The 56,575-nt window shown below is 43.1% G+C and overlaps 3 protein-coding genes across 7 annotated transcripts; 1 reads left to right on the forward strand and 2 right to left on the reverse strand.

Moving 5' to 3' along the window:
* Positions 1-764: 764 nt before the first annotated feature.
* SLC26A1 (solute carrier family 26 member 1) lies at positions 765-42,062 on the reverse strand. Of its 4 annotated transcripts, XM_054177979.1 has the most exons (4): positions 41,946-42,062; positions 18,379-18,474; positions 4,180-4,826; positions 765-2,874 (listed from the first exon to the last, which is right to left on the reverse strand). In XM_054177979.1, the coding sequence occupies exons 3-4, from the start codon at positions 4,795-4,797 to the stop codon at positions 1,357-1,359; spliced, it is 2,136 nt and encodes a 711-aa protein (XP_054033954.1). In that variant the 5' UTR covers positions 4,798-4,826; positions 18,379-18,474; positions 41,946-42,062; the 3' UTR covers positions 765-1,356. The 4 variants fall into 4 exon arrangements, with proteins under 4 accessions (XP_054033954.1, XP_054033955.1, XP_009907070.2 ...); XM_054177980.1 differs by lacking the exon at positions 18,379-18,474 and having other exon boundaries at positions 41,946-42,026; XM_009908768.2 differs by lacking the exons at positions 18,379-18,474; positions 41,946-42,062 and adding an exon at positions 9,768-10,053.
* Positions 28,958-42,070, forward strand: IDUA (alpha-L-iduronidase). Of its 2 annotated transcripts, none has more exons than XM_054177982.1 (12): positions 28,958-29,040; positions 29,667-29,778; positions 30,460-30,551; positions 31,505-31,707; positions 32,133-32,312; positions 35,544-35,760; positions 36,351-36,566; positions 37,139-37,260; positions 38,538-38,663; positions 39,283-39,359; positions 40,125-40,225; positions 41,960-42,070. In XM_054177982.1, the coding sequence occupies exons 1-12, from the start codon at positions 28,962-28,964 to the stop codon at positions 42,052-42,054; spliced, it is 1,620 nt and encodes a 539-aa protein (XP_054033957.1). In that variant the 5' UTR covers positions 28,958-28,961; the 3' UTR covers positions 42,055-42,070. The 2 variants fall into 2 exon arrangements, with proteins under 2 accessions (XP_054033957.1, XP_009907081.2); XM_009908779.2 differs by having other exon boundaries at positions 29,667-29,774; positions 30,456-30,551.
* A 6,859-nt stretch (positions 42,071-48,929) lies between these two features.
* Positions 48,930-55,681, reverse strand: LOC104307684 (purpurin). The gene is made up of 6 exons (XM_009908769.2): positions 55,553-55,681; positions 54,541-54,658; positions 52,955-53,091; positions 51,811-51,923; positions 50,518-50,730; positions 48,930-49,051 (listed from the first exon to the last, which is right to left on the reverse strand). The coding sequence occupies exons 2-6, from the start codon at positions 54,655-54,657 to the stop codon at positions 49,041-49,043; spliced, it is 591 nt and encodes a 196-aa protein (XP_009907071.2). The 5' UTR covers position 54,658; positions 55,553-55,681; the 3' UTR covers positions 48,930-49,040.
* Positions 55,682-56,575: the final 894 nt, after the last annotated feature.

Below are 56,575 nucleotides of genomic sequence, written 5' to 3' on the forward strand. Positions count from 1 at the left end.
TATGCTTATTTGTAAAAAGAGAATATGCATATATTGCAATACACAGTGACTCTGGAAGTGTCATTTGACATAAAGCAGAATGAGCCTCAGTTAATGTAACCCAGCCCTGTAAAACATAGTTTAGAGGACCTCAAATCAACGAATAATATGATAGGAGAGAAAAAAAACCCAAATGCAAACCATTTGTAGTATGTACAATCATGGAATTTTTCTGACGTACAGGGATACACAACTTACAAAGTTTTGCTCACTTTACTTGGCCCAGGTACTTTAAAGTTTCATTAGCATTGCATCAGTGGCAGCTAGACAGACAGTTCTGATTGACCTATCTGTCCCTTTCTAGGCAGACCACTCCTTCCCACCCTACCCTCTCTAATCCTCTTCACACCCAGGCAGGCATTTGTAGGAGTAACATGCTGTGCTGCATCACAGTTCTGAGGTTTTATGTTTGATAGTTCCTTTGTGTCTGTGAGTTGGACTTGCATCTGCCCATCAGGAGCAACTTATGTTTCTGGGATGATACAGATAGCTGGGTAACTACATCAGTGCCAGTTAAAGCCTTTCATTTTTCTTGATCCCATGTATCTCATTACTAGTTACAGAATTGTGCATCAGAGTTACATTTGTGCCAGCATGATGAAGGGTATTACAACCTTCAGTAGCTAATTATCACAGATCACAGCCAATAACACAGGTGACTTCAGCAGTAATTTTTGGAAATGATGGTTTTGAGAGAAAACTGTGTTGGATCATTGTTCCTTGTGAGAATTTGTGTCATTATGCCTATGTAATCAAGGTGGAGAGCCCTGCTACATTCCGCAATATTTGATACATTTATTTGTGTGCGCATAGTGGGAGTTGTTTAGGAGCAAACCTAGAATGATGGAAGGGACTGGGCATTGAAAGCTAGAATTTAAACTGCTATGTGACCAAGATGCTAAATTGGTTGCATTTTCACAGGGATGTTTTAGCCTTATTAACAGAAACCAGCTGTTAAGACACTGGGAGAGTCAGTGGACGCTGGGCAGACTTTCCAGCACAACAGTTTCATGCTATATATGTTGGGTCACACATGATCATGCTACAAGGGGAAAGTCAATCTCAAACTTCCCTATTGCACATCACCTGCATTTTACAGTGAGGGTGCAGGTAATCTAACCTGTTCCTGGTCCTGGTCTGTATCCCCAGTGGCTGTTTTATGTGGCATCTGACAACCAGCAGAACTCTTCAGGGAAGAATGGCTTGTAGGCCAGTTGCTGTACACAGCCAACAGTGTGTCTGATAATTTAATTACTACAAAATGTTCCTTCTCCTATGTCATTTTTGTAGTAATGATTTGTCGAGGAAGGTACAGGATTAAACGGAGCAATCTTCTGAAAGCTTTTGGTCTTTTGCAAATTGCACAGCATTATGTATACTGTAGAAGAGCATTTCTTTCATACTTGCAAAATCTTTCCCAAAGTAACCTCCGCTTTGCAGAGAGTCTATCACTGAGGGATTGCAGCAAGCCAGGAGAACAGAAATGTTTAAGTCCTTGTAGTCTTTCAGGATTTCCTTTAGAGTATTAACTCCAGTGGTGTCCAAAAATGAGATGGAAGAGCAATCTAAAACAAGGGCTTGGAAATCAATTTGCTTAGGAACTAGCTGCAGAGTGGTTTCTCTGATGCCAAGTCCGTTAGCAGTTGTATGATCTCCCTTTTTCAGATGCTGCTTTTCCTTGTTGTATTTCTTCCTTCTAGCAGCTTCTACATTAGGATCTAAGTTAGTCAATCTGTGCAGAGACTTGAGGAAGTAGTTTCTATTTGCATAGTAAAGTGGGGCCTCAAAACGGAATATTTTGACCTTTGGAACAGAAGAGAGATTTTCATATTCAAAGTCATCCTCATAAAAGCTGGTGTCTTGGATCTGACCAAGCAGGGCTGTCCGTGGCCGCTGTGTCCGAACAATGATGCACAACATGGAGAAAACAATGCCAACCAACAGCCCTATTTCTGTGCTGATCAAGGCAGAGGCAGACATAGTAACAACCCAAACAAGTGTGTCCACCTTATTCACCTGGTACCGTGCTGGCACATCTCGGAACTTCCTCAGGGCTCCTCGGAGGCTGACAATGATGATACAAGCCAGGACACACTTCTGCAAGGAGTAGAAGAGAGGTGCCAAGAAAAGCAGCACCAGCAAAACCACCATTGCACTAATTACTCCAGAGACTTGAGTCTGGCAGCCAGTAGATGTTTTGACAAGTGTTTTTGCCAGAGCTGCACTGGTAGCAAAAGAGTGGAAGAAAGAAGGAATGATGTTGCAGAATCCCACAGCAAACATTTCCTGATTGGCTCGGATGGTGTAAGCATATTTCTTTGCACACATTTCAGAAAGGGATACAGTGAAGACAAAGCTGACTATGGCAAGAGGCAAAGCATCTACAGCAACTCGAAGCATTAAGTTGAAATGTGGTACCTTGGGGGGAATAAATCCTGTTGGAATAGCTCCAGAAACACTGGATGCATAGACTTCATTTAACTTCCCATAGTGTGATACCAGTGTTGCCACAACAATAACTACCAGCTCTGTGGGAAGAGGAAATTTCAGCTTATGCTTATACCGATCTCCCAGTTCCTTAGCAGTGACCAACACAACAATACAAATGGCACTTGTGATGACATCACAAAGGTTGGCCTGAGAAATATTCCGGAAAATATTAATCCAGGTAATAACAAGCATCCCATGCCCTTGGCTCCGTGGGATTTTTATTCCAATCAGATACTTCACTTGAGCTGTTAAAATGGTTAAGGAAGCACCAGTTGCAAAGCCATCTAGAACAGACTCAGATAGGTACATAGATACAAAACCCAGACGAAAGATTCCCATTAGAACCTGAGGAGACATAGAAGAAAAGAGAAAAAAAAAAAAAAAGAAAAAAGAGATGAGCAGCACATAATGAAGTGCAAATGGGGGAGAACTAACTGGAGGCAGAGAGTATTTGGCTATTTCAATCTTAAAATGAATTACACTTTGACATTTTAAATCTGTTTTAAAAATACCTGATTCCTTTTACCATTGTGGGTTACTGCAAACCCAAGAGATGTATGGGGAGGCTGAAACAGTCAGTCAAAGCCAGGCCTGAAGTGACTCCACTGAAGTGGCTTGTCTGAATTTTATTACCCATCCAAAAATTCTTCTGTTATACAAAAGCCAATTTTATTGGTTCCTGACTTGAAGTGAATAGAGTTGAAATTTACTGCTGTTGCTTTGTAAACAGAGCTTCAGTGACAGCAGCTAAGTTCCCTGCATTACTGGCACTGTTATATTAGAGTTTTTTATTTTAGTGCTGTGATTGTAAGTGAAAGTGTAGCACAGACAGGCTTTGTAGCATGCCTAAGGTCAGAAATGGCAGAAGAGCTCACAAACTTTCCCAGTTACCAGAATGCTGTCCTTAACTAGTTGCTTCTCCATCCAGTGATGGCTTTGGAAAATACAGCTTTACAAGGTCATCTTGTTTATAAATGTAACTTGAAATTTCATAGTAAAAAGGGAAAATGTTAGTTCTTTTGTAGTGCATATATATCTATATAGATACATAGACATCTTAGTAGACCTGTATGCTCATTGTGGTTCTTTCTGTGTGCTCTTGATATCCTTGTGATAGGCAACATGTTGGTGAATCTCAAAAGTACAACACAGCCATTGTTTGAGAACAGTTTACTTAGACCGTTTCCTCTTTTCTGCTTCTGATTTATCTTTTGACAGCAGTTTGATAGAACATAGTACCCAATAGCAAAAAATTGAGCAGCACATTCTGAACCTGTGTAAAACTTATCTAGGGAAACAGAATTATTTCTATATTGTTGAAGTACACAGCCACCTTGGAATTTCCCTCATGGTAAGATCTGTATTATATTTCCTGGTGATATGAGAGCAGCAAGGCCAAGAGGCAGTTGAGTATCAAAACAATGTAATGGTCTCGTAGAAGAGTCTAGTTTTACCTGTGCTTGCCTGGAGCTAAGAAAATCGCCTACCTCATGCTTTCTCTGGGCTGCTTACAGTTAGGCTTCCTGGAGAAAACATTCAAGTGAACTTCTGATACATTTTTCATTCAAAGAGAGTCAAACCAAAGCTTAGGTCATGCAAAGAAGCTTTAGGAACTTCATACCTTGCCTCTGTATGTCAGCAACCACTTACCTGATACACTCCAGCTACAAATGTCAAGGCTGTAGCAACGCCAATGGCGTAGCATTCTTTCCCACACTCAGTGTTCATCCCCGTGGTTGTAAAGTTGAAGGCAGTCGTGTTGAACTGACTGTCATTTTGCAGAGAGCCGTCGGCTGAGGCTGGGGATACATCATCATTCAAGTCAAACCCAGCCAAGAGAAGTTCTCGGTCCACAACTTGTCCTACCATTAAGCTTATCAAGCTGAAAATGCCAACCGAGACATGTCGGGATGTGCCCATTAAGAAATAGATGATGTTGGCAAAGAATGATGTGTAAAGACTATAAATAGGCTTTAGACCTGCTAGGAGTGAGTATGCAATTGCTTGGGGCACCAAAATGATCCCAATCACTAAACCAGACATAACATCCCCCCAAATATACTGTTTGCACTGGTACTTGGGAAGCCATTGTAAAACAGGGAAGAAGTCCATGACAAAGTTCTTAAGCTTCTTTGGGGTGAAAGTGCAGCTCTTCCTCATCTTAGCTAGCACGACTTCTTTCCTACTAATCTTGACATGAGTCTTTCTTTCCAAGAGAAAATAGGAAGATGTGGTGTTTTCCATCCTGGTGGCCTCAAGTCTTTCCATTATCTCAGTGTCTACTTCATGTATGTGTCCTGCAATATGAAGAAAACTGCTGTTAGATTGCAGTTCATGAAGGTTTGGGTTTTTTTTTTTAGCACAGATGTTTTAACGCTACCAGTTTGTCACTTGACTGTGCCTTTAAGAAAGCATCAGCCCACCAAGAACACCACCACAAGGCTCCAGTGACACACAGCACTAAGAAATCAATCTACAAATTTAACCCTTTGTGGCAGACAGTGTGAATCCAGTGTGTTTTACTAAGGAAAAACAGTCAAATTAGTAATGAGCTTGTCTTCATCTACAAATGAAAGCTGTTTCTTTCCTCTTTCAGTATCTAGAGACAAAAGCCATACCCATCAGTTTCCTAAAACTTGAAGTACACTCAGTGGCACAGTATTCTGTTTGTATATTTTAGTGATTTATAATATCTAAATTTACTTTAGACTGTAAGATGCAGTGTGGTTATGCTAGGCAAGATCAGCTTGAACAGGAAACAAGTTAGAATGCAAGGTGAGAAAAAAGATTAAAAAAAATGTTACAGCACCAAGAGAAATACTTAAGAGCATGTGATTAAAATTTACCAAATGCAGAATGCTAGCCACTATAATAAAGACACTCATTTTAAGATGCAAACCCCCAACATTTTCTGGCTTACCTAAATTAGTTTGGAGAATGAGAGGCTTGTGTGTAAGGACAGCAAGTCCTGTTTGAATAGCACCTACTTCTTACAGCCAAGTGAATTCAGACAGCCAAGAAATAAATACTGTGCCCTTGTTCTACAGAATTAGAAGCTAGTGGGCAGTGCAATATCCAGTGAGCGCTTTCGATGGCTGCATAAAAAAAGATAGCATTGGCTTCTGTACACTAGGCTCATACATTTATATGTACAGTTGCTGTCTGCTTCTCTCTAAAATCACACAATTCATTTGCAAGTAAATTGGTATTTGCAAAAAACAAACAAAACCCAACAACAACAACAACAAAACCAACCCAACCGCACCACCCCCAGCATTCAAATTCACGCATAGGCATTGTTTGTGTAGCTTCCTGAGGGATGATAATAGTGTTTAATATATAAGATTATTGGAATACAATTTATCTGTAATACCATTAAAAGCTCTTGTTTATGACTGGTAATTCAGTAACATTTCAGCTCCACTGTCTTACTGAATAATCAGAACAATAGGTTTTATAGAAGTGAAACAAACAAAACCTGGTCTGATAAAGTGTGTGTCTTCTCTGCAGTTTCGATGCATTTTAGACAAAGGTCAAAAAACCCCACAACTCCCTGGTGGAATAAATACATTCAGGCTAAAAGAGTCAAATGCTGACAAGGTATTTTTCCTTCAGTTCTTTTTCTCTCCTGAAAATAAGGGGTTCCCTCCTGCAAATGACCATTTATTCTGATACATACATTTTTCAGAGTCAAATGAATGTGCTCGCTGTAAAATACTCGCCTCTAAACTGAGGTGTTACTGGTTTCCAGAAACTGTTAATGTTTAGAGTGCAATTGTTGCTTTTGGAAAGCCACACCGAAAACCAAAGGGAATGTTGTTACCAGCAAAATATTTTTGAACTGTGTTACCCAAGAATTCTCAACCTGGGATGCTTGCAGATCAATTATAATTCAGTTGCTTCACGTGATTAAAAATGGGATCTCACCATGGCTGTGTGCTCTCCTGTACATTTGTGCAGCATGCAGACTGCAAAGTCCTGTGCATATGAGTAGACTCCAGCCACGTTATTCTGGCACTGGGGTTAACACCACCATTCTTCCACAGTTGCAATACTCAAGCAATATTGAGGAGCTGTAGGGGTGTCAGTAAATAGATACCCCATTTTCATCTCAGCCCATACTAAGTGGTATGTTAGAAAAGAGACAATCCCTTACCCTGGGTGACCTTCATCCCTCAGACCTTCACATAACATGTGAAGGTTTTGAGTGAAGGTTTCCCATCACTTAACTTGAAGAGCTGTTTTTGACAGAGCTGGTTTTGGCAGCGTATAGCACAGAACGTGTCTATCCATTGCATTTGACTGACATTCTAACAATTGTAACTGTTTAACAAAAGTGAAGGTTACTTGTATGCACATTCATATGTATCATCCAAGTCACTAGAATGAAAAGTAGTCTTGGTGATTTTTTGTTATGTTTTGATGTTTGTAATCTTCACAGTTAATTTTTTTCAAGTTGCCCTTGCCCATATGAACAAAAGCAGAAATTTCTGGCCCCCTCTTCCCCCCACTTCAGCACAGCCACTGTCTGAACCACTCATTCTTTTGGGTTAAATTCAGTGGCTCAGTTTATTTTGTGAAAACGAGGAACAAAGCAAAGAACCGTTCAAGCCAAACAAACTGCCAACTTTCCAACTGGTTTTAGTCCCACTTTCTTCCTGTCTTTTCACCATGCCACTGACCTGAAAAAAATCTCTGCACAGGGAAGCATTCCCTGGGATTTTTTCTTTGCAGATTCCTTGGCAATGTGGTTTCTGCTGGTATACATACAACCATCCTGGCTAGATGAGTTGTACTTTGTGAAACAGGACAACCTGAAAAAAACTTTATGCTGATAAATGCTTTTGTCTCTACATCCTGACTGTCCAGCAGAAAATCCAAACCTGTATCTCTAGAAAGCCCAATAGGGAGTAAACAAGGTGAGCCTGTCTCCCTGTGCTAAGGAGTTCTCCTAAATGCTGTATTTGGGATGGAAGTCAGACACAGTATCACAGCATTTTGCTAGAATCACTCAGCCTTGCTGAAACTGAGATTACAAGTATAAGATAGAGCTTTTCTTACAGTTTGACCCAAGTGATGCAGTTTTCTCTGTGTTCAAACTATTAAAAATCATATAAAAACCGGTGTGGGTAGAACCAGCTTTATGTTTATCACCTGAAGTTTGATTGTGTTTTTGTTGCATAGGTCACAGAAAAACACAAGAGACATCAGTTTACCTAAGCATTTGATTTTAAAACTTGTAGGTGTTAAGCTGTTCATTTTGCTCATCTTTCACATAGCTGTGTTCTCTGCCTGAGAGAAACCTCTCTTGGTCTCTAATGGCTATGACTATAGGACTGCTCTGGTTTTGCGTATTAACACAGTTTTGAAAAAAATCCCTGCTCATTTACAGTACATAGATTCCACATACAGAGCTGTGTTACACCTGCAAACCGGATGTTTCTCAGAGGAAAGTACCCAGGAGCACTCTGACCCTTTATGGTGCTATAAAAACCTGAGCCAACATTGTTTTTTTGGACAGATATGAACAGGTGTGGTGAGGACATTTAGTCTGCATGACCTTACTAAAATAAATCTAAAATAGACCCCCTTGAAATACATATAGTATAGCATAATACCATGCTGCTTTGATTTATTGATCTGCTTTTGTTGTGCAGAATTACTTAGAAATATCAACATAACCTGTAAGTTTTAGAAAGGATCAAGTGACAAAACAGAACGTACTGTATTTTCTTGTGTAAGGTATTGTATTTTCAGCTTCAGACTACCAGGACCTAGATGTACTTGGCAGCAGATGTAAGCAAGCTGCCAACACCCAAAAGCGTTTATTTATGCCCCAGCAAGCCTTCAGGCTATAGGCAAAGAACATTACAGTACTTTTTAGGAATATCATGGAACTCAATGGGCTTGGTTAGTTTTTGCTATATCTGGGCAAAATACTGTGGCTTCAATGTGTTTCCCTGTTGAATTTCAACATTGTGCTAATCCAAAAGCAAAAGAGGAAAAAAATACTAGTTTATTGGACTCTGTGAGTAAGAGAAGCCAGGACATTAATCTAAGATGTCTACAAATTAAAACTGTTACACTAAGGAGTTATCCTAAGAGTCAAACAATCTTTTAGATTTGTGTATTTCTAATTAAAATCTCCACAACTTCTACTTCCAGCTATTAGCTGATCTCAGATTTTACAGGCACGTTAGGCTCTTTTTCAAATGCCTGAATTCACTGGCAGCTGTGATCCAGATCATAGGAAGGATTCTCAGTCCAGTACCTCAGTGAATAAAATAATAGCCTCTGATGTACAACAATCCCAAAGGTGAAGAGGAGGCTACAATAAAACTCCCATAGTCATGGAGCAGCTGTTGTTAAGGCGAGTCCACCAAATCACCCATGGGAGTGATCAGACCTTGGAAATAAATTGCTGTTTCTCCAGGGATTGGTTTTGTTTAGGGATTCCAGAACACACTGGTCAAAGTATTGGCATACACTTGAAGGCAGGACAGTATTTTTCTTGTGGAGAATCCTGGGGCATGACCATTAAAAAGACATTTTATATGGGATCAAAGATCACTCCTAAAAGTCTGCCTTCTTGCATTTGGAAGGGTAGTCCAAAGTAAAAGTTTGTTTTTTGAAAAAAATCTGTCAAGACAGGTTTCCAAGACCTTACTCATCAGTCACAAATCTAAACACTAAGCTCTGTTTTCTTCTCTGTGGTTTTGCTGGACTTTGTTTATCCACATTAAGCTGTTGTAGGGAAAAACAGATATCCTATTACCATGTTTTTCGTGTTGCATTCCCTGTTATCTTGGGTTTACTACATGCATTAAAGACAGTATTTTGAATCCCATCGATATTTAATGACCAACCATTCATATTTAATAACTAAGAAAATGCTAATTCTTAATAATTCAATACTTTGAGAACCAGGTAAGCTTCATATAGGCAGTTTTTCTTAAGTACAAATGAAAACTAGATGAATTACCAATCTTGAAGTCTTACACCAGGTTTGCAAGAAAGATTACTTCCGTGTGAATTGCAGCTGACTGCATGTTTTGTGAACCTTTGCCCAGGATCTACCTTATAAGCAGTATTTACGAAGAGCAGAGTAATGACAAAACTTAAAAAGCAATGCCAGTGTGCAAAATAACTAAAAAGAGACATTTTTCCACCTTTCAGAGAAGGCAAACAACAAATGAAACCTCAGTTCAGAGATGTGGGAGGAGAGGCAGATCTCTTACCTGGATAGCTTTTTGACAGGAATGTTCAGCTCTGGTTCTGCACATTGGAATGAATGAAAGTCTTCAGTCAGGCATTACTATATTTGCATAAAGGATAATTATTAGCTAAACATTCCCCAAGGGAAGAATGAGTACTTGTGTAATCTTGAGCTTGCTGCTTGGTAGTGTGTTGTCATTTGCACTGCTCTGAAAACTTGAATATATATGCAGCACTCACTGAAGAGTTGAGTTCAAGTGAAGCACAAGATTATTAATTAACCAACGCTGATCCAAAAATTATGCTGAGTTCAGGCTAGCACATCTGTGACCTCTGAAGCTGCTTCTTATCTGAGATTTGATCTGGTTTATGCATCCTTATATAGTATTAGCTTTTGATTTTACATATTCAAGTTGTAAGAACAGAACTGCAGTCTTGTCTGAGATTTGTGCATTTCGCAGGCTTGAGTAAGTTCTGTTTTGCTCAACTCATAGGATGGGACTGCTGGAGGTCAGAGTTCCATTCCTACACGTCAGCACATTGAAATCACAAGATCTCTATTGCTTCTATGTAAACCAAGGACTGTAAAATGTAGGCAGATCAGTGGGATGAAGGCTGCTGCTCATACTGTGTGAGGTATATAAATGACCAAGTCCCTTCTCTGTTAACCTGGTTCTTTGGATCCATACAGACTTACCCAAATGACAAAAAATCATGCATCTCCTTCTCTTGACCAGGGAAATAGGTAATGTGGAATGGTTACTAACCAGTGTAGATTAACAGATTGGGCACAAGGGCCAGGACTCACAGGAGCTGGTCTGCAAGCTAAGGGATGAGAATGTGTATTTGCCAACCAGGGATGAACACATATGCATGCAATAAGAATCTAACCAATGTAAGGCCTGAAAAAAGCTGTCTTCTTGGATAGATGAAAATGATTCCTGTGTGTAGGGGGGTGAAGTGCACAAGTCAAGTTCAAACATCAGCTTTTATCTCTGCACAAAAGGTTGCTTACTGGTCTTCAAAATAAAAGGAGAATGTGAAAATTAATGGAAATGAAAAGTCAAAACACCAACATGAAGGTGGAGCAGAAAGGGAAGTATATATCACCTCTGCAATTAACATTGGCTAAACTGGTCATGGACTCTTAAGACTAGTGACTGTCACTAAGAACTCAGACTTGGTGACAGTAGTTGTGACATTCTAATCCCAACAGCTAAAGGTCATGTAAGTCTTAGTAAAACCCTCCTTCTTGCCCCTTTCCTGTAGAAAGTCCTGTCAAGCATTCCTGTCCCTTTGCCATTCCCAAGGTGCTCTTAAAATAAAAAGAAAGCAGTACTGCACATAATCTGAGTAATGTTGTTTGCACACCGGTGACAGTGAGATAGTGTGGTGTTTCTTGTAGCTAAAAGCAACATAAATTCTCAAATTCATCTTTTCATCCAATTTAATTCTTAGTTCTAAGAACCAAGAGTCATCTGATGTAATGATCTCTTAAAATGTGCATACCATCTGTTTCATGACCAAAGTGAGCTTGTCTGCTCTTTTCTCTTTTACAACCTGTTTCCAGTATTTTGTAACTGGGCAGCTTCTAGTATTTGCAGTCCAAGAATTTGCAGAATAATTGTAAGTTTTTTCCCAACCTAGCATTTTTTTGAAAGAGACCTCTTCATTTCTCTTCATCAGCATTTTCCCAATATCAGGCTTCATAGAGTACCATGGGATGTTTAAGTTATCACATATAACTCACAATAGGAGTCCCTGAGAATAGACAGGGAGGAACCTGGACTTCCCATTACAAAAGGTGGCAAGACCATTAGGGCAACTGAAGTGCATCTACACCAATGCACACACCAAGGGAAACAAGGAAGAAGCAATGGAAGCTGTGTTCTATCAGGAAAATGATTATCTAGTGCCCATCACAGAAGCATGGTGGGATGTCTCACACAATTAGAGTGACACAACCAAGGTCTGCAAACCCTCATAAGGAATAGGTAAGGAAGGAGAGGTGATGGTATGGCCTTATATGTCAGGGAGTGTTTTGACTGTCTTGAGGTTAATGACAGTAGGGTTGAGTGTTTATGGATAAGAATCAGAGGGAAGGCCAACAAGGCAGAAAGCTTGGTGTGAGTCTGTTACAGACCAGCCAAGCGGCATGAAGAGACATAAAATATGCCCCAGGGATCTGGAAGTCTCACAGTCACTGGCCCTTGTTCTTGTGGGGACTTCAACTTCCCTCATGTCTTTTCTAAAAATGTTCAACAGAGAGGGAGCAGTCACAGAGCTTCCTGGAGTGTGTGGAGGAAAACTCCCTGATAGAGCTACTTGCAGAGGCTTCTAGGGAAGGCATCTTGCTGGACCTGCTGTTTGCGCATAGAGAAGGACTTGTGGGTGATGTAACGACTGGGGCTGTCTTGGGGTCAGCAGTCAGTTGTTGAAGTAAAGAGAGGAGTCAGCAAACTGGCACCAAGGACTCCCAGCTGGCAGATTTTGATCTGTTTTGGAGCCTGGTGGACAGAGTCCCTTTCGAGGCAGTCCTGAAGGGCTAGGAGTCCAGGAGGCTGGACACTGTTCAATGGGGGACTCTTAAAGGCACAGGAACAGGCTGTTCCCATGTGCCAAAAGACAAGTCAGCAGAGAAGGTAGCCAGCCTGGGTGAACAGAGAGATTTTGTTGCTACTTAGAGAGAAGAGGAAAGTTTACAGTTGCTGGAAGAAGAGGCAGGCCACTTGTGAGCTGTGCAAGGTTGTCATGAGGCTATGCAGGGACAAAATTGAAAATTACTTTGGCTTCAGCTCTTAAGAAGAAAAGGAAATCCATCTGCAAATGTATCAGCAACAAAAGGGGGACTAAGGATAATCTCTGTCCATTACTAGATGCAGGGGGAACACTGTTCAAGAATGAGGAAAAGGCTGAGGTACTCAGTACATCTTTGCCTCAGTCTTTAGTAATGAGACAAGTTGTTTGTTGGATACCCAGCTCCCTGAGTTGGAAGACAGGGAGAGGGAACAGAATGAAGCCCCCATAATCCAAAGGGAGGTGCTTAATGGCCTGCTACACCACTTAGACATAGATGAGTGTGTGGAGCTGGATGATACACAGCAGAAGGTATTGAGTTCACCAACCGCTTTCCATCATTTACTAGTAGTCCTGGCTATGTGGGGAGATCCCACCTGATTGATGATTTGCAAATGTGACACCCATGCACAAGAAGGACCAGAAGCAGGACCCAGGGAGCTGCAGACCTGTCAGTCTGGCCTTGGTACCATGAGAAGGTCATCACACCAATCATCTTGAGTGTAATCTTGCAGCATGTGCAGGGCAACCAGGTGATCAGGCCCAGTCAGCATGAGTTCATGAAGGGTAGGTCCTGCTTAGTGAACCTGATATCTTTCTACAACTAGCTGACCAGCTAAGTGGATGGGGAAAAAGCTGTGGATTTGTTTACCTGGACTTTAGTGAAGCCTTTGTGACTGTTTCCCCAGCATCCTCCTGGAGAAACGGACTGCTCATAGTTCCAGTGGGCAGACACTTCAGTGGGATAAAAACTTGGCTGGCTGGATGTGCCAAAAGAGTGGTGTTGAACAGAGTTGAATCCAGCTGGGGGCTGATCACTGGTGGTGTTCCCCAGTGCTCAGTATCGGGGCCAGTTCTCTTTAATATCTTTATCAATGATCTGGATGAGGAATTGAGTGCACCCTCAGTAAGAAAGCACTAAATTGAGTGGGGGTGTTGATCTGTTTGACAGTAGGAAGGCTCTGCAAAGAGATCTGGACAGGCTGGATTGACGGGACAAGGTCAGTTGTATGAGGTTTAACAAAGACAAGTATCAGGTCCTGCACTTGTGTTACAACAACCCCATGCAATGCTACAGACTTGGGTCAGAGTGGCTGGAAAGATGCCTGGCAAGAAAGGACCTGGGGATGTTGGTTGCCAGCAGTCTGATTTTACCACTATATTCAGAATCATAGTATGGCTTGCGTTGGAAGGGACCTTAAAGCTCATCTAGTTCCATCCACACTGCCATGGGCAGGGAGACCTCCCACTTGGCCAGGTTGCTCAAAGTCTCGTTCAACCTGGTCTTAAACACTTCAGGTATGAGGCATCCACAAGTGCTCTGGACAACCTGTTCTGGTGTCTCCCTACCCTCCATAGTAAAGAACTTCCTAATGCCCTATCTAAATCTACCCTACTCTACTTTAAAATCATTAGCCCTTATCCTATCACCATGGGCTCTTATAGAAAGTCCCTCTCCAGCTTTCCTGGCCTCCTTTAGGTACTGAATGGCCACTATATGGTCTCCTTGGAGCCTTCTTTTCTCCAGGCAGAACAAACACAACTCCCTCAGCCTGTCCTTGCAGGAGAGGTGCTCCAGCCCTCTGATCATCTTTCTGTTCTTCCTTTGGACCCTGTACATCCTTCTTGTGCTGGGGACTCTAGAGCTGGACACAAGTGGGGTCTTAACCAGGGACAGACCAGAGACAGCATCACCTCCTTTCACCTGCTGACTATGCATCTTTTGATTCAGCCCAGGATACAGTTGGCTTTTGGGACTGCCAGTGTACATGGCTGGCTTATATCAAACACCTCATCAGTCGGCACCCCTAAATCCATCGCTGCGGGCCTGCTCTCAATCCACTCATCACCCAGTCTGTCTTTATGCTTGGGACTGCCCTGACCAAGTGAAAGGACCTTGCACTTGGCCTTGTTGAATTTCATGAGGTTGGCCTGGGCCCACCTCTCCCCCCTGTCAAGGTTGCTCTAGATGGCATCCCTTCCTTCCAGTACATCATCCACACCACACAGCTTGGTGTCATCAACAAACTTGCTGAGGGTGCACTTTATCCCACTGTCCATGTCACCAACAAAGACATCTGGTCTCAGTACTGAACCCTGAGGGTCTCCACTCATCAAAAGTCTCCATTTGGACACTGAGCCATTGACTGCAATTCTTTGAGAGCAGACATCTAGCCAATTCCTTATCTATATCCTTCCAATTTAGAATAGAATAGAATAGAATAGAATAGAATAGAATAGAATAGAATAGAATTAACCAGGTTGGAAAAGACCTCTGAGAGTCCAACCTATCATCCAACACTATCTAATCAACTAAACCATGGCACCAAGAACCCCATGCAAGCTCTTCTTAAACACCTCCAGTGATGGTGGCTCCACCACCTCCCTGGGCAGCACATTCCAATGGCCAATCACTCTTTCTATGAAGAATTTCTTCCTAACATCCAGCCTAAACCTCCCCTGGTGCAGCTTGAGACTGTGTCCTCTTGTTCTGTGGTGGTTGCCTGGGGGAAGAGACCAATCCCCACCTGGCTACAACCTCCCTTCAGGTAGTTGTAGAGAGCAATAAGATCTCCTCTGAGCCTCCTCTTCTCCAGGCTAAGCAACCCCAGCTCCCTCAGCCTCTCCTCACAGGGCTTGTGCTCCAGACCTCTCACCAGCTTTGTTGCCCTTCTCTGGACAGGTTCCAGCAACTCAACATCTTTCCTAAGCTGAGGGGCCCAGAAGTGGCCTAACCAGTGCTGAGTACAGGGGCGGACCAGGATGTCTGGGTGGTGTTGAATGCTTTGCACAACTCCAGGAAGATGACATCAGTTGCTCATCCCTTAGCCATTGACACTGTGAGCCCATCATAAAAAAGCGACCAAATTTGTCAGGCAGGATTTTACCCTTGGTGAAGCTATGTTGGTTGCCACCAACAACCACCTTGTTTTCCATGTGCCTCAGCAGAGTCTTCAGGAAGAACTGCTCCATTGTATTGCTGGTCACTGAGGTGAGACTGACTGGCTTTTAGTTTCCCAAGCCTTCCTTAACTTCCTTTTTGAAAACAGGGGCTATGTTTCCCCTTTCCCAGTCACTGGGAACTTCTCCAGACATATTTTCAAATATGATCTGCTCGTACCCTCAGGATGTGTATGGATCTCATCAGTTCCCTTGGACTTGAGCACTTTCAGGTTCATTTAATGGACCGAAACCCAGTCTTCTTTTACAGTGGCTGTTCTGTCCTTCAGCACCTTGGATGGTGTTGTTAGAGTCCTTACCATTGAAGATGGAGGCACAAGAGTCATCGAAGTACCTCAGCCTTTTCCATATCCTGTGTGACCAGATCTCCCATTTCCTTCCGGAAAGGGCTCACATTTTCCCTCTTCTTGCTTTTGTCGCTGATACAAAAACTTTTCTTGTTACCCTTTGATGCCCCTAGCTAGATTTAATTCTGTCTGGGCCTTAGCTTTCCTAACCTGATCCTTGATTGCTTTGACAACTTCTTTGTATTACTCTCAGATTACCTGTCCATGTTTTCCCCCTCTGTAGGCTTCCTTTTGCAACTGGTAGTGGCTGAGAGTTCCCTGTTCATCCATGCAGGCCATCTGCCATTATTGCCTATCATGCTGTATGTCAAGACATACTGCTCCTGAGCTTTGAGGAGGTGGTCCTTGAATACTGTCCAGCTTTCCTGGGCTCTTCTCCCCTCCAGGGCTTTATCCCATGCTACCCTACTGAGCAGTACCTTGAAGAGTTCAAAGTCTGCTCTCTTGAAGTCTAGGATAGTGAGCTTGCTGGGCATCCCTCTTGTTGTCCTAAGGGTCATTAATTCTACAATTTCATGTCATGGAACATGTCCAGAGAAGGGCAATTTAGGAGAGGTGGCTGAAGGAACTGGGATTGTTAAGTCTGAAGAAGGCAAGGATGAGGAGACCTCATTGCTCTCCACAGCTACCTGAAAGAAGGTTGTAGTGAGGTTGGGTTTAGTCTCTTCTCCTTAGTATCAAGGAATTGAATGAGAGGAAGTGGCCTCAAGTTGTACCAGGTGAGGTTTAGATTGGATATTAAGAAAAAGTTCTTACTGAACATGTGGCCAGGCATTAGAATAGGCTGCTGAGGGAGATGGTGGAATCACCCTCCTTGGAAGTGTTAAAAATATATGTAGAGAGGGCAGTTCTGACAGGATTGAGCAGCCATGGTAGTTTTAGGTCAACAGGTTGAACTCTCTGGTCATAGAAGCCTTTTCCAACCCAAACAATTCTGCAATTCTTTGATTCTGTGATTCTGTAATATAGAGTCAGTTGCATCTTTGGTTTGCTTTAAGTTAGCCTAAAAATTAACACTTTCTGAAATTTTAAAAGAGAAACATTTCAAATTATAGTTCTGAAATATGTGAAAACTCTTTAGGCATAGTACCATTCAAAAGCTGGGGTTGTTTAGCCTGGAGAAGAGGAGGCTCAGGGGAGACCTCATTGCTGTCTACAACTACTTGAAAGGAGGCTGTAGCCACGTGAGTGTCAGTCTGTTCTCCCAGGCAACCAGCAACAGAATGAGGGGATGCAGTCTCAAGTTATGCCAGGGGATGTTCAGGCTGGGCATTATGAAGAAGTTCTTCACAGAGAGAGTGATTGGCCATTGGAATGGGCTGCCCATGGAGGTGGTGGAGTTGCCGTCCTTGGAGATCCTCAAGAAAAGACTGGATGAGGCCCTTAGAGGCACTTAGTGCCATGTTCTAGTTGATTGGATAGGGCTGGGTGATAGGTTGGACTGGATGATATTGGAGGTCTCTTCCAGCTTGGCTGATTCTATGATTCTGTGATCATCCTGAATGCTTTCAGGATGTGCAGAGGCAGAGCAAACTAAGTAAAGCATTATTGAATTTATTATGATATTACACCACAGTAAATAAGATATGCCCTGTGCCATCATTGGATTAATATACTGCTATACTTTATTTCCACATACACCTAACAGGCAAAAGAATAAAGGAGCATAAACAGAAAATAAAGATGTTGAAATGAAGGAGTGATAGTAATGGTACTGCAAAATGAAACCAGTAAGTCAAATATGCATCATAGAGACTCTATCTAAAGGTGCAGTATGAGGCAAGATGCTTGAATTAGAATGCTGAATGCATACAGAGAACAGTTTTGTTTCTATTTGGAAAAAAAGTTCAATGACAGCTTTCCCAGGCAGTGCCAAAAGGAATTACATTTTTGAATCAAGCTAGTTTTAGCACTTGTTTATCATTCCTCTTCTTTGTGCATCTGAAAACTCACCCTTTAATCTTTGTTACAAATTTAGTCTCCCCTTGTTAAAAAAAAATGCTTAAAGGTGATTATTATTGTTTGGAGTTCATCAAGGACAGCATAAAACCACAGTGAACATTTTACTTTTACCCATTTGCTATACAGGAAGAAATCAATTCCATACAGCAAACTCAGTCAGAAAAGAAAGATGTCTTCTAGCAGCCCAGCTCATATATAGTGACAGAGCCTACCTTTCAGTCTCTGACTGAGCCTTGCAATTTGTAGTGAAGAATCAGTCAAAAAGCATTTTCTGCTCCTGTGTTTGCCTTACCGTTATTTGATCACTTTCCTTAGTAAAGGAATGTAGACACAACAGGTCTCAACAAGGGACCACAACAATCTGCATGATCCGTGCCTAGGTGATCTCTTTGAGTATGTTCTACGTATCTGGAGAGACCAGATACTAAAATACCATATGCTTTTGTCTAAACTGCTATGCCTTCATAGGCTGTTTCCTTTTTTACATCTTAAATTCGTTTTGAAAGGGGGGAAGTGAGACGAATAAGAGACACAACAATGTAACTATTTTCCTAGCAAGCTAACTCACCTCAGCACTGGAAGCTGTTGATGCTTTGTCTGCCTCTCTCCCTCTCACACACTGCATGCTCATTGAAGAAAGGACAGGCTGTCTCACGAAAACAGGCTGAAATGGAAAATCATAGGCCGTGATTAGCATCAGCTTGAAAGCATTCATTGTTTGCTTCGACTTCCCTGCATCCGAGTTGTAGCAAAATCACAACTAGGATTTCGTCAATTTCTTTGCAAGATAAAGGCCAAATAATGCTGATTTCAAGAGGAAAGCAGCTAATTAAGATGCTGTATAAATCAAAGTCAATTCTATTTTTATGTATTAAAAAAAAAAAAAGGAAGAAAAAGATTCAGCTGAATACACAGTCTCCTGGCTGGCTTACAGGAGAGGCAGTGATTTCCAGGATACAGCAGATGTTGTATTTTGCATTTTTAAAGCCAGTTTGTTCCTATACCACAAAGATTCATACCTGTCCTTGTTTCTGTGCATGTATCATGCTGGTTGCTTGTATGGCTGGATATATGTGACAAGCTGTGACATAAAGAAGAGCTGGATGCTGCCTGGCTGTGAGGTTTTGTAGTGCATCCTCCCGTTATTGCTAGGCTGACTCATTCACGCTATAGGGTGAGTGGATTATGCGTAGCATGGGCCCAGCATGGCCTGAAGTCTTCGGCATTGTGCTTCTGTGCAGAAGCTGTGCCGTGATTCTGAAGCAAGCAGATTTTCAGGCCCCACTTACACAAATGATGCAGCTGAGAAGCAAATGCAGAGAAATATTAATGCTAGTAAGTCCACCCAGAAATGATAAAATATGATAGTTCTTTAGCATGGGTGCAGTAGTCTCGCCTTGCAACTTTGTAAAACCTCTGAATGAGATTTTCAGTCTGCAAAGCATGTGTGAGAAGCACAGGCTGGGCCGTGTTTTGCCTGGGGACTGCAGTGGAGGAAGAACTGGTGTTCAGGAACCTGCAAAACATTGAGTGGCTGGGGTTATTTTGAAATGCAGGGTTCCATGAAAGAGAGACGATTTACTGTGGTTTTAATGGTCATAGGAAGCAAGAATGACTGGAGCAAGAACATGGTGGGACCAGCTCTGGTGTAAAAGAGTACTGTGTTGCCAGCTTCCACTGAATTCAGAAAGTAGAACTGTTGTTTATCAATAACCCAGGAGCCTGCTGATTTCATAGTTACTCATTAATGATCTTGTGCTTAATCCTCAAGTGCCAGTCTGGTAGGAGGTTTGTGGTTGGCAGTAGGAAAAACTGGAGCAATAACTGCTGAGAAGGCAGCATTTGGAAAGGTGAATGCTAATGAGATGTATTCTACCCTTCATATTCTGAGGTATCATTTCCATGGTGCTCACAGTCCTTAGTTCCAGAGGATTTTTAAGTACCCCACAGAACCAGAGACTTACACATTTGGTAGGTTTGGAGCAGTAGAGATATTTGTAATAGCCTGAGCTTCAAACTAGCTTAATTTCATTCCTCGTAGTTGCAAAAGTAAAAATCATGATCCTTTTGTGTTTTAAGAGGGGCTTGGAAGGCAAGAAGTTGTCCTCTTGCTGGCATTTCCTGTTCATAGCTTTTGACCTTCATCTTGAAGATGCTTATGTGCTTCACTGTCACTTCAGCAGCTTACTTTCCTGGCTTGAAGAAATAAGACAGTTACTTCTGAAGACAGTTCCTTTTGGAGAATCTGGTAACAGCAAGAGTTTGAACTGGCATAGTTTATCAGTGTTTGTTCCTTCCTCTTTTGAGTGAACATCTTGGCTTTAAATAATGAGCTCCTCTAGGTGAGACAGGCAATTGTGCCTCTCCTGGCGTTTTATGACCCCTGAAGTCGCATCACTGACAGAAAAAGGCATTAAGCAAGTCCTTGGGACACTGTATCTAAGGATGCTCCTGACAGTAGTCACGTCCTGCAACAACAGTTTATTCTTGATTTACTCTTGAAAAGTGGAATTTAATTATCCCACATATTTGCACTCATCAGAACAGCAATGCCTGTGTTATCATTGATCTAGGCACCATGGCCAAGGGAGTGCATGTTTGCAGGACATTACATGGATGGACAGAGATGGTCAGACACACAGCTAAGGATCTCTGTCAAACGGATAGTGGTGTGTAATATGACAAGGATTAGCTCAGCAGATACCATAGCAGGGTAATATCTGAATTCCATTTTTACTTCTTTCTAAGGCTGACACTGAAAGCCTCCCAGGGTCTTTCTTACGTGGCTCCTTCATAGAGTGCACCTTTTAAGTCTGAAGTCGGCCAATACCCTGATGAAAAATGTGTTTACCATTAAGATGTCATTTGGACCTCTCCTCTGCTAGCACCTTGTGCCAGCTTTTTGTCCCTTTTGGCTGCATTTGCCACTGGGCAAGCAATCTTTCCTAGCAGAAGCTCCCAGTGAGGATGTAAGCATGCTTTGCTTGCTGCCCTGGGGGACTGGTGCTAGCCAGCCACTATGACTGTGCTACCAGAAGAGAGACTATTCTCAGATGTTGCTAAAAGCAAGCCAGACTATGGTAGCTTCTGATGTGTGTGCTGACAGTGTCTATCAGAAATGCAAAGGGAGGCTACCTGAGTGATAACATCAGGCTGCAAAAGGCACTGCTCCAGTATATAGGTGTTTCCCAGTCACATCAATCCTAGGCCAGAGAAATCTCTCTTCAGTTGAATAGCTCTATTGACGTTACCTTGTTACCTACATATTACCTTTGAGTTCCTAAACAGGCTGTGACCTACTGGCAGAGGTCAGCTGCCATTCTTCCTGTCCCAGGAATTTTTGTTCAGTACCTTAGAATAAAGTTTAATAAGATTAGCTTGAAGTGTTTCCAGGTATTCAATACTTGACTGAAAATTATCTGGAATGGAAACACTCCCTACCTGTGGTTTCTTTGCTAATTTCTCTATAGATAAGATATTTGGTCCAATGTCTGCGGAACTTCCTTTCCAGGACATGCAACTATACTCCTGGGCAGGTCCAACCCAGCACAGAAGAGAAGGAGCAGATGCTGGGCACAGGAGGGAAGCTGTAGTTGTAGGCTAAGGATCAGTATCCGCAGCTGTGCTAACTGGAGCAGATCTGGCTTTCTTTAATGCAGGGTGTATATGGCCAACAGTAGCTTACCTCCCAAGAAATTAAGTTTGTGAATGGAAGTAGGCTGAAGTGGCACAAAGCAGAGCACGATTGTCTTACAACACTTTGGCAAGCTATCCTGTAGGTACCTATGCACCTGAGAAGAATTTCCCTCCATACTGGAAAAAACTTACTTCAGTAAAGGGAGGCAGTGATAAGCTGTTAAAGTGAGCTTGTAACCTTTACCTCAGAAAAGGATGGCCCACAAAGCATGGAAGAAAGCAATATGAAATGGTGAGAGCCAGTGGACTCCGCTCCATGCTTATCCCTGCTTTTCACATTCACATTGTGGTTGTTGATGTGCAGAGGTATCATATTATCATATAAGAGGGTTGCTTAGCCTGGAAAAGAGGAGGCTCAGAGGAGACCTTATTGCTGTCTACAACTACCTGAAGGGAGGTTGTAGCCACGTGGTGGTCTCTTCTCCCAGGCAACCACCAAGAGAACAAGAGGACACAATCTCAAGCTGTGCCAGGGAAGGTTTAGGCTGGATGTTAGGAAGAAGTTCTTCACAGAAAGAGTGATTGGCCATTGGAATGGGCTGTCCAAGGAGGTGATGGGAGTGACTATCGCTGGAAGTGTTTAAGAAGAGACTGTATGAGCACTTGGTGCCATGGTTTAGTTGATTAGATAGAACAGAATTAACCAGGTTAGAAAAGATCTTCAAGATCAGCAAGTCACCCAACACTATTTTATATACAGATGGGCCTGACATTTGAGACCATTACGAAGCCTGGAAATCCACCTCACCAGCAGATAGCAGTCTCTTGAATATAGCAGCCTCAGGCCTAGGACTTGTAATGGCATTGATTCCAGGCCTTACCTGGCAGGTGTCCCAGAAAAAGCCCTGTGGAGGAACATTTGAAAATCAGGCACGAACACAGCTGTGGGAGACTGTTTCACTGCCCTGAAATTATACTTCTAGCACTCCTGCTAACAGCCTGACAGCTGAGTGAATCTTGCCCATGCAAAATGTTCGTCATGAGGTTCCTGCTGTGCTTCATGTGCAGCAATCAGCATGGCTTGCAGATATTACAGGACATGCAACCATGCAACCAAAACTCTGGGTTATAAAATAAAAGCATCAGTTTCACATCAGAAAAGTAGTGTGGGTAAGGAGAAGATGAAGATGAGAAAGCAGCAATCCTATCAGTCAAGTAATCATTCTATTAATAGAAGTATACCACCTAATCACTTTGCAAGCAAGAAAAGATTCCTGTGAGATGACACATTGGCCAAAGGAAGGAAAAGTGCTGCTACACTTACGTACATAACATCGGACCTACACACCACCACTTCAGTCATGGTTAGCAGTGACATTTTGTTTTAAATGTTTTACCTAATTGATACATGAGGAAAAATGTGGATGTGCTGGGATCTTAAGGGTACATGCCTCAGAGAGAGGCTGCATTTACCTGTATAGTTTCACATAGTACTGTGCAGACTGGAGCTGGAAAGCCACTAGTTTTTTTGCTGTTACCTAAATGCTGTTACTGAGTTTTCACAAGACAGTAGAGTTAATAATTTTTATGCTTTCTGACTGTAAGTGTGCATGTAAGCAAATATTTCAATAGAACACAGGGTACAACTGGAAACAGTTAATGGATCTGAGGGAGCAGATCTACCTTTTGCAACAAAATATTTATCTTTGGACTTTGGAATTGGACTACCAGACTTTTTTTTTTTAACCTCTGAGCCAGAAAGCACCCCTAGTTACCAATGGCCATTCTGTAGTTTAGCAGTAACTCCTTAAATGCTCTTGTGAATACTAAAGTAAGTAAGTATCTTCCTGCTATTTACTACTTCCACAGCTGCACCATTTGACTCTGGCAGGAATCAGAAATGTATCAGTGGCTGCAGACAAGAAAAATTCTGTCGTGGTGGCAAAATACCTGAGCGTGACCATTCTGGGGCTAAGACTGTGTGCTTGATTATGTTACAGGTGGAGCTGGTACACTGGATATGGCTTGCATTACATTTGTTTTGCCTGTCTTGTTTTCTTCTTCTAGATCATAGTCCAAGATGCTGATGGCACTTTGTCCTCTTCAGGTTGCACAATTCCCTTCTTTATTCTCTAGGCAATTCTGTCAGCCTTTCTCAGTTTTCTGAGAACTTCAGGCTTGCTAGTGCAAGTGAAGTGTTCCCTTGACAAGAAAGCATAGAGGAAGGGCCTCAGTGTAAGAGGCTCAGAACACATGAGAAGGCACAGAAAGAATCAAGTTGTGAACGTCAGTGCAGAACCCAGCATTGATTTAAGAGATCTGCTGACTGCCTCATTCTCAGTTTTTGTCCTGTGTGCCCAGTACGCCTTGCTAGCACTGATCAGTCACAGGAACAGTAACCTCTCCTTTCATCATACTTAGGATACTTTCCACCCAAGCAGAGGATAGGTGCCTAAGAGTGAGTAGGCAAGACAGCAGAGGAAGAGCTCAGGCTTCACTGTACCAGAGAAATCAGGTGTAATGGTCTGGCAAGGCTGGTGCTGGCAGGACTTCAGTCTGTCACCCTGTGTGACTAGTTCTGGGCAGTTGAGGGTGCTCACAAAGCCTTTTGCTTGAGGCATACTGAGGTCAGAATTTGGGCACCAGGTGGTGGCTGTGGCTTGAGCCAAATGGCAATAAGTCACCCTACCAGAATGACAGAAGTTATTTTTTAATTCCTATTTGGCAGGTCATACTGGCAAAATTTCTCCCACACTATCATATTTCAGTTAAATGGGCCCACAAGTTGAGAAGTGAAGGGAAATCATACACTGACCCACATAGTACATTTCCAGATGATACCAGCAAGAAAAGCCTTTCAGGAATTTAAAGCATATCTTCAAATGTACAATTTTTCACACACTGGGTAACAAGAATTTCATTGTTCCCAGGCAGGTGCATGCTGAAATGTTATAATTTGTGCTCCTGCAAGATTCACTGACACAAAGTGATGTCAGTGAATTAGGAGTAGACGGTGCTTCTCCTAAGTTCTTTGAACACAGATATTCAAAGCTGGGTAAAAAGATTCTAGCCTGAGATCCTGGGTGTACAGGAGAAATTGTAAACAAATCATTGGATGTTAGGGGTTGGAAGGGACCTTCAAAGATCATTGAGTTCCCCCCTGCCAGAGCAGGACCATTGGATCTAGCACAGGTTGCACAGGAACACATCCAGATGGGTCTTGAAAGTCTCCAGAGAAGGAGACTCCACAGCCTCTCTGGGCAGCCTGTTCCAGTGCTCTGTGACCCTCACAGTTCCTAAACCATCTCACTATGTGTTCTTCTGTCCCACACTTCCCGAGCTTACTTACCAGGATGTTATGGGAGACAGTGTCAAAAGCCCTACTAAGGCCAAGGTAGACTGCAGCCACTGGCCTTCCTGCATCTACCCATTCAGTTACAACATCATGGAATGTTATCATTTTAGTCAAGCAGGGTTTCCCCTTGGTAAGTCCATGCTGCTGCACCTGATCATCTTCTCTTCCAAGTGCCTAGAGATGATGTCCAGAATGAGCAGCTCCATCATTTTTCCAGGGCTGGAGGTGAGGCTGACTGGTCTGTAGTTACCTGGAAGTTCTTTCTTGGGCTTTTTGAAGACTGCAGTGACATTGGCTTTCCTCCAGTCCTCAGGCACCTCTCCTGTCTGCCAGGATTTGGCAAAAAATTATGGAGAGTGGCAGAGCAACAACATCAGCCAGCTGTCTTGACACTCTTGAGTGCATCTTATCAGGCCCCATGGATTTACAGTTTATGTAACTGATCGCTAACCCATCCTTCATTGACTAGTAGAAAGTCCTCCCTCCTCCAGTCGTCTTCTCCTTTATCTGGGGTCTGAACTTCATAGGAGAGTTCAATCTCAGGAGTAAAGACTGAAATAAAGAAGGCATTCAGCAACTCTGCCTTCTCTGCATGCTCAGTTATCAGGGCTGCCTCCTCATTCAGCAGTGGGCCCACATCTTCCCTGTTCTTCCTTTTCCTATTGATATATTTGAAGAAGCCCTTCTTGTTCTCCTTTAGTGCCTTTGCCAGTTTTAGTTCTAAGAGGGCTTTGGCCTTCCTTGTTGCCTTCCTACATGCCCTGGCAACTACTCCATAGTTCTCCACATGACAAGTCCCTTCTTTATTCCATGAGATTTCCTTCAGAAGCTCCTTAACTCATCCATGCAGGTCTCTGGCATGTCTACCCCATTTTTTACTCAAGGGAACACACCTATCTTGGGCTTGGAGGAAGTAGCGTTTAAAAATTGACCAACTTGCCAGGGCTCCTTTATCCTCCAGAGTCTTAGCCCATGGGATTCCTGCAAGTGTATCTCTGAAGAGTACAAAGTTAGCCCTGCAGAAGTCCAAGGTTGTAATCCTACTTACTGCCCTGCTTCTACCCTGTGTAATACCAAACTCCACCAGGTCATTATCACTGTCGCCAAGGCTATTCCTGACCTTAATGTCCCCAACCAGACCTTCTCTATTAGATAATACAAGGTCCAACAGTGTGCTTCTCCTTGTTGGCTCCTTCACTACCTGCATCAAGCAGTTATCAATACACTGCAAGAGCCTTTTGGCCTGGATGTGCCTAGCTGTGTGGGTTTGCCAGCAAATGTCAGGGTGATTGAAGTCACCCATGAGTACCAAGGAGTGTTTCCTGGAGGCTGCCTCCAGTTGACTGTAGAAGGCCTCATCAGCATCTTCTGCTTGATTTGGTGGTCTGTAATAGACCCCCACAAGTTTCACCTACCTTTCCACATCCCTTAGTTCTTACCCACAAACTTTCCACCTGTTCTACCTTCCCCCCTTGGATGGAATTTGACACACTCCAGTTGCTCTCACACATAGAGAGCAACACCACCACCTCGCCTTGGTCTCTTTCCAGCTGTGGGAGCTGTCCCACCACGTTTCAGCAATTCCAATTATTCATAGTCATGTAGCCTAACACAGATCTGCAACTCCTCCTGCTTATTCCCTACACTCTGTGCTTTGTTATGTAAGCATTTCAGAGAGGGAGTTAATCCATTAATTTTCGCTCCTACTGTCCGACCACTCCTGGCCACCAACCTACCAGTGAGGCTTGCATAAGCTGATGTTTCCTTGTTGGCTCTTGAATCTTCCCCAGCACATGGCTTATTATCCCCTACCTCCCCTGAAGTAGCAGGAGATCTGGCACACCACCTCTCAAATGGCCCAGGCTTGTTTCCAGCTAGCATGGTTTTTCCCCTTCCCCCTGCTGAATCTAGTTTAAAGCTTGATTAATGAGCTGAGCCCATCTCTGTGATATAAACCTTCTCCCCTTTGAGATAGATGCCCCCCATCTGCTGCCAGCAGATCTGACATCACATGAAGTGACCCTTGGTCACAAATCTCAAAGTCTGGTTGGAGATACCAGGCTTGAAGCCAAAAATTGATCTGGTGAGTCCTCCTCAGTCTACTGGGTTGGTCCCTGCAATTGGGGGGATAGAAGAGAACACTACCTTTGCTCCCAATCCCTTGGCCAGTTGACCCAAGGCCCAGAAGTCTCTTTTGGTAGCCCTCAGCTTTCTTTTTTTCCAGGTCACCATTGCCTGTCTGGAAGGTTGATAATGGATAATAATCTGTACCAGGGTAGGAAGCCTTCTTACCACATCCTTAACCTGGGCCCTGGGGTGACAGCAGACTTCCCTTTGAAGTGGGTCAGGTCTGCACATTGGGCCTTACGTTCCCATCAGAAGGGAGTCATCTATAACAATGACTCTTCTCTTTTTTTTTCATAGAAAAAGTTTGTATGCTAAGCCTTGGCTTCCTTAGTCTTGGAAATACTTCCAAGCCAGATGGTTCATTTTTCTTATTGTCTGGTTGCACTTGCAGGACATCATACCTGTTCTGCAAGGGCACCTAGGGGGTTAGGGGTATAACTGAAGCAACACGCCTGCCACACTGGGCAGGAACTTGTTGCCACTTCCTTCTGCTGAGGAAGCAGGGGATGTGGGCAAGGCAGGAGTTTGTTTACTGCCTTGACCATGGACCTGCCTGCACTCCCACGTTTCCCTTAGGTTACTGCCTTCAGTCTGGAGGTGGAAGGCTACAGGGGGTATTTGTCCTTCAGTACTATTTAATAGGTGTTCCTGACTCTTCTTCGGGGCAGTCAGATCCTGGCTCCACCAGTCAATCTTATCCTCTGCTTCCCTCATGCTCCTAAACCTATCAGCTTCGTCTTTCAATCAGTCAACCTCGCTTTGAAGCACTGCTGCACGGCTGAGTAGAAATTCTACCTGCTCACAAGTTGCACAGCTCCCTGCTCTAAGGAGAGACTGAGGCATTCACTACAGCTGGCAACCTGATTCATTGCATCCTCCTGTGGGTGCTTTGTCTAGGCACCCACCTTCATCTTGTCTGGCATCAGAAGCATGATCTTCTTCTGCCAGGTAGTGACCATTGTATTTTGACTTAGATGTTGAAAAGTAAATAACTTTTTTGGTTTTTTTATAAATAAATGTATTCCACCTGAAGGCTGTCTGTATTTTTTCATCTGGGCAACCACAGAGGCTTCTGTGCTCTGTTGCCTGGCCCAGCAGGTGCTGCTTGCTGCAATGCAGTGAGAGAGCTCTCCTGCTGCATTGTGGTCTCATGGTTTCTCCTGTTCTCTCTGTGTTTAAATTTCCCACAGATGATCCCTAGCTAGGTCACCCTCCTGAGCAGGCATGGGAAAGGATGACCCTGCCAATGCTCACTGTTTGGGTCCACCTGCTGGGGGAAAGCCCCAAAAAGAAACTAAAACAAAGCACCGCTCAGCTAGAGTTCACCAGAACCGGTCCTAGAGTCACTCTCTTGCTATAGTGCGTGCTCGCGGTACTGCTAACAATGAAGTAAAAACTACAGACATTGTGTGCGTAAATTCAGCATTCTTTCTAAGATGCAGAGTTACTTGTTAGCTGGACCCTAAACCCATGAGAAGTGCTACTGAGAAAGCTATATTGCATATATGGGGCTTTGAGTAACCTGGCCTAGTTGAGAGGTGTCCCTGCTCATGGCAGGGAGGTTGGATTAGGTGATCTATTAAGTTCTCTTCCAGCCTAAGTTGTTCTATGATTGCATATTGCAAATTAAGAGAAGATGAAGAGGGACTGCATATGAGGCAAGGTGGAAACCAGTTTGACTAGGTAATGAAATGGAAACTGGGGGGGAAAAAAAGGCTAGGTAAATTTCACTTCAGCGAAGAGTCAAAAATCTTAGTATCCTGTTAAAAAAATTAAAGTCCAGCAACCAGGTTAATTATATTGCTTCTGCTGCTGCTGCTGGAATAGAAAAGAGCATGGATTAGACAAGGAACATGACTCACTTACCGTAACTTTACAGGAAGGAAGTTTGTGCGCAATTCCAAGGACCCTAGTTATGTGTAAATTATAAGAGCTAAATGAAGGCAGCTACCTGATCCACTATCTGCAACCAAACGCCATCTTTGCTATAATACTTACATTTATACTGTGTATTATCTGTATTTTTCAGAGTGATGAATGGGAAACTTCACTACAATTTTACTGCTTTGGATAACCTTATGGATTGCCTGTGGAAAAATAAGCTAGTTCCAGGTAAGGGCATCTCCCTACTTCCACAATGTGCTCAATCTGTTTACTTATGTTGTACAGTCATCAGAAAATTCATAGAGAGCTTTGCCAAAGCTGATGTTGATAAAAATAGATTCTTTTCCTACTTGCCTTTACTCATGTCCATGGAAGAGTAAACACAGTGAGTAAAACACTATTAGGGCAATTAACACAACATAAATGTTTTTATAAGCTTTCAACAACAGTTTGAGATGTATGAAGCAGGAAATCCGATCTCTTGAAGAGGAGAAAGCTTTGTACCCATTAACATGCAACTAAAAGGTCCAGAGAAGTAGACTCTCAAGGCAGAGCTTCCCTTAAATTTCTGCAAACATCCTCTGTTTAAAGTTCCCTCTGAGCCCTGGGTTTATGATGGTAATTATTGATGACTATAGTCATTGATAAATAACAAACACAAACAACCTCAACTCTTAAATATTCCTGGTAAGAACATGTAGAAACAGGAAAGAAAGGCAATATAATGATGCTTCTTCATTAACAAGTTTGTTTCAGATAATGCAATAACCCATTCATTAATCAAAAGGAGATAGCATACACACACCAGAAAAAAAAAAGACCACCAATCTTCTGTGTCTTTTTTTTTTTTCCAGGATTTGAGTTGATGGGAAATCCATCAGGATATTTTTTAGATTTTGAGGATAAAGAACAGGTAGTAAAATGGAGAAACTTCATTACCGTTCTGGCCAGCAGATACATAGGTAAGTTGAAAAAAAGGAAAAGAGAAAAAATTAAAAAGCCCTGTTATTTATTCTATTGTAGTCCTTTCTAACTACCCTGGAGAGTTCTGTGCATTGTGATCAACTTTAAGACCCTGGATGTTAGCAAAAAACGGGAAAAAAGTTGTGCCAGAACAGAGTGAGGTAGTGGCCTTTTTTTTTTTTCCTGATCCTTCACCATCTTCCTGAATGAGTATTAGTGTTCTGGGTAGCACACATTTGTCTTCCTCTGAGGACTGACTTTTAAATTCTTTATGTGGCTGTCATTGTAAACCACCGTCTTGCACTGAGACATAATCTGAATCCTTCCCACATGCCAGCTTCAAGTATCTCTAATGAGACAGAAGCCTCAACCTGAATTAAGCCTAGGTAAATGTCCTAACTACAAGGCTGTAATTTACATCACCTCCCTCTTTGATGTAATTCACATCATCTTTCATCTTTGTCAAATACTGCTGCATTTAATCCAAAATAAGAGATCATTTTAGAGCTACCAAAATCACATTTTTCTCATTACTAAAGATAGTCAATATTTATGCTGTGTTGTAGTGTATTTGTACTGAGAGTGCACCTGGGTACAGCCATGGGATTGTCTGGATCAGTGACTAATTGATAGGATTATCTGAATATACAGCTAACTGATAAATGAGGCATCTTCTACAGATAGATATGGATTGGAGCATGTTGCTAAATGGAATTTTGAAACATGGAATGAACCAGACCACCACGACTTTGACAATGTGTCTATGACTGTGAAAGGTAAGTGTCTTGGAGCATTTACTAGTGTATCGTAGTATTGCACAGTATCACAGTATCACCAAGGCTGGAAGAGACTTCAAAGATCATCGAGTCCAACCTGTTACCACAGATCTTATGGCTAGACCATGGCACCAAGTGCCACGTCCAGTCCCCTCTTGAACACCTCCAGGGATGGTGACTCCACCACCTCCCTGGGCAGCACATTCCATTGACAAATGACTCTCTCTGTGAAGAACCTCCAGCCTAAACTTCCCCTGGTGCATCTTGAGACTGTTCCCCTTGTTCTGGTGCTGGTTGCTAGAGAGAAGAGACCAACCCTTTCCTGGCTACAACCACTTTCAGGTAGTTGTAGAGAGCAATGAGGTCACCCCTGAGCCTCCTCTTCTCCAGGCTAAACAATCCCAGCTCCCTCAGCCTCTCTTCATAGTAAAGTAAGACAAGTTTGTGGGGTGTGCGGAGATAGTGTGCCAGTGGAGAAAGGAGAGATGCTGGCAAAGAAGTAATTAGAAGAAATAAGGAATGTGAAAAGTATACCTGGCCCTTTTTGCTAAGGTGATGTTACTGACTACACTTTATTCCCTGCTTGGACATTGCTACAAATACAGGAATAGGAGAAAAGGGAAAACAGAACCAGAGTTACACTAAGAGATGCAGTTCATTATCTGGATATAAAGTAAGGTTACTGGAGGTTAAGGCGATGCGAAGTGAAGTAAAAGGAAAACTCTTCATTGACAGATGCATGCTTTGGGAACCTGTCATCATAAGACCTTTGGAGGAAACTTGTGAATGAATGCATTCTTGTGCTGTCACTACGTAGGAAGGAGTAGCCCCAGTTTGTGAAATTCTGCCAGTAAATGCAATCATAATGTTACAACATCTCCCTGCAATTTTAGATCATGTTTCTATTCTGAGTTAATCATCTTTGTTGATACATGCATCTGCTTGCACTTCAGGGTTTCTCAACTATTATGATGCTTGCTCAGAAGGATTAAGAGCAGCCAGTCCTCTACTAAAATTTGGAGGGCCTGGGGATTCCTTCCACCCATTACCGAAGTCACCCATCTGCTGGAGTCTTCTGTGTCATTGCTACAATGGAACCAATTTCTTCACAGGGGAGACTGGTGTAAGGTTGGACTACATCTCTCTCCATAAGAAGGTCAGTCCAGGACTGCAGTTTAAGACAATTTTTTTAATCAGTTCAATGCAAGTTGCATTTTATTCTGCTTTATGAGGTTGATTTCCAGATGAGTGTCCAACCATTAGCAGGAGGCATAGCTGCTGCTTCTAATAAAACTCTAAAGATGTTCAGTTACAAGACTTCAAATCAAAGTAAATTTGCCTTTGCGTTATTTCTGGGAAGAAACAACTGTTTTACCCCTTTTCCTTTTTATACTCTAGGAAGAGGTCATGCAAATAGCACATGCTGTAATAAATTAGATAAAATACTAATGCTGTCTGTCCCACAGCTCCTGAGGGACTCCAGGAACCCATTTTCAGAGTCTGGTTTTGCCTGTATGCTATGTCTGTGTGTTAACAAGTATTTGCTCACTTCCATTAAACAGATATAAAATATTGTTGCAGGGAGGTGGGAGTTCTCTCTACATCTTGCAACAAGAAATAGAAGTGGTTGAACAAATTCAGAAGCTGTTTCCAAATTTTGCCTCTGTGGCTGTATACAATGATGAAGCAGATCCAATGGTTGGATGGTCCATTCCACAGCTGTGGCGAGCTGATGTGACGTATGCAGCTATGGTTGTAAAGGTAACTCAGTTCATTGACAGTCATGTCACAGAATGGTCTCCTGGTGGGTTAATGCAGTTGCAAAAGTAGAATTAGTTAATCCAGCCCTGTAGACTTGTGTATGGCTAAGTAGTCACTAACCATCTCCCTTTGGATTATGGGGACTTCGTTCTGTTCCCTCTCCCTGTCTTCCAGCTGGGAGCTGTGTATCCAACAAACATCTCACTACTAAAGACTGAAGCAAAGCCTTTTCCTCATTCTTGAACACTGTGTTCCCCTGCATCTAGTAATGGACAGAGATTCTTCTTAGTCCTCTTTTTGTGGGTGATACATTTGCAGAAGGATTTTCTGGGCTTCTTAAGAGCTGAAGCCAAAGTAATTTTGTCCCTGCATAGCCTCATGACAACCTTGCACAGCTCACAAGTGGCCTGCCTCTTCTTCCAGCAACTGTAAACTCTCCTCTTCTCTCTAAGCAGCAACAAAATCTCTCTGTTCACCCAGGCTGGCTACCTTCTCTGCTGACTTGTCTTTTGGCACATGGGAACAGCCTGTTCCTGTGCCTTTAAGAGTCCCCCATTGAACAGTGTCCAGCCTCCTGGACTCCTAGCCCTTCAGGACTGCCTCGAAAGGGACTCTGTCCACCAGGCTCCAAAACAGATCAAAATCTGCCAGCTGGGAGTCCTTGGTGCCAGTTTGCTGACTCCTCTCTTTACTTCAACAACTGACTGCTGACCCCAAGACAGCCCCAGTCGTTACATCACCCACAAGTCCTTCTCTATGCGCAAACAGCAGGTCCAGCAAGATGCCTTCCCTAGAAGCCTCTGCAAGTAGCTCTATCAGGGAGTTTTCCTCCACACACTCCAGGAAGCTCTGTGACTGCTCCCTCTCTGTTGAACATTTTTAGAAAAGACATGAGGGAAGTTGAAGTCCCCACAAGAACAAGGGCCAGCGACTGTGAGACTTCCAGATCCCTGGGGCATATTTTATGTCTCTTCATGCCGCTTGGCTGGTCTGTAACAGACTCACACCAAGCTTTCTGCCTTGTTGGCCTTCCCTCTGATTCTTATCCATAAACACTCAACCCTACTGTCATTAACCTCAAGACAGTCAAAACACTCCCTGACATATAAGGCCATACCATCACCTCTCCTTCCTTACCTATTCCTTATGAGGGTTTGCAGACCTTGGTTGTGTCACTCTAATTGTGTGAGACATCCCACCATGCTTCTGTGATGGGCACTAGATAATCATTTTCCTGATAGAACACAGCTTCCATTGCTTCTTCCTTGTTTCCCCTGCTGTGTGCATTGGTGTAGATGCACTTCAGTTGCCCTGAAGTCTTGCCACCTTTTGTAATGAGAAGTCCAAGTTCCTCCCTGGCTGTTCTCAGGGCTTCCTCTGTCAGCCTTCTGTTTTGTTCTCTGTGTAGGTACAATCTGTTGAACAGAGAGCTTGGGAGAGCTAACATGTTGCAGGAAAGCATCACAGCAACCAGTGAAATATTGGTGGAACTAATTCCATGTTAGTACCAAGTGTGTAAAATGACTCACTGAGGAACAGCATTAAGGACCAGTTCCCACAGTCACACAGTCTCCAGTACTGAGAACCACTTAGTTTTAATTCTGATGGTAACTCCAGATTACCGATGTAATGTTCAAAATAGAGGAGTATCATTTGTCATGCAGTAGGCTATGGAAATGCATGCACAGTTTTTTGCAGAGTACTAGTAGTGGTTATTTCAGAGACTTTTAATGGGCAAAATGGGTGTATCACTTAAGGAATAAGTGATGGGTGTATCACTTAAGGAATAATTTCTCCAAGAGTTATGACAAACATAACTCGTCAAAAGTTATTCAAAGTTGCTTTTACTTTTTTTTCTTTTTTTTCTTTTTTTTCTTTTTTAATGCCAGAGTGGTGTCCCTTTTCAGTGTGCTGTAAAGACCTAAACAATTGTACAGACAGTATCACACAGTATCACAGTATCACTAAGGTTGGAAGAGACCTCAAAGATTATCGAGTCCAACCTGTCACCACAGACCTCATGACTAGACCATGGCACCAAGTGCCACGTCCAGTCCCCTCTTGTACACGTCCAGGGATGGTGACTCCACCACCTCCCTGGGCAGCCCATTCCAATGACAAATGACTCTCGGTGAAGAACTTTCTCCTCACCTTGAGCCTAAACTTCCCCTGGTGCAGCTTGAGACTGTGTCCCCTTGTTCTTGTGCTGGTTGCCTGGGAGAAGAGACCAACCCCTTCCTGGCTACAACCACCCTTCAGGTAGTTGTAGAGAGCAATGAGGTCACCCCTGAGCCTCCTCTCCTCCAGGCTAAACAATCCCAGCTCCCTCAGCCTCTCCTCATAGGGCTTGTGCTCAAGGCCTCTCCCAGCCTTGTTGCACTTCTCTGGATGCGTCCAAGTGTCTCGATGTCCTTCTTAAACTGAGTGGCCCAGAACTGCACACAGGACTCAAGGTGTAGCCTAACCAGTGCAGAGTACAGGGGCACAATGACTTCCCTGTTTCTGCTGGCCACACTATTCCTAATGCAGGCTAGGATGTCATTGGCTCATGTTTAGGCAGGTGTCAATCATCACCCCCAGGTCCTTCTCTGTTTGGCAGCTCTCCAGCCACTCTGACCCCAGCCTGTAGCTCTGCATGGGGTTGTTGTGGCCAAAGTGCAGCACCCAGCACTTGGACTTGTTAAATGCCATCCCACTGGACTCCACCCATCTGTCCAGCTGGTCAAGGTCCCTCTGCAGAGCCTTTCCACGCTCTAACTGACCAACATCTGCTCCTAAGTTGGTGTCATCTGCAAATTTGCTGATGACTGACTCAACCCCCTCATCCAGATCATCAATGAAGATATTAAAGAGGATGGGGCCCAGCACTGATCCCTGGGGGACACCACTGATGACTGGCCCACCCCCTTCAGACCTAGTTTAAAGCCCTCCTAATGAGCCCTGCCAACTCTAGTGCTAGGACTCTCTTACCCCTTCTAGATAAATGCACCCCATCAGGACTCAGCAGGTCGGGTGCAGTAAAAGTTGTCCCATGATCGAAGCAACCAAAGTTCCACTGCTGGCACCATCCCCTGAGCCAATTGTTGATGGTGTGGGTTCTCCCATTCCTCTCAGTGTACTCCCCTGCCACTGAGGGAACTGAGCAGAACACCACCTGAGCTCCTGCACCAACATTTTGTGTTTGTTGGATTTTCTCCAAGGTGAAGTTCTATCTCCTCTGTGACTTTGCAGGTAATTGTCCAGCATCAAAACCTGCTCATTTCCAAAGCCAACAACACCATCAACTACACACTGCTGAGCAATGACAATGCCTTCTTGAGCTACCACCCTCATTACTTCACGCAGCGGACCCTGACAGCACGTTTTCAGATGAACAATACGAGGCCACCTCATGTGCAGATGGTGCGGAAACCAGTGCTGACTGTCATGGGCTTGCTGGCACTGCTAGGTATAGTAATCACTGATGAAAGAGCACATCAATAACCTCTTCTGCTTAGAAGCTTCCTGCCTGAGAGAGATTGTTCCAGCCGTCTCACTACTGATAAAAGCAGGATTTCTCCTACTCTCTGATTGCAGTTATGATAAGAAAATGAAACCTCATTTCCTCTGAGAAATTAATAGCTCAGGATGTTCTTGACAGTCTGTTATCCATTTGATTTAGTTTACTGCTTTGTTATATCTTCTGTATGCCAACCACTCTTTGTTTTTGTTGACTGGCACTTTGCTCTTGAGGCATTGTATCAGGCTGCAAATGTCTTTAAGAAATCTCCACAGCTGAAAGTCCTGTGCCGCATTCTAAAATAAGACACTGATTCACTGCTACATGCTTAGCTGTCACTAGCTGAGCTGCTAAGCGTAAGAAGTTCAGTAGTATGTGCATGCTCTACTGTTGTTAATTAAGCCAGGCTGAGTGCCACACCTGGCAAAATAAGAATACAGCTCAACCTGTAGGTCCCCAAAGTTTGGTACTTCTTGTATCAGAAGCTGATACAAGAGTGACTGACAGCAATGCTTACAGACTTGTCACATTTTTTTCAGGGGAAAAGCAGATTTTTGCAGAGGTGAGCAGCAGTGAAGGTGAAAACACTCAAAACAGCACAATTGGTGTTCTGGCATCTGTGCACACCCCAGATGAGATGCAGCCCTCAGACAGTTGGCAAGCTACCCTACTGATGTATTCAAGTGATGATAACAGAACTTCAACCAACATCAGCACTGTCACAGTTAACGCCACCCACTTCCCCAAAGTCAGAGGTAAACAAAAATCATGCAGGCAGCTCACTTAGTGAATCTTTAGGGCAGAACACGTGCCGAAACATTTCTTCTGACTCGCCTTTTGTTGCAAGAATGAGTTTCATTTACTAACTTTCTTTCTCATCTATTGGGCTCTTCCAGATTTTCTAAGATACGATGGTGCTCTTCTAGGAAAGATTCCTTCCAAAAATGCCTGCAGTGTGACTTTGGCTTTAATGGCAACTGCAAGTGCTACCTTTCTGTAAAACTATGAATGTCGTTGTCTTTGGCTGGATATTGCCAGGCAACAATTCCCTTACTAGGATTACTCCAAAACAGCTAACATGACCATGTGATTACACAGTTTATGGTATCTGTATAGCAATTGTGTGTGGCACCTGTGCAAAAAATGAGAGTTTCAGTTCTGGTTACAGAAGTAATAGTTTGAAGTGTAAACTTGAGACTTTCCAGTGGAAGCCAGGCATCAAAGTATCGGCTTTTGGGAAGGTAGACTTAAACACCCTCTGCTAATTTATTCTTGTTAATCTTTAAACCCAAGTAGAGTTTACTTTCTTCCATTTCTGTTCCTAAAGAGATGGTGTATGTGACATATTATCTGGATAACAACCAAACCAATCCCTACCTGAAGTGGAGAAAGATAGGAAGCCCTGACTTTCCTTCCCCAGAGCAGTTCCAGCAAATAAGGAATGCTGAGGTATGGCCATGTGTTTGCTTGAGGTGTTCTTTGGGTACAGTGTTTGTAAATTGGTTAAATACAGCTAAAGAGACAAGGACATTTGACAAGTAGTCAAAATGTCCTTAACCCACAGTCATGCACAACTTGTATACATATGAAAATGCACCTGCAGTCACACAGAGAAATGCAGATGATACACAACAGGTACCTTTGCATTTTTATGAGAGACTAGATGTAGATTACCAGCTTCTTTGCCGCTGGCCTACCCTTAACTAATGAGGCAGAGTCACTCCAGAGCAAGTTCCACCTTGTATCTGAGACTTCAGTGATCTTTGAGACCTTTTCTGTTTTGTCACACCAATGAAGTTCCATGACCCTGTGTATATTACAGAGGGGCCAAATTGCTGCACTAGAGAATTGGAATTAACTCTTGCAATAACAGAAAACAAACAACTCCCTGCAGTGCAAACTACTCAGTGAGAGTTCAGTTCACTTGTCATCTCTTGAGTGCTCATAGGAAGGCCTGCAGTTTCACTCATTCTGAATGCAACCCCAAGGGGACCGAGGAGTAAGTCCTCTCTGAGGACTCCTTCTAACTGAGAAAAGCCATGCCCAGATCACTTAGTGTTATGTGAGAATATGCCAACCACCTGTCATTTTAGCTTCCTCTCCTGTAGTTTCCATACACATTCAGACTCACAGGTTAAAATAAAGAAGCACACTTTTATCTCCCTCAGGGCCTGTAGACCAGGCCTTCTGACTTTGTTGTACAGTACTGTTTTCTCTTCCCAGTCACTGTTAGACACTGTTGCTAAGTCCTGTGGGAGCCATCAGATCTTCCTTCAACAGGCACCTTCAAGGTGTTAGATACTCTTGGCCATCTCATGAAGCTTCATCCTCAGAGACCAACTGAGGACCAGTTTTATCTAGCAATAGCTATTGCTGCACACTGAAAAGCCATAGTTGAGAAAGAGTGGTGTGGTTTTCATAAGGACCTCAAGCCTGAAAGGTATCCGTGGGAGGCTACTGACAGATTGTGGCTAAAGGGCATTTGTCATCAATCTGGATTGTGAGACAGACAAACCCTCTGTTTCCTGAAGAGATGGAGAACAGTTAAGGTGGAAAAGTCTTTGAGCTTAAAGAACTTTGATGACTGTAAGCCACTTATGAGCACCAACTCTATTAGAAATTTACAGTCCCAAAGTAAATACACAATCACTTTGCACTGATGTGATAGTTAGCTTTGAGGTGATGTAATGAAAGGTTATTCTCAACACTTCTCTTTGGTTTCATAGGACCCAATGACAAGAGGCCCATTTCCATTTCCTGAGGGTGGTATTCTGACACTGAAGCAAGACTTCCCCATTCCTTCAGTCTTTCTTATCCACATCTGTGCAAGACCAAGATCTGTTCCTGGTCAAGTATGTGTTGTATTCTGCTGTATTCTATTAAGTTTGTAAGTACCATTTTCCAGTCTGGATGAAGTATCTAGGCATGACAAAATTAGAAACTACTTCCTGCTTGAAGTCTCACTAAGAAGACCTGGACTAGCATTCTGGCCTATTATGTGTTAAGTAAGACTTAACTAAATGAACAGTTCTTCTTTCCTTTCATGAGCAGACTCTCCAAGGCATAACTCATGATAGAGTATATCCTTGGTGGGAAAATAATAATGCAGTACTGGAAAATGCAGTGTCTTCTTTAAAGTCACATCATGAGGTATCAGGCATGATAACATCTCTTCAGTTAATAATTGATAGCTAAATGTAAAATGGAATCATGACTGTCATAGAGTAGACATTTGTATTTCATTCAGTAACACCCCTGTTCATAATGGTGCCCAGCACTCCGGAAGTCCTCTGCAACGCTGACAGGCTAGAGCCATAGACTACAAATCCATAGAGCCAGGAATTTTATTTTGATCCTGGTCTCAATGGAAAAAATAAAATCAAATAATTAGTAAGAAAATATGAGCACAGGAGTCTGACCTGGCTGATTGGTTTATGTAGTTTTCTTACATGGGCATGTATTTTTGGACAGGTAACCGGTGTTCGTTTGATGCCTCTCACAAAGGGGCAGGTCATTGTGTTGTGGGATGAAAGCACTGTAAATACAAAGTAAGTAGCTTTTAAAATAAGATGAATATAACTGAGTTACCAGCATATTACTCCTGAAGTTGCCACAAGTCCTACGAAGAGAAACAAGTTCACAAATTAATGAATTACTTCTTGCTCTTTGAGAGGTGCTACAGTGCATTGGTATGAGAAAATGAGCTGCAGGATCTACATGCAGTAACTGTAGACAGCAACCTCGGCTAACTTGCTGTCTGAGGAATGGAATGCTACCGCTTTTCTCACCAGCATCCAATGGCATTTTTAGGGACTTGCCTTCATTATAGAAGACAGGAAGATTCAAGTTACATTAGTAGAAGGTGCCTGGGTGGGATCTTGTACACCCCTGTAGGGGATGTGAGCTGGAAAAGAAAGCTTGCAGTTCCTTGCTCATACAAGCTGTACAAGACCGGAAATCCTCTGTAGGTAAACTCTCAGAGGCAATCCACTTTACATTCAGACTGTCTCAGGAAGCACTGATTTAGCTCCTTTTTAAGATAGTCTCCCTAGACTTTTCAGCCATGATAAATGTGCTTTGGGAGTAAAAGATGCTTAGCGGCTTGTGATACAGCAGCTTAGTCTGGGTGTTCTTCACTGGACTCCTGGGGCTGTTGTTCTTGACAATGCATGCCATCCCACATTTGGTAGGAATGCATCAATGGAATGTTTCCTACTTTTTGCCTTCTTTGTTGAAATGGCCCTGAGATTAGAATTTGATTGCTGGCCACATTGTCAGTTCCATTTACTGAGCCACCCAGTTTTATTTTCTAGGTGTATAAAGACATTTGAAGTGGAGTTTTCACCAAATGGAAAAACATATCAGCGGATTAATGCTAAAAACACTATATTCACTCTCTGGGTCTACAGTCCAGGTAAGGCAAAAATATGCATAGTATTTAATCTATTAAGTGAATAGTGCCACTCACGAGCTCATGAAACATCGTTTAGTAATGACGGCTGAAGCTGTGTAGCTTGCTAGGGTCATACACTTCTGTCACAAATACGAGCACATCCCTTTGTTTAGGACCATATTCTCAGTGAAAGTCCTTATTCTCAAGGACAAGCACCAATTAGCAAATAATCACAAGGAGGTTATTAGTAATAATGCCCTGAGTTAATTTCTTGTCACAGAAACCAGCGTCACCCAGATGCAAGCCTGGCAAGTTCCCTGAGAGGCAAAGTTTTAGATGTTTCACCTTACAGGGCAGCAAGCTTCATCTTTGTCAATAGGCAAAGCTTCTCCTAGAGCCTGTGGTCAGTTCTCCACAAGTAGAGCATAGATGTAATAGAAACATACCTGGATGAAAAACACTGACAGAAGCTAGTAATGTTTTCTTTGAGATTTATTATTGGGTTTTATTTTGGTCTGGATTTATTTAACCAAATGTGGTTTAATCCACAATGTGACTGCAACAAGTATTTCCAATATGCACTGATCAGACCTGCATGAGACACAGACAGATGTTGCCTCGAAGTGACAGCAATAAAGAGCAACTCAGAGAGGTTTTTGCCAGAAACACGAACTTGTCTTGACCTGAGAAAGACTTGGCATCACGAGTGGTGTGTAATAAAGTTCAGACCTATTATTGTAATGTAAAGCTACACAGGCAAGCAAAAACTTTACATTATGGCGAAATTGTGTTTCATTATCATCTAGTACTGCACATCTGAGGAACCTACCAGATTTAATTGCTTGTTTCAAAGACAAAAAAAAGAAAAGGCTGCTTGAAAAAAGTACTAAAACACACGTAAGAATCAAGTAAATAGATGAGAAAAACTCCAAACATATATATTGCTTGTGAGGCTAAAGACTCTGCTAGTGAAAGCTTCTTTGAACTAGGTCAAGGATGAAAACCAGCAGAGCCACAGAACAACTTAAATACCTTTGAAGCAAGTGATGCTCCTTCCTGAGCCAAACAACAGGTTTTAGAATAGAATAGAATAGAATAGAATAGAATAGAATAGAATAGAATAGAACAGAACAGAATAGAACAGAATTGAGTTGAGTTGAATTGAATTGAATTGAATTGAATTGAATTGAATTGAATTGAATTGAATTGAATTGAATTGAATTGGATTAACCAGGTTGGAAAAGACCTTCGAGGTCATCAAGTCCAACCTATAACCCAACACCATCTAATCAACTAAACCATGGCACCAAGTGCCATCCAGTCACTTCTTAAAATTTCCAGTGATGGTGACTCTGCACACTTCTTGTTCTGTGGCTTTATTGATCCTGTCCCCACATGATCTGTTTCAAAGGAACAATTCAGGCATAAAGGAAAAGCAAGTAAGAAAAAAGGAAATTACTAGTTGTGGGTTGCAGAAGATGTCATAGACTTCTTCCAAAGAGTGTGCTGTACTTGAAAATCTTAATGAGGAGAGAGGATATTGGTGGTGCAACAAAGAACCAGCACATCACCATGAGGAATTATTAGTAATTTTTAGTTTGACAGGCACAGACATACTTCCACATGGTGCAGAACTGATTTCACCACTTCCCCAGCCCATTCCACAAACCTACATTTGTAGGAGTAGTGCTTGCTCCCCGGTCCCCAAAAACCACAGCCTTTCGCAGTGACCATTTCTAACCTTTTCATTTGCAGGAAGCTCAGTCTCCGGCTTTTACAAAGTACGTGCTGTTGACTACTGGGGGAAGGCAGGACTGTCTTCTCTTCCTGTGGAGTACATTGAAAAGTAACTCTGAAGAGTGGTGCCTGGCTTGGTGACTCGAGTGGTGTATGGTCCCTGCAAATAGGAAGACCCCAGAAAAGTAAACTCCTCCCAGGCTGAGGTGGGAGTATCAAAAGGACCTGATGAAGCAAGTTAGGAATGCAAATGAAAAGAAACTGCTCCTATTAACTCTTCAGAGCTCAAAAAGACAGCATTATCAGCCACCACTGACAACCCAACTGGTACAATTTCAAGAGGCTGCTGTAAGACTGGGATTCAGCTCAGTAGCTAGGAATTATGTGAATAAGTATTTATGATTCCTTATTCTACACTGAGCTAATGGCCAGGACAACCAAAGATTTGTAGAGGTCACAAAATGCAGCAGGAACTGGACCATGGTTTGACTATGTGAGTGAGGATGATGGCAAAAGCACAAGGAGGACCTGAGAATGAACTTGCTATGGTTTGATGGAAAAGCCCAACAGCAGCCAGGTGCATCCAGAGAATGAAGTGAGGGATTCCTGCTTCCCTGCTGGTTAGTCACACATGGTGTAGTGGGTTATTTCAGAGCGCTTGCCGTGTTTTCAGATGTATGAATCTCTTCACCTGTCACAGAGGGATTTGCATTTGTGGCTGTTACTTCTATGCCAGAGCGCAGGCAGAAGTGTAGCAGCTCGCTCAAAGCAGAAGAAGGCATACAGGGAGCTCTAGCTTCCAGACTTCTCTGCCTTTTCTGCATTTGCCCAAATCACTTGTTTGTGCTGTGGCTGTCAGCCCCTCCTTGTGGTGGAGGCTCTGACCCTGAAAGCCCCTCTTTCTCCCCATTGCTATCACCTAGCTTGGCCTTCTACATCCCTTGGAGGTAACACCTTCTCCCAGCATGCCACCGCTCACACTATAAGTGACCTGAGACCTAGCTTAGGTGCCCAGGACAAGGCTTGAACTAGCTAGAGCCTTCTGTGTTTTCATGTTAACAGGAGAGCATGTAACAAGGAGAGAATGTAACAAGGCTACTACTGTCAAACAGTTATGAGATTAGCAAAGAACACTTTGGGAGTCGTAGAGATGCTAACTATCTCTACAAGGCTGTGATAGCCCCAGATCACCTCTGACTGTCCTTGCAGCTGCCAAACACTTTATGTAACAGCAGAGTTCCATTAAATTGCAGAGGTGTTTGTTCACTGTCTCCTTTTCACAGCTGGCACAGTTTGAACTGTGCCTTTCAATTGCTTATCGAGGAAAGGACTGCCAGTGAAAACTGCTGGAGTGTTTTCCGTAAGAGAAGTGACTCTTTCACACAAACACATCCCCTGCTGCTCTCTTTGCTGACATCAGCAACATCACCAACATAACAACAAAGACTGCATATTTGATGAAACGTTTAGATCTCAGACAAAAATAAGTTAAAAAACAAAAATCCAGAAGTTTCCATGGTGGAAGAGAGCTGAACTACCTCCAATGGCCTCACTTGTACAGCACAGAAAAGAAACAGGTATGTTGGTGAGTATGAGATGAGGCCTTTCTCTCCTTCCCCTCTGGTTAATTGTTTGTGAGCTTATGCTGAAAGCCTTCTAAAAATCATTTTGTTGCAGAATTCAGATAAAGTATTTCTTACTTGGCTGAAGTTTGAATAAGGAGCACTTGTTTTAATCTGCCAATTTGTTGCCCCTAAAAGCTTGCACAGAGTGGGAAAGGGCTGTTGAAGCCTATTTAATTGATAACTTCTGTCAGTTTCAAAATGTTACTGAGAAGTTCTACTTGGGTGGAGACAGGAAAAAACACATTTCAAAGTTGTTAGAAGTACTCCTCAGTGAAGAATCAGAATATGCAATTAAATGAAATCTAGAGGTTAAGACGTACTGTTTTGCCACAGAAGAAACCACTTTCAGAAATAGTGAAGTACAGATCCTTGACAGTGCATCTGAATCAGGGGAATATACAGGAGCTTAAAAGGACAGCCTACCCTCTTAGAATGTCCTATTTGAGTACCCTTCTGCTTTAAAATTTTTGCACAGTGGCAGTAACAGTAGAGAAGCCTTTAGCAAACCAAGCGCTGTGTACTAGTTACAGGTGTTGGGGGGTGGAAAAGGCATAGCTCTCATGAAGAGCATTGATTTTGCTATGCAAGGGATGTAGTAGAAAATGTTTAGGTGTGCAAGTCATGAAAAACAGAAGATGAGAAATCACTGCCCTGCTGTATTTAACAGACAAACTTATATTATGCCTCGGAGATCAGTAATGGCATATATGAGGCAAATGATACAGAGCTGATGAGTCCTGATGGAATGTTTAGCTTTTTCAAGGGTTCAGAACAGAGAATGGCAATTCACTTACTGATCCAAGTCTGCCCCTATGGCAAGTGATTTAGAACAAGTTACCATATTTTAGAAGACTGTAGGTGGAGAGTTCTGCTGGCCTAGAAGTTCTTCATATGAGTGCCAGATGTGAGGCTTGCAGCTGCCTCCCTGAAGGAGTTTGTAATTCTTGTTTTTCATATTTTTGTCTCATTAAAAAAGCAAAGCTAAGAGTACTGTTTTTTTCTAAAGTTTCAAGGTAAAAAAATCCATACATTATTGTATTGCTAATTGAAGACACATGTAGTGGTTTGGGAGACCAATTCTCCCACCACAGGCAAAAGGAAAAAAGACTCAGACAAATGGATTGCAAAAATTGTGGAAAGCTTAAATGGAAAAACAATGAATGTTTTACAGAAGACCACAAGCACCGTGACAAAGAGAGAGAAATATCCCAAAACATACCCAAGAATGTCCCATTCCCACCTGGGAGTACATCCAAACCCTGCCCAGGGCTCTTTCTCCCCCCTCCAACCCAGGCTTGGTAGGCCCAATGGAGGCAGCTCACGCCATTTTACCTAGGCAGCAGCGGGGGAAGGGGAGGACCCTGCGTGGATGTTTTATAGAGGGGCAGGGAATTATGGGTGAAATACCTGGTTTCTTGTGACCACCCACTGGCCTGGACCTTTTCGGCACCTCCCAGGTGTGGCCTGTGCAGTGGCATCTGGGCTAGCACCCAGCCTAAACCACCACAACACCAAAAGTGCTGTAGATGCAGATAACACCCAGTTTTTCTTAGGTTTGAAAATCTCCCATTAAGTTCCCTTTCTAGGGCTTTCATATTAAACATCATTCACCGTGTGGAGGGCACAGTGCTTTTTCAGGTATTTTCCTGGCAGTGGCAAATATGCATGGAGCTGACCAAAAAAGGTGCACTGCCTGGTCAGAAACAAGTTTTGAATATTCAGCAAGATTGTTTTTTCTTCTTCTTTGCTGCTTCGGTATAAACGTACTCCTTTAAGCAATAAGCAAATCTAAACAATTGCAGCAGAGAAGACAATAGGGAATTTCCAGACTTGAATGAAGTGTAGATGTTTTGGAGTGCCTATTTTTTTTATACTGTAATGTCTACAACAGATTTGATTTAAGTATTTGAAACTTGAGTTGTGTGTTACCATCTGTCACTGACTTGATAGGGTGTCCAAAATTGCTTGTTTAGCTCTACCACTTCCTCAGGTACCAAACAGTGACTGTCCCTCTCCTCACAGTTTCAGTTTTCAGAAGTGCCAGATGTGCACAGTGTTAAGTTGGAGTGGCAGGTGCTTAGTACCTCTGTAGTTATTTCTCTTGCTGGCCATAAATCCAAATACAAAAATCTAGATGCAGGGTGAGGTTGTTTGCCTCCTCTTCAAGCAAAAGCTTCTCAGGCTGAGTAATAGTTTTGCAATTCTTTATTAATGAATGCAAGGGAAACCTTTTGGATGAGTGTTTCTTCAGATTTTCTAGTTGTGTATGCAATGCATTTGTGCTACCCAATAAAAACAGTTTTTAATGAACCATGTGAAAACCAGGATCCAATCATGTTTTGCAAACTGCTCAAAACTTTTGTGTCAGTAATTTCATCTTGGCAAGTTCAGCCTTTTCACAATGAACAGAAGATAGCTTGATTGGTGTAAGTTCCAACATTCCATAGAAATGGCACTTGAAGGGAGCACAACTATAAGAAATGTCAAGGCTGAAGTGGACACTTGAATGCGTAGATTGCCTCAGTTATCACAGCTCAGGGAAAACTGGTCTGACCCAACATGGTATCTTAGTGTCACATCTCAGGACTGACAGTGTCCTTGATGGGAGGAAGTTCACTGGCATGTGAAGGATAATATCTTTGCAGGGTTCCTCTTGCTATTGCATAGCTGTAGCCTTTCTGCCCATGCTAAATGACCTTCTGAGGACAAAACAACAATCCTTTTCATTTGTAAGCAGATTTTTCTTTTCTCTTGTTAGTGGAAAGTTCGTGCAGCACAGAGATTATGACTTGGGGCACACTTAAAACCCAGGAATAACAGACTAGTTTGCATCAGCCAGCTCAAACAACAGACAGAAGTGTCTCAGCCTCTAGACATACCCAGGGTGTTTTATGTTGAATTCAATGGGATAACAAGAAAAGCGTAAATCCTTTCACATTTTCAGCAGCTAGTGTTGAGAAATGTATATGACCTAACTCCCATCTGTGTATAAACTCACCAGATCATATGGTGAGGGTCCACGTGTGGTCCTGATGGAAACAAGTTCCCTCAGTTCCTCCAAGAGCAAGGCAGATTCCTGAGTCATGTATAACTTCACTATCATTCCCTCAGAATCACCAGTATCATCCTACAAACCTGAAGGTGTAACAGTGTATGGCTAAGGAAGGATTTCACTACCTAACTCATCTGGACAGACTGCATTGAGTACTATAAGGATGCATTTGGTCATGCACATAGACCCTTCCTGCTAGAACTCTGGTTATCTGCTCTGGTCATACAATTATTACAACCATAGAGATTAATAATCCCACTTCTCTACTCTGAACGTCCTGACCAAAGGCCAGATTAGCATTGCCTAATCACTTGTGATACAAGTCCTAAGTTCACAGATCTCCACCCCAATACTTCCTCTTGGAAGAGGAGGGCAGATGTTGAACACCGAATCAGTGCACTGATGTTGCACTTAGTCTAGCACAAAAGGCTGATACTATTTCAACACTCACTACTCCCTGTCTGTGTGGGGTTTTGTTTGCATTGCCTGCTGCTGCTCTTCTGTTTCTGTCCTTAGCTTTAAAAGGCAGTTATGCATATTGTTCCCCATTAGGGTAGCTTCACCTAGACCAGAAGAGCAAGGAACACCTTTATTTGATGCTGAGTACCTTAGGAGTCCCACTTGGAAATCCTAGGAAATGCAAGCTTGAGAGACTTCTCTGCATCCTTGGAATGATGTCTCTGGCCTTGGAGAACAGTCCTTTAGCCAGTGGTTTTCATGCACCTTCCAAGAAATGCTGTAGGTAGTCAATGGATACTGTAGGTCAGATTGTGCTAACATTTCTCAGAAGCTGTTTTGCAGTGCAGTGCTCCAAAGGTCTTCACTTGATGTCAGTCTTGTGCCACATACCCTTTGAAAGCCTTAGGAGTAGTGGCTGTTCAGCTTGTTAACCACTGAGGAGCTGTTCAATTGTTCATTGCCTTAAGCTTGGTGATCATGACTTCTGAAAACTTGTGTTACTCACAAACTGACTGCAAGGTTCAGCAAAGTTCTGGATGTGTTCTGTGCTGCTGGTTTTATTCATAGGAATACTATTTTACCAAGAGCAGTAAGAAAAATATGTTAAAAATGCTGACTTGGTCTACTCTTTTTCCTCACGGAATTGTCTAGACTATTGGTTCCCTCTGTCTCTGGAATTCTTGGCCATAAAACCTGTTGGTTCTATATATTTCAGTTCTATGCCTCTCACATACTGGAGTCAGTGGGGAGTAAATCATAGAATCATAGAATGGTCTGGGTTGAAAGGGACCTCTGAAGGTCATCAACCCTCTGCAGTAAGCAGGGGCATCCTCAACTAGAACGGGGTACACAGAGCCCTGTCAAGCCTCACTTTGAGTATCTCCAGGGATGGGGCCCCAACCACCTCCCTGGGCAACCTGTTCCAGTGTTCTGCCACCACTGCTTTTGTCATTAGCAGTGCAAATAGCTGCTCATGTAAAGCAGTGCCCCAGTGTTACTGAAAGGAATATCTGCTTTATTGTGTTTGTGATTTAGGGGCTATTTAGAAATGAGCTGTGCAGACTTTTGAGTATTCAGATGTACCAGAAATAACCATTAGATATTAGCAGGCTGCAGGAATAACATTATCTGCCTCCTCTCAGAACTGTTGTTCAAGAGAATTTCATAGCTTAATAGTTTAAAAAGAAAAATTGGTGGGAGAGGTATGTTTTATATGCCAGTGCCCTGCAGGCACCCACAGGCTTTGATTGCTTTGTGCCGTCTTACCTAGGTCCCCCACCTACATACCCCTTGACCGTGGGCCAGAAACCCTCTTCAGCTCAGCCCAGGTACCTCCCCACTTGGGAGTTTTACTGCAGGTAGGTCTGCCTCATACCCACTTTTCAGTCCTGCTTCTGGCTGCAGTCACCTTGCAATCATGCCTGTATCCTGATCTGTGCCTTACTGCCCTCACTGGCTGGATAGACTTCCCAGCTGAACCCCAGACTTGTCTTATCACAATGCATTTGAATGGCAATCTGCACTGTCAGGGAAACTGTCCTTGTTACCACTTCTGCTGTGTTCTCTTGCATCATGCTAAGGAGGAACACTGCTCTGCCTGTGCTGGAGCCTTCTTTGGCTATCATCTCACTTCCCCTTGGTGAGCAGCCCTGCTCTTCCTGCCCCTGAACAGGACAACAGGTAACAAAAACAGCTCCAGAGGTTCTTTTTAAAAAACATTTATTGACAAATGCCACTTTAGGTATTCCCTTGAAAATTCCAATATCAATGCTGTATTGCACACAGTTTACAAAAAAAACCCAAACAAACAAAAAAACCAAACCAAAACCAAAACAACAACATCTTCATGTGCTTTTGGGGAAAAACACACTAGTTCACACTATCATTTTTTATTAACTGAGTGGCAACTTCAAGACCGAGAGGTCTGGTTTCTGTGCTTAAGGATCTGATCAGAACTGTACTTCTAGCAGGCCCCTGGAAAGAAAGAAAAGTAATCTTTAGACTTCATAAGTAAATTTGTGAAGTGCTTAAACAGTCTTCTAGTCTTCGGTGAAGTTTTAGTTACAGCCTTTCTAGGGTACTTCTGAATTACAGCACAGAACGGGGATGGAGGGGTGCAAAAGTTGCAGTCTGCATTGCTCTGTGTCCTTTTGCATAGCATTTGGGCAGACTTCGCTAACTCCAACTAGCTATGAGTTTTCAGCTTATGTGAGCACTTAGGCAAGAGCCCCCCAAAACAATGAGATGCATGCCAGCACCTGTTCTGTAGTGAGGGTTTGGCTCATGCCACAGAGAGACAGAGGTTTTAGCTGCTATTTCTTGTCCAGCAGTACAGAATGTGCAACTGTGGCAATTTCCCAGTTCATATCCTCAGACCTGGCTTAGTAGAGGACCAATCTCCAAGCAAGGCAGTATGCATGTAAAGGGTATGGGCTGTCTGATGTCAACAAAAGAGAATTTCTACTTTCAGCGTAGCCCTAAAAATTTAGGCAGCATATGAGCTAGAAGATAGCTACCATGCCTACAGGAAAAAGGTCTTTTAAGATGAGCTTTAGATGTGCTTTCTTCACATTGAATCATAGAATCAATAAGGTTGGAAAAGACCTATGTCCCAACACCTTATGACTAAACCATAGCATCAAGTGCCATGTCCAATCCCCTCTTCAACACCTCCAGAGATGCTGACTCCACCACCTCCCTGGGCAGCACATTCCAATGGCCAACAACTCTCTCTGTGAAGAACTTTCTCCTCACCTTGAGCCTAAACTTCCCCTGGTGCAGTTTGAGACTGTGTCCTCCTGTCCTGGTGCTGCTTGCCTGGGAGAAGAGACCAACCCCCACCTGTGTATAACCTCCATTCAGGTAGTTGTAGGGATGTATAAATATGATGTATGTGATGCACTGCTGACTGCCACAGCTAACAGACACAGAGCTACTACTCAGAGGCCCTTCTCTCTGCTACTCAGACCTCCTAGGACACAAATGGTGTCCCAGTGGTGGAACTAAGAAGAGTGAGGATGTTCCTTCTTGGAGGCAGCTTATCCTCCTTTCCTGAAAGACAGTGCACAGACCTAAGGTAAGATGCTGGTACCCATGTGGCCAAGACAACCGTTTCCAGCAACAGAAACACCAGGTTGTTACACTGGTCCCTATCCTATCAGATTAACAAAGCTGGTGTTTCTTTGCTAGCATGCCAGTTTCAGCACACAGGATCCTTTAAGGGCAAACTTAAGGCTGCAAACCACCTTGTAACAGGCTCTGTCCCTCTGTGGACTTCCCCTTGCAGCTATTTTCTTGTTAGATAAATATATTTTCTTATTGAAAAAAGAGTTGCTAAAAGAGTACAACTTGGTTTGCCACAGGTGTGTTATGTGTACAGCAAATGTGATGAGCTGCCCAAGCAGGCAGTGCCAGTGAGACTGATAAGTATGTGGCAGTACCTGACTGGAGCACGGGCTGGAACTGGCCAGACATGCAGATTTCCTCCTGCTTCTGACGCACAATGCGCTGAATGGCTGGGGGCAGGCCACGGGGATTGCGTGAGAAGATCAGGGAGTAGCCATCATCACAGGAGCCGTCCTCCTTTAGACTGCGGCAGGCATAGGTGATGGCATAGTTGTCATAGTCGGTGTCAATCACCCAGTAGTTGTCCCCTGAAACATCAGAATATACCACTTAGTCACAGTGGCCAAAACAGAAAGGGGTGGACCCAATTACCCCACAGGGAGATGTCTCATTTCAGCGCATGGCAGGGATAGCTTCCCAAAGGATCTAAAGCCAACTCCCACATTCATCTTATCCCTACACCATGAAGTGAAGACCCGGGACAAGCCTAAGGCATCTTGTTCCTTATGGTGCTCAGAGCGATTTCACCTTTGGTTTATTAGGCTAGAAGTATCAGGAGGAGTAGGACTCTCCAGGTTTTTGGTAACAAAAGAATTACTCTGTGTTGCTGAGCTTTCCCACAGAAGCACGGAGGAGCAGGACATGCAGATGAAATTCTGGCCATACAGCTTACGTATCTTACGTAACAAGCCTCAGCAAAACATGCATTCTGTTTTCCATCATTGCACAGGTAAGTGTGTTTTGATGTGGCTTCTCTGCCAGTACTAAATTAATTTACTTCTTCCTTTATATATTATCAGATCAAGTCATGCCCAGCTGCCACAGCTGGAGCCTCACAGCTATGAGAGACCCTGGTGCAAAGTATGGTGTATACAGGGTGCGTAACTGAGGTTTGGCACAAGCAGTTTCTGAAAGAGGAACTTTATCTAACAGCTCCATTTTATGTAGTCCAGCTGTGTCTTGGAGGAGAACTGCATCCTGCTGCTGGGGTGCAGATGTGGGTCCGTATCTTGCCTCCCAGTACCCGTCAGGAGTATAGGGGTGATTCATCAGCCCCAGTAATGGCCATTGCAGGGCTTGGGAACTATTGCTTTCCTAGGTTCAGCACTGCAGCTGGCTATACACGATCTGTAGGTGTGGCCGGCTGCATCCTCCTTGTTAATATATACGGTGTATAAGTGGGTACTCAGGGGAGTCTCTGGATCCTGCTCCTTCTGTGGAGGTAAAAAGCACTACACTAGATAAAGCATTTCCCTGAAAAGGAGTGCTTTCTCTCCACTTGGACCAGTTTCTGCTCAACTGTTTTTCTTGCTCAAATACTGAAATAAAGAAATCTGGGCAGCTGTAAGCTATCGAGCAGCAGCAGAGCGCTGGAGAAGTTCACTTACCACCGCTGGAGAGGTAGCTGGCCAGGCCCTGGTAGGTCATGTACATTTTTGCTGGAGTTGTTGGGTCAGGTACTGTATACTGAGCAGCCATATCAGCACAGATCACCCAGAACCTACAACGAGATCCAGGAGACTGAAGGTAAAACCCTGTAGCATATGAGCTTCAAATGGGTGTCCCTCACTTGGACAAGAGCCAGGTATGTGCATCTGGTTCAGCATATCTGCCTCAAGCCATGGCCATGGCATAGAGTTAGATAATGGTTAGACTCAGTCACCACAAGAGGACCACAAAATGGAGACCAGGGGGACAAAGCTCTTCCCATTGTAAGTGTAGGCAAAGTTTGTGACCACCCAAGGAACTTGAATAAGCACAAGGCTATGGGACCTGGTGAGCCTCATCCCAGAATCCTGAGAAAACTGGCTGATGTAGTTGCCAAGCCACTCTCCACAATATTTTAAAACAGCTGGCAGTCAGTGAAGTCACTGGTGGCTGAAGAAGGGAAGCATTGCACCCATTTTAAAAGAGAGTAGGAAAGAGGGCCCTGGGAACTACCAACTTGTCATTCCCACCTCTTACTGGGAAGATCATGGAACAGATTATCCTAGAAGTTCTCATAAGGCACATGGAAGAGAGGGAGGTTGGAGAACTAAGGATTCAGTGGGTGGATTGTTTGATGGATAAGGAATTGGCTGAATGGTCACATCCAGAGGGTAGTGGTTAATGGCTCAATGTCCAGATGGAGGTGGGTGAGAAGTGCTGTCCTCCAGGGGTCTGTACTGGGACCTGGACTGTTTAATATTTTTATCAACAATACAGACAGTGGGATCAAGTGGCAGCTTGCAGATGACACCAAACTGAGTGGTGCAATGTGCCAGAGGACATCATCCAGAGAGACCTGGACAAGCTGGAGAAGTAGAGAAGAACCTCATGGGGTTCAGCAGGGCCAAGTGCCTGCACCTGGATCAGAACAATCCCTGGACTCCAAAGTATCTAAACTGTCTTCTAATGTATTACCTTAATTGAGTTCCCCTTTTAGGTGAAGAAAACAGAGTTACGTTGGGTGCTCAGTATAGAGCACCAACCATGTCCCCCTTGTCTCGTACCTCATGGCAACCATTAGAGCTGAAAATCAAGAGAGCTCACCCAAAAAGCTTCACTCGGCCTTTGGAAGATGCTGTCATTGTGCCATCTTCCTCCACAGTGTATTCAGCAGAGATGTTGTCCTGAAGGAAAAGGCCTTCTGGATCCTTCTTGGCCAGGGCATACCATTTCCCTGCATACTAACATGAAAGACAATTCATTTCTGGATTCATTGTCATGGCAAGTGTAGCACAAATGTGTTTTTGCAAACATAGTGCCTTTATAACTACCCGTTGGCTGGCCTGTGGAGAACCTCTGCGTTTGGGTAGGTATGTAACACACAGGTCCTGCTATGCCTCTGTGCCAGGAGGAGTGGGTCTCACAGCTCTGCACTTCAATGTGCAGGTACTTGTCATGTGAGATATTCCTGTCACAGTGACCCTACACTGAAAAATTCTCACATCATCTGGGATGATTGCTAAGAGGCAGGTTCTCCCTTGTTCCTATTTAGACCTCTGCTTTCCTGTGGAAGATGCCATCAGCAATATTAAGATGCATCCACAAAGACCTGAGTAAGCTGGCTGGAGGCGCTTCTGTGACTGCTGATCTCTGATGGTGATAACAGTCTACCTGGTGAAGCAGAAAGCAAGGCTGACTCAGTACACTACAAAGAGGAAAAGATGTACTGAGGAGACTGACAGCGGTGGGGGGAGTGAAATGAGATTAAGGGGAAGAAAATTCCTAGGAAAAAAAAAAAAGGTTTCTTGAAAATACACAAGCAAAATCTACTAAAATGAAAAAGAGGTCTGAACAGATCACTGACAGAGAGGGAGGCCCTCAAAAGTTAACATTATTAGAAATATTGAAGAAAACAGATATTAGATGCATTAAATTTGATTCCTCAGTGAAGCTAATGAGATCTGTTTGGCAAGTTACATGCTTAAGCCTGAAACAGAGTCTGTAATTCCCAAAATTAAAAGTCTGAGAAAAGCTTACTAAAACTTGAATGCTCCCAAAGCTTTCCCCAGACATGGTTTTGTTTCCAGCAAAGTCAATCTTTCACAGAGGAAGTGTTGGTCCTTCCCCAGCTGCAGCCAGAAGTGATGTTTTCTTGAGAGACAGTCAAAATAGGTATAGAGACCCCTGTCTGGGCCTTTCCAACACCAAGTTAGCCTTGATTTCCTCCTCAGAGACAGGCAGATAAATAAAATACTGTGCTTAAACAAGAATGTCTCTGGGTTTGGGATATACATACAAATAAACTGTCAGTTTACTATGACTCCCAGGAATGGCTGGGGGTGGATGCAAGTCCCACATTATCCCACAAGTCCCAGGTGTTTCTGTCAGATGGAGATACAAATTATTTCATGAGGCTGCTCAAAGATGAGATCTTTACCAAGCTTTGTGCTAACAGAAGAGTGTGTCTAACTGAAGAACACCCTTGACTTTCAAGGCTGGTTTTACCATAATGCTCAGGAGGTTAAACAGTAGTGAGAAAAGCAACCTATGGGAACAGTGTCTAAGAGACTGCACACAGAAGAAGTTAACGTCTTGGTAATGAACCTGTTAAGATTAACACAATTCAGAAAAAACACCCCAGTTTATACATGAAGTTTCTTCACAGATACTATGGAAGTAACCACAATTACCCGTTTTGGGTCAAAGTTGTCTTTCACAGAGAAAGACTCCACTGCACAGGTCTGAGCTAGGCTATGTTCAACAGTGGAGAGCAGCGAGGCCAGAAAAAGGTACTGTGCGTATTTCATTCTGCAAGACAAAAGCAAGCGAAAAGTGTTACTTCATGCTGTAGATGAGGGTAGCTAGCCCTGTGCCTACAGAAACGTTGTCCTCATTTTAAAAATAGTTTCCTTCCATGCTCAGTAGAATACCAAGTTCTCCACTGAGAACCCACTGGGTCATTGCAGCATCTGAATCCCACTGAAACAGCAGCAGTTACTTTGCAAGAGTATTTTGCTTGTCACTAGCTCATAATATTTATACATTATAACTCAATCTAGACTCTGGATCAGGTTGGTATGAATTGATAAAAATACGAATTTATTTTAGCTCTTGTTTTCCCAGGAAGAATAATGTTCTAATGAGCGCTGGTAAAGCAATGTAGCTTGTAAGGATGTTATTTTGAACTATTTAGTGGTGAGAGACCACTTTGCATACAAGCCAACAAAGCTCTGTTCTTTATGACTGGTTCTCATCACCAAAACATTTTCTGCCTGGGTGCCTACTCTAATGACAAAACATGTCTTGGTATTGTCTGCTCTCAAACCATTCCCTCTATAAATATGATCAATAATACTCAGTTTCCAGAGGCTTGATTTGCCATTGTAGCATAGCCACAGAATGGCCACAGCTTCATCTGTGTTCTCAGGGATCCTTGTTCATTCGTATCCCCTCATAGCTATTTCTCAGACTTTGAGATAAGAGCACCTGCATAAACATTCTTGCAGCGTATGTGACCCTGAATACCTGTTCTAATGTCAAGATAAAACAGACAGTTAACTGAAATTTTCTGCAGCATCCAGCCTAAGCTACCAATCCAGGACTTCCCAACACACATTCTGTTCCCAGCTTCAGCAGCGTAAGCCACACTTCCCCTCTGCAAGCAATGCTAATCTGGCCCACCTCTGCTGAAAAGAGACCTACCTGTTGGTAGAGTGACTTTGGAGATCCCCAAGACTACTCCTCTTCAGTCAGCTGGAGAGTTTTGTGTCAGTTGCCCTCCATCTGTCTTTAAATAATGAATCTGCAAAGTCACTAATTGGCTATTTTTGCTCAGCTGCCTGAAAAAAACGCTTAATCTTGGATAATCCATTATGTAAAAACCAACTGTAATCCTCACACTGGTGGGCCTAACTGCTGTACTAATACAAACACAGCTTTTTACATAATGGAAAAAGCTGCCCAGCAAGCTAAGTCTGCTGATGTGATTGTACCCCACCTTTGCCTCATTGAAGTCTTTCTGCTTCTGACACGTGTTAGGAGAGAGAGCACTAAGTAGAAAAACTCATGGACCCTACATACTCATCTGCTTAGGCATGTGTTCATATCTGAAAGCTTTCATGGGGTAGATATATAATTAGCTCTTCCAATATCTGCATCATAAAACTATGGTAATCCTTGCAAGAGTAGAAGGATGTTACACTTTATCTGCTGGGGGGTGGAGGGAGAGGGAGGCAGAGGAGGGGAAAGGGGAATACAAGAAAAAGATTTTGCCTTCATGTTTGTATCAAATTCTCAGAGTTTCCTATTCTCCTGTGCACTGAGACATCTCTATGTGTATTATTCTCAGCTCATCTTGTCAACATTTGCAACTACTTTAATACTATAGTTCTCTCTTTCCCAAGATGCTCTTCCTAGAAGCCTCACATGGGGATGCAAGAGGAAGTGGCTTCAAGTTGCATCAGGGAAGGTTTAAGTTGGCTATTATAAAAAACTTCTTCACTGCAAGAGTTATCAAACACTGGAATAGGCTGCTCAGGGAGTTGGTTGAATCCCAGGCCCCGGAGGTTTTTTAAAGATTCCTGTATATAGTGCTAAGGGATAACAGTTTTGCGCCAAACTTGTCAGATAATGTTTGGTCTTAGTGATCTTACAGGACTTTTCCAACCAAAACAATTCTGTGACTCTATGAAATAAAACATTTTAAAAAGAGAGAGAAAACAGAAA

Source organism: Dryobates pubescens, chromosome Z, assembly GCF_014839835.1.
Source record: "Dryobates pubescens isolate bDryPub1 chromosome Z, bDryPub1.pri, whole genome shotgun sequence".
Lineage (NCBI taxonomy): Eukaryota > Metazoa > Chordata > Aves > Piciformes > Picidae > Dryobates > Dryobates pubescens.

Bases quoted from the DNA above. Each gene is read 5' to 3' on its own strand.
- SLC26A1 (XM_054177979.1), bottom strand. From the start codon at position 4,797: ATGGAAAGACTTGAGGCCACCAGGATGGAAAACACCACATCTTCCTAT. The intron at 2,875-4,179 runs GTAAGTGGTTGC...ATGTCTCCTCAG, and splicing joins TTGTAGCTGGAGTGTATCAG to GTTCTAATGGGAATCTTTCG.
- IDUA (XM_054177982.1), top strand. From the start codon at position 28,962: ATGAATGGGAAACTTCACTACAATTTTACTGCTTTGGATAACCTTATG. The intron at 32,313-35,543 runs GTAACTCAGTTC...GTGACTTTGCAG, and splicing joins ATGCAGCTATGGTTGTAAAG to GTAATTGTCCAGCATCAAAA. The intron at 40,226-41,959 runs GTAAGGCAAAAA...TTTCATTTGCAG, and splicing joins TCTCTGGGTCTACAGTCCAG to GAAGCTCAGTCTCCGGCTTT.
- LOC104307684 (XM_009908769.2), bottom strand. From the start codon at position 54,657: ATGAAATACGCACAGTACCTTTTTCTGGCCTCGCTGCTCTCCACTGTT. The intron at 51,924-52,954 runs GTGAGCTCTCTT...ATCTCGTTGTAG, and splicing joins GGCCGAGTGAAGCTTTTTGG to GTTCTGGGTGATCTGTGCTG. The intron at 50,731-51,810 runs GTAAGTGAACTT...CTGATGTTTCAG, and splicing joins CAGCTACCTCTCCAGCGGTG to GGGACAACTACTGGGTGATT.